The sequence below is a fragment of the Leucoraja erinacea genome, chromosome 7 (assembly GCF_028641065.1).
Source record: "Leucoraja erinacea ecotype New England chromosome 7, Leri_hhj_1, whole genome shotgun sequence".
Taxonomy (NCBI): Eukaryota; Metazoa; Chordata; class Chondrichthyes; order Rajiformes; family Rajidae; genus Leucoraja; species Leucoraja erinaceus.
The window spans coordinates 67043039-67115127 of NC_073383.1; the positions used below are offsets into that span (position 1 = coordinate 67043039).

At 41.9% G+C, this 72089-nt stretch overlaps 2 long non-coding RNA genes across 4 annotated transcripts; one reads left to right on the forward strand and one right to left on the reverse strand.

The window, feature by feature from the left end:
• Window positions 1-12911: 12911 nt before the first annotated feature.
• On the reverse strand, window positions 12912-16934 carry LOC129699076 (uncharacterized). Of its 2 annotated transcripts, none has more exons than XR_008723774.1 (2): window positions 16754-16934; window positions 12912-13347 (listed from the first exon to the last, which is right to left on the reverse strand). It is a non-coding gene; the product is annotated as an uncharacterized LOC129699076 (long non-coding RNA). The 2 variants fall into 2 exon arrangements; XR_008723773.1 differs by lacking the exon at window positions 16754-16934 and adding an exon at window positions 14811-15160.
• A 253-nt stretch (window positions 16935-17187) lies between these two features.
• On the forward strand, window positions 17188-33765 carry LOC129699077 (uncharacterized). 2 transcript variants are annotated; one of them, XR_008723775.1, is made up of 6 exons: window positions 17188-17356; window positions 17808-17914; window positions 19312-19501; window positions 20113-20190; window positions 21812-21878; window positions 31353-33765. It is a non-coding gene; the product is annotated as an uncharacterized LOC129699077 (long non-coding RNA). The 2 variants fall into 2 exon arrangements; XR_008723776.1 differs by lacking the exon at window positions 19312-19501.
• The last annotated feature ends 38324 nt before the right edge of the window (window positions 33766-72089 follow it).

A 72089-nucleotide genomic window follows, 5' to 3' on the forward strand; every position in this document is an offset into this window, starting at 1 on the left:
CACGCAGAGAGTGGTGAATCTCTGGAACTCTCTGCCACAGAGGGTAGTTGAGGCCAGTTAATTGGCTATATTTAAGAGGGAGTTAGATGTGGCCCTTGTGGCTAAGGGGATCAGGGGGTATGGAGAGAAGGCAGGTACGGGATACTGAGTTGGATGATCAGCCATGATCATATTGAATGGCGGTGCAGGCTCGAAGGGCCGAATGGCCTACTCCTGCACCTAATTTCTATGTTTCTATGTTTCTATGTAATAGGAAAGGTTTTGATAGAAGGATATGCGTCAAATGCCAGAAAATTACACCAACTTTGATGGGCATATTTATTCATATGAACATGTTAGGCCAAAGGGCCTGATTCCATGATGTATGACGTTTCTATATTCCGGTTGCAGAGAAGTCAGTAACTGGAGGACATAGTTTTACGGCAAATAGTGGAAAGATTGATGGGAGATGGGATCTGTAACTATGCCTGAGAGGGTGGCTGAGGCAGGAACATTTAATAGAAATAAAAATACGCTTCCAGATGCACTTGAGCCAATAATTTACAAAGAACTGGAAAATGAGTTTGAAAAAGCTGTTTCAACTGGCAGGGAACATAAAGGTTCAAGTAGTTCTATGGGACAATCAATCTCTTTTGACCAGGTCAACAACATACAATGTGCGATTGTTTTCTACCAGTAATGGCTGTCCATTTGAGAATGCTAGAAATTCTTCACACCTGTGCATTCCAGACATATTCCAAGATTGACGACATTACTGTTGGTATTGTTGAGTTACCGATGAAATTTGGCTGCATGGCAGGCCTACATTCTTGTCCTATACAGAATTTGATGAAAAAAATGATCCTCCAATGATGACTACATGAAGTGAAGTTTCAACAAATGTCAACATGCGGAGTGGTGGATAATGGAGCCAGATTACCTCAGAATGACTTCTTTGTTGCACTAAACAACCGGAATTTTAGGATTAGAAAGCACAATTTCAAAAAACATTGGAATGTTGTGAAGGGAAAGCCAGAAAAGTACAGTTAGAAGTCACAATTGTTCCTGCTTCGGTTTTGCTCTGGTCATAGATTTGGCTGCTGACAGTTATGCTTGTGACAAGCTGCCAGTCTTTACCTTCTGTTTACTATGTATAAAAATGAGTACTCCTTTGACACTCCTACCAAATCTAAATTCCTGCCCCATAGCCCCATAGTGATAATGGACTGAATTTGATTTGGAAATTTAGCCTATTAACCCCCCCACCCTCATTCCATTGTCTCTATACCTTTCAGCATCTTTTCTTTTCCTCCCTTTCTTTCTTCCCTTTTATCATCAAATATGTGCTTGACATTTTTTTAAATCAAATTAAAACGGCAAGCAGCTGTTAAAAAAATATTACCACATTTAAACTAGACTCAAACCTAACTAAGAATGTGTAGTACAATACGATGTGCTGGTGGCTCAGTCAGCACTGAGGTAAGGATAGGTAGAGGGAATGGATAGGTAACGTTTTGAGCCTGGACTCTTCCTCGGACTCATGTAGTTGGAATGTAGTAACTTTGGTAAGAATAGCAGTTCCAGTACTGCCTGCATAAACTAAATACAACAACGGACATTCTGAATGGTTTAAATTCCCCCTGGGCGTGATACTTTGACCCTGCTTTTCTGATTGTAGAACAAATTGCAAAAGAAAAAAAATTGCTACATTGCTAAAGAGTAAAAAATAACCAGAATTCATTATTTGCGTTGGAAATAACTGAGATCAACAATTATCTTTGCAGTTGCCCTGTTAGAACATCTCATTGACCCCATGAACATTGACACCAGCGTGCTAACAGTCAACAATGAGTCAGCATTGATGCAACCTATTGCATACATTAAATATTATGTATTTGCCGTGGGTCAGGATTTGTAATGATGTGATTCGGCATGGATGTTTGTTGTTGCTCTCCTGTTCTACACTTGTCCCTGAATACTGAAAGCATCAGCAGTGTAATATGTGCCCTTTATGTTAGTTTAAGTGTCAATAATTTACTTAATGCAAGGAGTGGTATCGGCAGTGCATAACATTTTAATTCCATTAGAAGAAACCAAAGTGCTGGTGTAACTCAACGGATGAGGCAACATCTCAAGAGGACATGGATAGGTGACATCTTAGGTTTGAAGAAGGGTCCCAACCCAGAAAGTCGTCTATCCATGCCCTCCCACATTGGCACTTCGGCACTTTGCATTTTGTTTTGTTTTCCGATTTCTTCCTTACCTCTCTGAGTGGAAGAAATAATTTCAGAGGCAATTAATCTTGGAAATGGTGGAATGGTTATTGTGGAAGATTGATTCGTAAATTAAAATTTGTGAGGATTTTACAGAGAATTGCCCCCACCCCAAAATATGTAAAATCGAGATTTAAAAAAATAAATTATTACTTAGAATTCAATTAAAAAAATCGAATGATGAGTTTGTAATAACTGGAAGGCAACTGCACTAGTTTAAATATTATGTATTTCGTATTATTATCTTGGAGACCCCTTGAGTATATTTGAAACCTTGATGTAAATTGAACTTCAGTCATAATTACTTTTTCCATTATTATCTTTACTTTCCTCTAATTGAGATCTTAGTTGTTAGCCTGGGCAGTAAATTCTGTGCTTGATCACTTACAGAATTTGAATTGGTCTTTTACTTTCTCCTCCTGAGAGATTGCAATAACAAGTGACCATACCAAGAAGAATTGGAAATAGCCAATGATTTCTCTGGTACAAAAAAATGCTGGAGAAACTCAGCGGGTGCAGCAGCATCTATGGAGCGAAGGAAATGGGTAACGTTTCGGGCCGAAACCTTTGATTTCTCTGGCTGTTTTGTTTATAATCTTGATACAGAAAATAATAAACACTTCCAAAAGCTTCACTTCCTAGAAATATACACAGTTTTCACCAAGTAATTTTTAGTTCAGTTTAGTCAACGCGGAACAGGCCCTTCGGCCCACCTAGTCCGTGCCGACCAGCAATCCCCCCACACCAACACTACCCTACACACACTAGGGACAATTGACATTTATACCTAGCCAATTAACCTACAAACCTGTGCGACTTTGGAGTGTGGGAGGAAACAGAAGTTCTCAGAGAAAACCCATGCAGGTCACGGAAAGTACGTACAACCTCTGTACAGCCAAGCTGCAGTAGTCAGGATCGAACTCGGGTCTCTGGTGCTGTAAGGCAGCAACTCTACTGCAACGCCTCCGTGCTGCTCTGTTAAGTCCTTTATTGATAATTTTGCTTAATTAAAAGAATTTGCTTAATTAAAAGAAAGTTCTTCCCGAAGTCTATTAGTGTCATCAATGCAGTCCATGAAGATTGGAGCAGTTTTAGGATGGTCTACATCCTGTGTTGAACATAGCACCCTGTATCGAAATATTAAATCCTCAGACCTGGAATAAGTGAGTTTATTCCCATTCCGGGATTCTCCACCCAGTCCTGGGGGGGGGGGGGGGGGGGGGGGGGTGAGTGATTGTGTTCCCAGTCCCGGAGGTACGGAGGAGAGGTATGCTGGTTGGTGGGCCGATCCGGTTAAAGGTGATGGAGGAGTCCCTTCAGGAACCTGGGACTTATCGGGATCAGGAACTGCTCCAGTAGACCGAGCTTGCAGGCGGACTGGACTTTGGAAATGGTGGCATAACATGGCGGCACCAGCATGTGTAAATATGCAAAAAGAATTTAACTGCGCAGTTGTACAACTGACAAATAAAGCACCATTGAACCATTCATTGTGTGACTCTGTTCCCTGTCCCGCAGTCCCAGAGTGAGAGACTTTGCTCCCAGTCCCAGACTTGAGTGAGTCCATTCCCAATCCTGGAGCACGGGAGTCTGTTCACCCAATATACAGACTATCAGTACTGGACTTCGATTTTTCTATATATTTTTCCCAGCGCAAAATGCAACCCACAAGGATGAGGAGTAGACACGAGGAACTACAGATGCCGGTTTACAGAAAAAGACACAAAATGTGAGAGCAACTCAGCGGGTCAGGCAGTATCCAAGAAAGGGTGGCATGGTGGAACAAAAGGCAGCATGGTGGCACAGCAGTAGAGTTCCAGCTCCAGAGACCTAAGTTCGATCCTGACCACGAGTGCTGTCTGTACAGCGTTTATACGTTCTGCCCATGACCGTGTGGGTTTTACCCGGGTGCTCTGGTTTTTTCCTCACACTCCAAAGACATAGAGGTTTGTAGATTGAGTAGCTTTGATAAAGATTGTAAATTATCCCTAGTGTGTAGGATAGTGCTAGTGTTTGGGGATTGCTGGTCAGCGTGTATTCGGTGGGGGAGGGCTTGTTTCCACACTATATCTCTAAACTAAATCTAAAAAAACATATAATGGGGACATTTAAGATCGGGACCCTCCTTTCACATTTTGTATCAGGCTGGAACTCTTCTTCAGACTGAAGGTCCATATCTGAAAAATCACCTATCCATGTTCACCATTCTACAAGATTCAAGACTTGGACATTCTAAGATGAATGGTTCTTTGCCTGGTTAGATGCATAAACCTGAGATTTTTCAGTCAGAAGCATGAACTGCTAGCTTGTTGTTGATTCCAGCTTGATTGAAAATTATTTGGAATGCATGTCTACTGGAATTTTTGGAATCCTTCCTGGTGAGAAAGAACAACCCTCACCCAGAACCATAAGCCCTGACCATGATTCATCACCTATAAGTGAAGTACAACATAGGCAATCAAAAATGTACTGACACTGAAGGGAAAATTTAACAGGAAAGTGTGGCGTGAAATATTTTGCAAGGGAAGATACTGAGGATAGCCAAATAGTACAAGTTAAAGATAGAATATAATAGTTTCTTTATTGTCATTGTAACATGAGCCATGTACAACGAAATTTAAAAATGTCAGCCAGTCAGTGCACCATTCAAACATTTCTAAAAGCTAACGATACATACAAGGTAAAATATTAAAAGATAAACAACTAAATAAATATCACGAAAATAGCACGCATAAACACCCAACCCTCCATCCTTCTGTCGATTTCACAGTGTACCACAGTCCCTTAGTTTGTCTCGCCCCTGCGTTCCTTGGCGGCTACATTTAGTGCTTTTTTTAAAAACTGTTTTTTGTCTGGATTGTTGGCTGTGTTATGAAACAGTTCAAACTGTGCAGAATGCTGAGGCTGATAAAAGGTATTGCATTATTTTTCACTGTGATTGGTGGCTTGTTATGATTGGCATCATGTATTGTCTTTCCACTGACCACCAGTTAGCATGTAATAAATGTTTTTCACTGGTACACATGACAATAAACTAAAGTCAAATTAAAACTGTAAAATATACGTTGGGTCTCAGTTGGTGTATTGTACTCAGCTCGAAACAAAATATTTTGGGATAGAAAGGGCGGAGAAGAGATTTCCTAGATAGTCCTTCAGAATGAGAGACTTTAATTCTAAGGAGTGATTGGGGATGACAGGGCCATTCTCCTTAGAATGGAATATGTTTTTAGATGACTTTGACAAAAATGTTAACATCGTGAATGGTTTTAACAGAGTAAAGGAAAAGGAAGTGGTTTTACCAACAGAAAGGAGGGTAGACAAAGAGTGTAGATTGAAACCAACTAGCAAAAGAGCCAAAGGTGAGACCAGGAATCATTTATTGTTACTTTGAACTGGAAAGTTTAACTTGAAAGTTGTTTGATGCAGATTCAAGATAACTTACAATTGCTAAAGAAAATTGGATGAAATCTTCAAGTGTAAAACTGGTATAGGTATGGGGTAAGAAAAGGGGAGTTGATCACCATCAAAACTGCCAGAAGCATTGTGGGCCAAACGGCCTCCTGCAACATTTCATGCACGTGTGATTCAATGACAATGATTACAGTCAGAGAAACATGAAGTAGTCAGAAAAGGATCACAGCTGTTAGAAATTGTAAACTTGAAATGCGTTCACAGAATTACAAATAAAATGTGTTTGTTTAGAATCAGATTCGAGTGTTAAGGGATTTTCCTTATTTTTCTTGGTGTCCTAGTGCATGTAGCAAATGTTTTATCTTTCAGTGTTTTATTTTGCTCTTTAACATTTATTTTGTTCTTTAGCACCCTGCAACATGACCATATAACCATATAACAATTACAGCACGGAAACAGGCCATCTCAGCCCTACAAGTCCGTGCCGACACAATGTCGCCTTTAGCATCGTGAGTAGTCGCCAAAAGAGTCGTACCTTTTTCTGGTCGGCTCTGGATTTTCAACATGTTGAAAATTTTCGGCAACCTGCTGCGACTATGACAGGTACCGGCAGTCGCCGAAAAACAGGCCCTTTTGAAACACCTCTGGCAACCTCCCACCACTCCTACAGGACACATCATTAAAGGACCAATTCAGTTGGTAGCAATACTACCCTGTGGCTGGAAGAGTGTTATAGAGCCATCAAGTCACAGAGTCATACATTGTCAACATGTCCCAGCTACACTAGTCCTATCTGCCTGCGTTTGGTCCGTATCCCTCCAAACTTGTCCTATCCATGTACCTGTCTAACTGTTCCTTAAACGTTGGGACAGTCCCAGCCTCAACTACCTCCACTGGCAGCTTGTTCCTTTCAACCACCACCCTTTGTGTGAAAAAGTTACCCCTCAGAATCCTTCACCATGAACCTATGTCCTCTGGACCTCGATTCCCCCACTCTGGACAAGTGATTCCGATTTATTCCTCTCATGTGTTGTGTCATTGTGGTGGGTCCCTTTAAGAATTAGCTGTAAAGGTTGCATCTGTTCAGCTATATGCTGATAACTGTGAGAATGAATAACACATCACTAGGGAACACCAGGCTAAAACTGACACTGTCAGTTTCAACGTGGGAAACTTTGACAACTCTGTTCTGTGAAGTTCCTGCTCTTTATAGGACTTTCACATCAAATATAAGCCACCGCATTGAGCAATTTCAAGTCCAGTGTGTCGAGAATTTCAACCTTGGATGGCAGCACCAAGTAATGGCAGCAACTTGTCCCACCTATGAAATTTGGTTCCTTAATTGTTGCTATTGTGATGTATGTTTGGCGCTGCTGACAGGAATGAATTCTGAGACAGCAGTCAGTGCATTTTTCACTTGGCAGTTCTTTTCTGTCGCAAAAGTTCTAACTGAAATGATTTCCGATGAGAAACCTCCTCTTCACAGAACAGTCACTTCATCTGTCAGAACTAAAAATATATGCTTAGCTTGATCAGATTTTGATAAAAACGCACCAGTTTTGGAATGGAGGTTTAAGTAGATAACTTCCTCTGAAGTGTTTGACATTAACATTTATAAGAAAGTACTGCTGCCTGTGGCTTGTGTTGTTCCATAAAATTCTATTTCTATATCTCTGATGTTATGCATACTCAAGGCAGTCCCAGTTTAGTGCCACTAAATAAAACACCACTGGGATTTTAACCTGTCATATCTCATATGCATCAAGATACAATCTGATTCAACTAAATATCATTCTGCTTGGCTGAAACCACTGACACAGGGGTTCAGGCAATAAACTTAGCTTTGCCCCTTCACGGTCTCGTACTTTACAAGAGTTTTTTATTGTCATATGTCTCAGATAGAACAATGAGCGTTAGATGGCACTGGGTCTGTTCTCGCCAGAGTTGACGGTGAGTGGGGACATAGAAACATAGAAAATAGGTGCAGGAGGAGGCCATTCGGCCCTTCGAGCCAGCACCACCATTCATTGTGATCATGGCTGTGTCATCCCTATCAATAACCCGTGCCTGCCTTCTCCCCATATCCCTTGACTCCACTAGCCCCTAGAGCTCTATCTAACTCTTTCTTAAATCCATCCAGTGACTTGGCCTCCACTGCCCTCTGTGGCAGGGAATTCCATAAATTCACAACTCTCTGGGTGAAAAAGTTTTTTCTCACCTCAGTCTTAAATGACCTCCCCTTTATTCTAAGTCTGTGGCCCCTTATTCTGGAACATTGGGCCTGGACCTCATTGAAACATGCAGAATAGTGAAAGGCTTGGACAGAGAGTGGATGTGGAGAGGATGTTTCAACGAGTGGGAAAGACTAGGATTGGAGGTTGTAGTCTCAGAATTAAAGGATGTTCTTTTAGGAAGGAGATGAGGAGGAATTTCTTTAGTCAGAGGGTGGTGAATCCATGGAATTCTTTGCCACAGAAGGCTGTGCAGGCCAAGTTAGTCGATATTTTTAAGGGAGAGATAGATAGATTATTTATTAGTATGGGTGGAAGAGGTTATGGGGAGAAGGCAGGAGAATTGGGTAAGGTGGGAGAGATAAATCCGCCATGAGTGAATGGAGGAGTAGACTTGATGGGCCAAATAGTTTTATGATCTTACGAAATTCTTACTTGCAGCATCACAATAGAATATGTAAACATAGTACACTGTAAACAATATAATCAGGTCCTGTTAAATGTTTGTCAATACTAAAACTCACTGCATTTCCTCTAGTCCTGTATGAACAGCCTGCACAGTTCAGTTTAAATTCCAAGCAGAGGGTAACTACATCCACATGTAGTGGCCGATTAGGAAAAGGGGAAATGCAACGAGACCTGGGTGTCATGGTACACCAGTCATTGAAAGTAGGCATGCAGGTGCAACAGGCAGTGAAGAAAGCGAATGGTATGTTAGCATTCATAGCAAAAGGATTTGAGTATAGGAGCAGGGAGGTTCTACTGCAGTTGTACAGGGACTTGGTGAGACCACACCTGGAGTATTGTGTACAGTTTTGGTCTCCTAATCTGAAGAAGGACATTCTTGCCATAGAGGGAGTACAGAGAAGGTTCACCAGACTGATTCCTGGGATGTCAGGTCTTTCATATGAAGAAAGACTGGATAGACTTAGCTTGTACTCGCTAGAATTTAGAAGATTGAGGGGGGAATCTTTTAGAAACGTACAAAATTCTTAAGTGGTTGGACAGGCTAGATGCAGGAAGATTGTTCCCGATGTTGGGAAAGTCCAGAACAAGGGGTCACAGTTTAAGGATAAGGGGGAAATCTTTTAGGACCGAGATGAGAAAAACATTTTTCACACAGAGAGTGGTGAATCTCTGGAATGCTCTGCCACAGAAGGTAGTTGAGGCCAGTTCATTGGCTATATTTAAGAGGGAGTTAGATGTGGCCCTTGTGGCTAAAGGGATCAGGGGGTATGGAGAGAAGGCAGGTACAGGATACTGAGTTGGATGATCAGCCATGATCATATTGAATGGCGGTGCAGGCTCGAAGGGCTGAATGACCTGCACCAATGTTTCTATGTTTCTATCCCCAACCCAGTGAGATTCACTGACATTTGCTTCCAAGCCAAATTTAGACCTGGCTCTGCACAAACACAAAACTAAAATATTTGTATTAAGCTGACTGATTTGACAAATGAATTCATGCATTACAATCTTACTTACTGTTCCTACTTACACCAATGCAGCAGCGAGTTCACTTTGGATCCATGCCAGCTCCCAGCAGAATATTTCCTTTTGCAAATGTTTTCCTACTCCAGGGATAATTTATAGTCACAGATCGACCTTCCTGTACCTGGGAGGAAACCAAAGCAACCGACAAAAGGCAATGGGAAGAATATGCATACTCCACCCAGGCAGCACCTGAGGTCGGAATCTAATCCAGGTCCCCGGAGCTGTGTGGCAGCACATGGGAGGAATTGTTGTCCCACTCCAGCTGAAGACACAGAGTGCTGGAGTAGCTTAGTGGGTCAAGCAGCACCTCAGCATGACATGGCACAGATGGGTGATGTTTCAGGTCGGGACCCTTCTACAGTCACTCGAGCCATTAGTTTGAAATCAGTGTGAAGGAACAGCAGATGTTGGTTTACCCTGACGATAGATACAAAATGCTGGAGTAATGCAGTGGGTCAGGTAGCATCTCTGAAGAAAAGGAATAGGTGACGTTACGGGCCAAGACCCTTCTTCAGACAGAGTCAGGGGAGAGGTAAACTAATCTAAAATCGGTATTGTATTGCAATGTCATGAATGCAGTTATAGAGTTACGTAGCGTGGAAACAGCACAGACCAACTTACCCTAACCAACCAACATGTCTCATCTATATCAGTCCAACCTGCCTACATTTGGCCTATGTTCCTCTAAACCTATCCTATCCATGTACCTGTCTAAATGTTTCTAAAATCTTGCAATAGTACCTGCCTCAACTATCTCCTCCGGCAGCTCATTCCATACATCCACCAACCATTGTGTAAAAAAGTTACACCTCGGGTTCCTATTAAATCTTTCCCCCCTAACTTTAAATTTATGTCCTCTGGTTCTCGATTCCCCTACTCTGGCCATGTTTACCCTACAGTGCCTTCCAGAGTTGCTGCCTTACAGCACCAGACACCTGCCCATGGGTGCGGTCCATATGGAATTTGTACATTCTCTCTGTGTGAGCACGTGGGTTTTCTCCGGGGGCTCCGGTTTCCGCCCACATTCCAAAGACGTATGTGTTTGTAGGCTAATTGGCTTCGGTAAAAACTATAAATTGTCCCTAGCGTGTAGTGTCCCTAGTGCTAGCTATATTTAAGAGGGAGTTAGATGTGGCCCTTGTGGCTAAAAAGATCAGGGGGTATGGAGAGAAGGCAGGTACGGGATACTGAGTTGGATGATCAGCCTTGATCATATTGAATGGCGGTGCCGGCTCGAAGGGCCGAATGGCCTACTCCTGCACCTATTTTCTATGTTTCTACGTTTCTATGTATGGGGATCGCTGGCCGGCACGGACTCGATGGACCGATAGGCCTGTTCCTGCGCTGCATCTCTAAACTCAACTAAACGATTCCTCTCATGATTTTGTGCGTACAATCAGAATACATTTTTAAATAAGGTGTTCACCACCTTCCCACATTTCTTCTCAAGTGGGGGTGAAAGAGGCCCGAGCACTATCTTGAGTACCATAATTAAAGTAGGGCAGTAAGGACAGGGAACTAGAGGCCGGTGAGCTCGACATCAGTGGTGGAAATGTGTAGGAAGGAACTACAGATGTTGGTTTAAAATGAAGATGGACACAAAAAGCTGGATTAACTTAGCAGTGGTGGGAACATTGTTTGTGGGGATTCAAAGTAACAGCATCTACACCAGCGTTAGGATAAGCACTGACTGATTAGGGAGTTGCGATAATTATTGGCATCATTTATATCTCATTGCTATTTTTGGGACTTAATTGTCTGCAAATTGGCTGCTGTCATTCCCCTACAATACAACAGTGAAAATATTTTTTACACATTAAATCCTTGGCTGTAGAATTTTAGAATGCTGAATAGCATGACACACGGGATGTAAATGCTAATTCTTTCTCTTATTGATCAATAATATTAAATAACAGTTTTTAATTTTCAACAGTATATGTTGGAAAGGGTACAGATAAGATGTACGAGGATGTTGCAACGACCACAGGGTCTGTGCTATAGGGAGAGGTTGAATAGGCTGGGACTCCTATTCCTTGGAGCGCAGGAGGATCAGGAGTGATCTTATTGATGTGCATAAAATCATGAGAGGAATAGATCGGGTAGATAGATGCACAGAGTCTCTTGTCCAGAGTAGGTGAATCGAGGACCAGAGGACATAGGCTTAAGGGAAAATATTTCATAGGAATCTGAGGGGTAGCTTTTTCACACAAAAGGTGGTGGATGTATGGAATAAGCTGCCAGAGGAGGTAGTTGAGGCACGGACTATCCCAACATTTAAGAAACAGTTAGATAGGTACATGGATAGGACAGGTTTGGAGGGATATGGACCAAACGCAGACAAATGAGACTGGTGTAGCTGGGACATGTTGGCCAGTATGGGCAAGTTGGGCCGAAGGGCCTGTTTCCATGTTGTATCACACTATGACTCTATGTGCAATCTCCTTTTCTGAACAGCTGGCTTTAGATAGTCGAAGGTTCAGTCTTTCTGGGCGAGGTCAGCTTTGATGGGCTTTGAAGCTGTGCCAGTGATCTTTGCACCACTTGACTATCAAGCGGAAACACAGCAACAGGAACTCTTAGCTTTGTGATACCTGAAACGGACGAGGAACATCGGACATCTCAAACAAGCACTTGCCTGGTTGGTGATGAGAAGGGACGTTCCCATCATGCAGAAACTCAATCCCACACCTTGACCTTGTTGTAGTGCAGATGAGTCAATTGTTTGCCACCTCAGTGGCTGTCCGTTTGCTGAGACAATTTGGAAAGGTATACAATAATCTTTGCCCAGGTTAATCTCAAACAGTAACGCATTGTTCTGTAATCTATGGGATTTTCCCGGGGAATGCACACCGAGTCAAACATCAAACCTGGCGGAAGATGCACTTTGGTCTGCCGGAAACTTATTGATCTGCAGCAAAAGGAGATATCCGCAGGTAAATGCTTACAAATGCACATTCTAATGTCCAGGATACTTGCTGAGATTCACACTGAAGCTCAATGCAGCCACTGCACAGGCTCTGGGGTAGCTGGAGATAACTGAGAGGCTGAGCCCTAAGTAACAGTCTCTCAAATATTTGATTGATATAAACACAAAAAGCTGAAGTAACTCAGCAGGTCAGACAGCATCTCTAGAGGAAAGGAATAGATGGGGTTTCGGGTCGATACCCTTCTTCAGGATATCGGGGCCTCAACCCGATACGTCACCTACAATATTCCTTTTCTCCAGAGATGCTGTCTGACCCACATAGTTACTCCAGCTTTGTGTGTCTATCTTCGGTTTAAACCAGCATCTGCAGTTCCTTCCTACACATTTGATTGATATATATTGTTTAATACAAATCATTAGTGGAATTGACACGTTGTAAAGGAATTGATGGGTACAGTGTCAGAAGGGAAATGACATGTCCTGATTGTATTAAATGAATAAAGCATGTTTTTGGACAACTAAAAATAATTAGTTTACCGTCTTCCGCTCTGACTCACTGTTGGTCTGTAGATTAATGAATATCTGAGACAAAATTGTACTGGCTAGGATTGCCAACTTTAATGACAGCAAAAACAAAGTCATATTCTTTGTCAGCAGATCTGATCAATCCTTCGTTCCATTTACTGTCAAGTCCGATCACTTGAAGTTGCTGAGAAAATGGCTGTGGAGGATCCCGGGCATACATCAGGAACTTGGGGGGAGCTCCCAGACAAGGTGAGTATCAACAACGATGGGCACAAAAAGCTGGAGTAACTCAGCGGGTGAACAGAAACTGGGCATGTTGGAGGAGCTTTCTGTCTCGATTACAGAAAAGAATCTAGTCGGGAGGCGCGAGGTGGCTCTGTGTGTTGCCGTGTGTGATGCAGGTGTGGGCCGTACCCTGCCCCTCTGTCCACCAGCAACTTGAACCATCTTGCATCTCATCTGCAGATCCAACATGGATCATTTTCACATGAACGTGATATTCAACCCTCTGGAAAACAAGGGAAACAAATGGTACTCAACTCGGCCCTCATCTTAATATCAGGTTTGGTGTCTGTCCTCATCAAGCTATCTAGATCCCAGATTTCCCAAGGCTCAATGAGGAAAGGTCACAAATTGGCAATTCCTTGCCACTGAAAACTACAAAGCTGTTGTATTTATCACTAATACAGTGATTGAGAATGAAAAATGGAAACCAAGTTGATATAATGTAAATAATGTAAGCAAATGTAAAATAGTTAAGGGTTAATCATAAGATGAGGATTTCCAGTCACACATAGGGCAGTTAGATAGAGACAAATAGTATCAAATTGCAGATCCTGGAAACATTTGGACAAAACCACCACTGGAACAAATGCATTAAATACCTTAGCCTTAGCAATGAGGCATGAGGGCAAAGCCTTCTGGCTGGTTGGTTGGGATTCAGCTATTTGAGCAAAGACAGAGGAATTTAATGGGTCAGGTAAAATCTGCGGAGTGAAATGGACAGATGAAATTCCAGGCCATGACGCCTCTTCAAGATGGGAGTAAAAACATAGAAACATAGAAAATAGGTGCAGGAGTAGACCATTCGGCCCTTTGAGCCTGCACCGCCATTCAATATGATCATGGCTGATCATCGAACTCAGTATCCTGTACCTGCCTTCTCTCCATACCCCTTGATCCCTTTAGCCACAAGGGCCACATCTAAATCCCTCTTAAATATACCCAATGAACTGGCCTCAACTACCTTCTGTGGCAGACAATTCCAGAGATTCACCACTCTCTGTGTGCAGTAGAGGGGGGATGGTAGAAAGAGGTGAGGAGGAGAATGAGTGGGGTAAGGACTCAGAGGGGATAAGGTGGTTTAAGAGCGGAAAGAGGAGTGGAAAGGAACTGGAAGACAGGGACTGGAGACCAAGCATAAACTTGGTGACCACTTTGCCAAACACTTGCACTATCCACAGGGGCTAGCTGGAGCTCCCTGTTATCAGCCACTTCAATTCCTCTTCCCATTCCCATATCAACCCCCTTCAACCTCCTCCATTGCCAAAGAGAAGCCACATGCAAAGTGGAAGAAAGGCATTTCATATTCTGCTTGGGTTGCCAACAAACCAACGTCAGGAACATTTCATTCTCCACGTTCAGGTAACCCCCCCCCCCCGCAACACCCTCTTCTCTAGTGATCTACCCGGGTTCTCTTACTCACACCTTTCTTTCCATTCCCCCTAGCCCTGTACTCTAATTTTTGTTTCCTCCTCACTCACCTTTTCCTTTTTTCAATACCCATTACTAACCCTACCAGCTCCCCGTCCCCACCCCCTGGTTCCACATTTCACCTCGCCTTCCATTCATGTCAGATTCCACTATATTTAGTCCTTTTCTCCACTGATTGCCTCCAACATTTCTGGCCATCTCCACCCTCATGTCACCAACCCAACCCAGCTGTCACTTAACCCCCCGTTCCCACCTTACCTGGATCCACATATCACTTGCCAGCTCTTGCCCCACCCCTTCCACTAAATTATTTCTCCCAGCTACTTCTGCTCCAATCTTGAAGGAAGAAAGGTCCAGACTCAAAGGTCACCTGTCTATTTCCCTCCACAGATGCTGCCTGACCCACTGCGTTCCTCCAGCAGTTTGTTTTTGGCTCAAGATTCAAGCACCTGCAGTGTCTTGTGTCTCGCTTTAGCTATTTGAACTGCATTTAGGCACCAGCGTGTAAGTCCAGGATTTGCCTGGACTTGCTCTACAATTATAGCAAGACTTCTTCATTTTGAACTCCACCTCCTTTGCACAAAAGATCAACATTCCATCCGCCCTCCTAAATACTTGCCATACTTGAATGTTAACTTTCTGTGTTCCCTGTCCAAGGATAATTTTCCTTTTACACTGTAGCATTCTGTACACTGTCTCCAACCAAACAATATTTAGCTTTTCTCTTCGTCTCAGTTCACTTGCAGAGACTTGCAGCAGTGAAGTGAGTGAGCGATACTCCAGGTATTACAAATTTCTGAGGGTGGCCTTTGACTTTCCATTCCTCTGCATAAGGAGAACAATAAAACTACCCAGAACTAGAAACAAAGAACTGCAGAAGGTACACAAAAATGCTGGAGAAACTCAGCGGGTGCAGCAGCATCTATGGAGCGAAGGAAATAGGCAATGTTTCGGAAACCCTTCTTCAGACTGATCTTCAGAACTGCAGATGCTGGTTTATACCAAAGCTAGACTCAAAGTGTTGGAGTGACGCAACGGGTCAGGCAGCTTCTCTGAAGAAAAAAGGACACCTCTTCAACTACTGAGTTGAGTTTGAGTTTTGTTGATTTTGAGTTTAGTTCCAATAGAATAGAATAGAATTACCTTTATTGTCATTCAGACCTTGCGGTCTGAACGAAATTTCGTGCCTGCAGTCATACATACAATAATAAACAACAACAAACACAAATTAACATCCACCACAGTGAGAATTCCAAACATCTCCTCACTGTGGTGGAGGCAAAAATCTTAGGGCTGCAGTCTCTTCCCTCCTCTTCTCCCTCTGCGTTGAGGCGATTCCCCACCGGGCGATGGTACAACCAGTCCCGCGGCTCACCGAACCCCGCCAACGGGCCGGCTCAAACACCGCGGCCCGGGGTGGTCGAAGCTGCCGCCCTCCAGTCCAGCGGACCCAGCCGCTGACCCGCGGCTGAACCCCGGACTCAGGTCACCTCAATGTCACGTGTACCGAAGTAAAGTGACAAGCTTTTGTCACATGCTAACCAGTCAGCAGAAAGACAATACATGATTGCAATCAGGCCATCCACAGTATACAGATAACAATCAAACAATCAACAGTGTACTGACAGCATCCACAGTGTACATACATATAATTGCGCAAGTAACCTGGAAAAACTTTGCAAAGCTCAGATGACGTAAAATCTTTAAGGATCGCCTATTCTGTTGTAAACAAGTCAGCATGTTGTGAAATGTGTGAATAAAAATATTGAAAAAAAATCTGACATTTGCAATGCACCTCCATTCAAGGCTTCCAAATCAGTTTAACATGGATAGGTCGAAACCCTTCGTCAGACTAATTGCAGTAGGGGGGGGAGGAGGGGAGGGGCAGGAAGCAGGGAGAGAGGTGGGGGCAGGACCAAGCCAGGTAAGTGATAAGTGGTTACAGGTGAAGGGGAAAGGGGGGGGGGGGGGGGGGGGGGTGGGTGGGGGGGTGTGGTTATTGGCAGATAGTCGGGCAAAGAGCAGAAACAAAAAGGAAAAAAAGTGAGATAAGGAGATAAGGATAGAAGGAATATGAACTGGATAGTCAGAAGAAGGAATATCCTCAGTCTGAAGAAGGGTTTCGGCCCGAAACGTCACCTATTTCTTTCGCTCCATAGATGCTGCTGCACCTGCTGAGTTTCTCCAGCATTTTTGTGTACCTTAGAGGGTTGGATACATTGGTGACTAATTTTCTAGCTGAAGTCTGAAGAAGGGTCTCAATCCGAAACGTCAGCCATTACTTCTATTCCAGAGATGCTGCCTGTCCCACTGAGATACTCCAACATTTTTTGTCCATCTTTGGTGTAAAAAAAGCATCTGCAGTTCGTTCCTACACATTCCAGCTTTGCAAATATGGTCCCAGCCCTGAGAGACTGGGCAAACCGGTGTGGGTTTTTCATTTCCTGCACCTGGCTGCAGCAATTGCCTCATATTGAGCCAGGAGCCACGGATGTTTTTTTAAAACAGGTTCATCTCCTCGGTTCACCTTCTTTTAATATGCAAATCTAGGAACTATTAAGATGTCAACTGCCAATTGAGTGTGGAAAGGATCAAAAGAATGATGTGTTGAGCAGTTCCGAGACCGATAGAACAAAAGAAGCACATGAAAGGTGTGTCTCGGATTACTTTTGTGGACTCCAGGCACACTACAGCCTCTGTGACTACAATTTCCTTCCTGGTAAATTTGCTTCCCTAGCTCATTCTTTATCCCTGCATAGAGAAGGAAGCATCAAGCTTCAGCTTGCCTGCCAGCTCCATTTGAGGTTAGACACAAGGAACTGCAGATGCTGGTTTACACAAAAAAAATGCAAAGTGCTGGAGTAACTCAGCAGATCAAGCAGCATCTCTGGAGAACATGGATAGGTCAAAACCCCTCTTCAGACTAATTGTAGTAGGGGGGGGGGGAAAGGAAAGGGGAAATCAGGGAGAGAGATGGGGGCAGGACAAAGCCAGGTAAGTGATGAGTGGTTACAGGTGAAGGGGAAAGGAGGGGGGGGGGGGGGGTTTTGGCAGATAGTCGGGCAAAGAGCAGAAACAAAAAGAAAAAAAGTGAGATAAGGAGATAATATGAACTGGAAAGTCAGAAGAAGGAATATACAGGTGGTGGGGGGGGGGGGGGGTGGAGATGGGTGCACATGCTGGTGAGGTGCAGGACACTCTCATGTTGAGATATTGGATCTCCCAGTTGCTGACAATTTTAACTCTATTTTCCAGTCCCATTCTGACTTTTCATCCTGGGCCTCTCAATTGCCAGAGTGAAGCCACACACAAACTGGAGGATCAGAACCTCATCATCTGCTTGGGTAGCTTACGATCCAAAGGTACAAACAATGAATTCTCCAATGTTGGGTAATTAATCGACATATGTCCTCTCATCCCGCTCCCCCTCTTTTCCCCCCTCATTTCACCAGGGACCACCTGGATGCACACTCACTTCTTCCCTTCCTCCAGTTTCCCTCCAACTATATTCCTTGCTCTGGCTTCACATCTCATGCCTATTCAATCCTTATTTCCTTATTTCACACTTTTTGGCTTTTCATTTCCGGCCTTAGTCCAACCAAAAGAAAAAAAATCCTTCAGTTGTGACAAAATCATTCAGTTGCCTGGCTTTGACCTGCCTCTATCTCTCTTACAGCTTCCTTCCCCCTTCTACAATCTGTCTGAATCCAAAGTATTGCGAACCCATGTTCTCCAGATCCTAATCCAGCACTTTGTGTCCATTTGAGCGTACCGGATAAACAGTGACCAGCAATGATCTACCCAACTGGTCAATCATTCAAAAGTCGTATTAAACTAAGTGTACAAAAGATCAACACGTGGTCCAACACAAGCGAGTCCCGGCTTTTGAATATTCATAGTGAAACATCGAAAACCAGTGATGGCCACCATACCTTAATGCACCTTACTGTTTGAATCCACATAGTACAGAGTGACAAATCTTCTTCTCATTGAGCTTCACCAGTATTTACACCAGCTCTCAAACCCTATCCGAAGTTCTATCTAGTATGGAATTTGCAACCCCATTGATTGGTACAGAAGAAAAATGACATGATTTTATTCCAACTTATTCGCATTTTGATCAATGTTTTAATCACTTAAAATAATTTTTGCTAATTTTATTTTTCCTTTAAATGTTTTTCATTTCTTATGATTTTCAATTATATTTGGATGTCAGACGCATTCAGAGACATTTATAAGTCTGGGCAGATTTAACAGCCTGCATAGCAAGGGGCAGGGCTTTAATGGTTGCCAGAACTACCAGGGAGTTTCTGAGGGCACAGCCATTCCAGTTCGCTGGTGGAAATCTGCCATCACTCAAGATCTTATTTCTGAACTGCAGAGAATTGTGAATCTGTGGAATTCTCTGCTACAGAAGGCAGTGAAGGCCAATTCACTGGATGTTTTCAAGAGAGAGTTAGATATAGCTCTTAGGGCTAATGGAATTAAGGGATATGGGGAGAAAGCAGGAATGGGGTACTGATATTGGATGATCAGCCATGATCATATTGAATGGCGGTACTGGCTCGAAGTGCCGAATGCAGCTATTTTCTATGTTTCTATGAATTAGTCTGAAGAAGAGTCTCAACCCAAAATGTCACCCATTCCTTCTCTCCAGATGTGCTGCCTGTCCCGCTAAGTTACTCCAGCATTTTGTGTCTATCTTCAGTTTAAACCACCACTGCACTTCCTTCCGACACATCTTATTTCTTATCTTCAGGTTGCATTAGACTAGCATGTAGACCGTCTGAACTAGATTGGGTAAGTACGGGCATGGGTGTCCATGGGTAATGACTGCCTGCAAAATCTGGGCACTCAATTGCGATGTTTCTCCATGATGAAACTGGGCCTCTAATCATCTACAACTTGCCAAATATTTTTTCAAGTCTGTCATCCTAACGCCATAAATCGTAAGTCAATACTTAGTCAACGTGCCTTTTTTACAATTACTTCCCATTCTCAGGGAAATCTACTAAATCAAGGGTGAAAAGCTTGTCTTTGTAAATTAACTGATGCAGGTTTGATCACGCAATGATAAGAGAAAGCAAAGTTTTCTATTCAGAATATTGGTGCTTTGAACGTAAAGGTTTTATAATCTGATTGAAATGACTTTGGTTATTTGCCCTATTATCTTGGATAAGGTTCAATTTTAACAGGTATTAATTACTTTTACAATTATTTCAAATATGTCTTGTTAATACACTGTGCATCTGAAAATATATGTAAGAATGAAAGGGAGGTAAACTGACATGATCAAAGATGCTGCATTATCCACACATTTGAAAGAAACATATGAATTATGACTGGATAGTTTATTGACCTTCCATGTAAATAATCTGCCCTGCACATCTCTTTTAAATGTTGCCCCTCTCACATTAACACAATGCCCTTAAATCAAGTGATTAATGGGTAAGGATGGGCATTTACTTTAACAGTACAGATATTAGAAATTATAAAGTATCAGAATATTGTGAATTTTACATTTTATTTATGAACAAATACTTGTGTATTTATTTGGTAGCATGTCTGATGGTACAAGAACACTGGTGGTAAATGCAAAGCCTGGTGCATGCTTTAGACAAGGACTATTCATATGACGGTAAGCAGCGCCATATCCATAGGTATGTAAAAGATAGAAATAGAATATATTTCAATGGTATGAATTGCCATTTAATGTAAAGGTGACTGATGACTGTGTAAGTCAGTGGTCATTTTGAAATATCAAAGGGAATTGAAGCATTTGGTATGGTTTGGGTCCTGTTATTCGATGCAAATTTTCTGGATATCTTCACATGGCCTTTTCACCTGTGGACATTCTCATGGCCCCGAGGTCATTGTGGCCCACGGTTGTTTTCTTCTGTCTCGAGTTATTCCTGTGATCCAAAGGAAAGCTGGGCTTAGTCCAAGACTTATTGTGCTGGCATTGAATTACAGGCCAGCACAGGTTGGGGGAGTCAGGGTGGGGAGGGGGGGAAGGTCACCTGATGCACAGAAGGTGAAATGGAGACCACCAAAGATACGTGTGACTTTTCCACACCATACTCTTTCACAGTCAGCACGGACTTCAGTAGTTGTGTACATCAGCACAACGCATCAGGAACGTTTGATGAACCTTCCAGATGGTACTGAGGTGACCTGTGAGATTCAGACGTGATGAAATGCATTCATCAAAGCAAATCTCTTTTCTCAAGCTGTATTGTTTTTACCACACTATTAACCTTGAAAGACCTGAGGGAGTTGCAAGCACTCCTACTTTTGCAGTGTCATGGTTATTTTATAAATGAGGCCGTTAAATTATTCGGATAGAAAATTATGTGTTATCCTCAGTCATTCATTTTACTCAGTACACTTACATTCAGCAGCTGTGTACTTATTTTTGGTGAACTGCGAGACAGTGTTGGTTGTTATCTTTAAACAGCTTCTGCCAAGCCAGCAATCCATATTCATTTGAAGGTCCACATCTATACTTTCTCTTTACTGATGCCAAGACATTTGCATTTCAAGCGTTTCTGTGTTTTTTTTTCCTGAACATTTATTCTGCCGTGCTGAATTTTTTGCTATTCTGCTTTATTTGTTACATTTTTTCCCCCATAACCATAACAAGATCCGAAAGTCACAGTTAGGAGTGTGAATGTTTGGTTTCCAGGCATGTCTGACTTCGTAACACAGTGGCCAGCCACTAACAATCCTTCAATGACTGCTATGCCATTTTACGAAAAACATTCAAACCATGTTGCTCTCAAGCTGCCGGCTGATTAATAATTTAGTTTGCAAGCCTCTTTTTTGGCAGGGTTTAAAAAAAAATGTCACCCTTAAATATTTCTGCATATTTGCACAATGAGTTTCATAAACATGGTCAAACAGTGTTTACAGAATGTTTTTTTACTGAACTGGGAAACTAGTTGATCAAAAGGTTAAAAGGTTTTGCAAAGTCAGAATGGTGATCAAACCTTCCCGATCAGTTCGAAGCTTAAACTCTTCATCGCTGATCAAGCAATTTGTGATCGTCTTCATGCCAGTTGTTCATTACTGTATTGGGTAATTCTATTTAATCATTTCCTAATTTACAATATGGTAGCAATGGAATATGTGCCCCACAGTCATTTATAATTATGAAAGGCGTTAATACGCCATTGATATTATCAACAAATAGTTTTGACAGCATTGTTCCCAACTGCATTTTGCCACTATTTGCAAATGATGATTTATGTTCCCTGCAGACCTTCTGACTGCTGATTATGGATGGAATAACATCGGTCAACTCCACTTGCCGTCATCAGATTTCAGGTTACACAAAAACATTGCCTGTCAAGAGTGGTGTAGAAATTGATCTGCACGGTAATTAGTTGGTGGGGTATTCAGTTGCCACAGTCACCCGATAGTCCAGTAATTAACAGTACGGTGATCTGTTGTTGAGCTAATCAGCTAGTTTGGTAATCAATTAGTGTGCTAATCAGTTGGTGCAGTGATCAAAGGGTACAGTGGTGGACCAGTACATTGGCTGTAGAAAGAAAGAACTGCAAATGCTGGTTAATACACAAAAGGACACAAAACACTGGAGTAACTCAGCAGGTAGCATTTCTGGAGAATGTGGATAGGTGACATTTTGGGTCGGAAGAAGCATTCCAACCAGAACATCACCTACAGTGCATTCAGAAAGTATTTAGACCCCTTCATCTTTTCCACATTTTGTTACATTACAGCGTTATTCTAAAATGTGTTAATTTTTTTTTAAATCATCATTCTACACACAATACCTCATAATATAAAAGCGAAAACAGGCTTCTAGAAATTTTGCAAATTATAAAGAAATATCTGAAATATCATATTTACATAAGTATTCAGACCCTTTGCAATGACACTCAAAATTGAGCTTCGGTGCATCCTGTTTCCATTGATTATCCTTGAGATGTTTCTACAACTCGATTAGTCCACAAGTGGTAAATTAAATTGATTGTACATGATTTGGAAAGGCACACACCTGTCTATATAAGGTCCCGCAGTTGACAGTGCATGTCAGAGCAAAAACCAAGCCATGAAGACAAAGGAATTGTCCGTAGACCTCTGAGACAGGATTGTGTCGAGTCACAGATCTGGGGAAGGGTATAAAATAATTTCTACTGCATTTCAGGTCCCAAAGAGCACGGTGGGCTCCGTCATTCTTAAATGGAAGAATATTGAAACCACCATAGAGCTTGATAGAGCTGGCTGCCCAGCCAAACTGAGAAATCAGGGGAGAAGGGCCATGCTCAGGGAAGTGACCAAGAACCCGATGGTCACTCTGATAGAGCTCCAGGGTTCCTCTGTGGAGATGGGAGAAACTTCCAGAAGGACGGCTATATCTGCAGCACTCTACCAAATAGGCCTTTATGGTAGAGTGGCCAGACGGAAGCCAATCCGCAGTAAAAGGCACATGACCGCCCGCTTGGAGTTTGCCAAAATGCACTTAAACAAGATTGAACTCTTTGGCCTGAATGCCAGTGTCACGTCTGGAGGAAACTGGGCACCGCTCATCACCTGGTCAATACCATACCTACAGTGATGGCAGCAGCAGGAACTGGGAGGTTAGTCAGGAGCAAAGTACAGAGAGATCCTTGATGAAAACCTGCTCCAGAGTGTTCAGGACCTCAGACTGGGGCGGAGGTTCACCTTCCAATAGGACAACAACCTTAAGCACACAGCCAAGACAATGCAGGAGTGGCTTTGTGACAAGTCTGTGAATGTCCTTGAGTGGCTCAGCCAGAGCCTGGGCTTGAACCCGATCGAATATCTGAAAATAGCTGTGCATCGACGCTCCCCATCCAACCTGACAGAGCTTGAGAGGATCTGCAGAGAAGAATGGGAGAAATTACCCTAATACAGGTGTGCCAAGCTTGTAGCGTCATACCCAAGAAGACTTGAGGCTGTAATCGCTGCCAAAGGCGCCTCAACAGAGGTATACAAAAATGCTGGAGAAACTCAGCGGGTGCAGCAGCATCTATGGAGCGAAGGAAATAGGTGACGTTTCGGGCCGAAACCCATCTTCAGAGTACTGAGTGAAGGGTCTGAATACTTATGTAAATGTGATATTTCAGTTATTTATTTTTAATTACTTTGCAAACATTTTTAAACATCTGTTTCACTTTTTTATTATGGGGTATTATGTGTTGATTGATAATTTAAATGAATTTAATCCATTGGAGACCAAGGCTGTAACGTAGCAAAATATGGAAAAATGTGAAGGTGTCTGAATACTTTCAGAATGCACTGTATCCATGTTTTCTGGAGATGCTACCTGAGTAACTACACTGAGTTACTGCAGCATTTTGTGTCTTTCCATGGTAAATCAGTTCCTTTCTAAATTTATTTCAGTGTTAGACAAGGCAGAAAATATATAACAATGTGATTCTTCAACTATGGGAAAGATCATGGGAAGGGTCCCAACTCAAAACATCACCTATCCATGTTCTCCAGAGATAGTTCCTGACCTGCTGAGATACTCCAATCCTTTGTGTCCTCCAGTAATTGGTTGGTCTGGTTAGCAGTTGAAGCAGTATCAGTTGATGCAGAAATAATTTGGCACGGCAACAAAGCAAAGTACTGGAGAAACTCAGTGGGTCAGATAGCATTTGTGGAAGCAAATGGACAACGACGTTTCGGGTTGGGACCCTTCTTCAGACTCATCAATCAGGCGGTGCAGTGTTCAACTGGTGCAGTATTTCACTGGCTCGGTAATGAGCTAGTGAGATAGTTAATTGATGTGCTAATCGGTGAGCTCATTTACAGAACAGCTGGGAAACTTCAGCTTCTGTCATCTCTGGTTTAAGGCAAAGGTCACCCTAACGTCATTTATTGAGCTGCAATACACAATCACTTGCCTATGCACACATTCAAAGGCTGAGGATCAGCTCATTGTCAACTCATTAGTCATTGTGTGATAGGGTGATCCTGCCACTTAATGTTCTTATAACAAAAATCCTCAACCATCTCCCCCTTCGGTAAATCACAACATCTTAACAATTTAAACAAAAACACTTTCCATATTTTGTGGGTGCCTCTCATAAAATCTGGTCATTTGAGGTAAATGGCGTTTGAATAGCAAGATCTCAAACTTAATACAAAATTCATGGGCACCGTTCATCTCTGAGATAGAATACCCATTGCAGTCACATCAAACCCTCTGCAGATGTATTGCAAACATTGCCTCCACAAGAGAAACAAATCAACATCAGTGTCTTCTCCTAGGCTACTGTCCCAGCATTGAAGTCCTAATTACACCCAGTCTATCGACTGTTGTCCCCATATCCACAATACCATATGATACAATACTTTATTTATGCAAGGTGGGAAATTGATCTGCAAACAGTCATAATACATAATACACAAAATACATGAAAGATGAAATTAAAGTGACGAGTGGAATGGATTGTGGATGTGCAAATATTGGGGAGGTGGGGGAGGGAGGGGGTTTAGGAGAGTCTGTTTACCCCACTACAGAAGGGGGAGAAGTTGTACAGTTTGATAGCCAAAGGGAAGAAGGATTATGTAACTAAAAAAGAAATGGGTTTGCTTAGAAACTGCTGGTAAAATATAGTTTGCCATTGGAAAATTAATAATTTTGCTCCCTTCTATACAGAATAGATTCCAACAACAATCTGTTTCAGGTACAAAATGGAAATTCCACTCATAGTTCAGTTGGAAGTGCAATCTGTTAACACTCTAGGCCCAAGAAGCAATCCTGGATACAAGCCATCAGGGTTGCAATATGATACCCAAAGTTGGAACATTGCACCAAATTCTGTAACCAAAAACACATTATGTTGATGATTAGATGTTTGATTAAGACACAAACCATATAAACACTATCGCTGGTACTTCTAAATTATAACTTACAGAGATTTTCAAACAGTGGTAATTTGATAAATATGGGATTTGTGAACTGGATGTATCCTGAGAAAATCAATAGACGTTTACAGTTATAATATTTATGACATTTTAAATGTGTTGAGTGCAGTGCAGGGACAATAGGTCTTTTGAGATTAGGTTTTAGCAGCTCCTGGTTTTATTCAATTGCAATAAGAATTAAAAGAAGTCTGAAACTGTCTTAATCCATTTTCAGATTTAGTTTGCATTGTTCACCATGAGAAGATTGGAATACAGGTGCACAACCTTTTATCCGAAAGCCTTGGGACCAGACACTTGTCGGATTTCGGACATTTTCGGATTTCAGAATGGAAGATTTTTAGCGTAGATTAGGTAGGTAGCGCGGGCGGCTTGAAAAGTCTGGAGCAGCTGCCTCCTCCCCGGAGACCGGGAGAATCATTGCATAAATGTTAGTCAGTTAGTTTGGAGGGATTTTATGTGGTGGTGGTGGTGTAGGGGTGAAGAGGGAAACTTTAATTCTTAGTCCCCTACCTACCTGGTCGGCGACTCCCAACCTCGCGGAGCTGGGGGCTCCGTCCGGCCGCGGGCAGCACCAGTTGTAGCTCCGACCGACCCCGGCATAAAACTCTACCCCTGGCTGCGAGGCGCTCCAAATCCAGCGCGGCCCGCAAAATTCATGGGACGTCCCAGCTCCGAGAATGTACCATTGCAGGGAGTCGGCGGCGTCGCAGCGCTGGGATACCAGCGGGGAGCGGGCAATGCCTTACCGGGTCGCCGTGCGGCAAGCTCCGGAGCGCTGTGGCCGCCTTCTTCCAACATTCGCGGAGCGTCGCTGGATTTGGAGCCGCGGAGCTGGGGGCTCCGTCCGGCCGCGGGCGGCGCCGGTTGGAGCTCCGACCCCGGCAACTCTACCCCTGGCTGCGCGGCTCCAAATCCAGCGACGCTCCGCGATGTTGTGTGTCGGCGGCCACAGCGCTCCGGAGCTTGCCGCACGGCGACCCGGTAAGGCATTGCCCGCACCCCGCTGGTATACCAGCGCTGCGACGCCGCCGACTCCCGACATTCGCGGAGCTGGGGTGTCCGGCCGCGGGCCGCGCTGGATTTGGAGCGCCTCGCCGCCAGGGGTAGAGTTGCCGGGGTCGGAGCTACAACCGGCGCTGCCCGCGGCTCCACCGGCCACAGCGCTGCGGAGCTTACTGCACAGCGACCCGGTAAGGCATTGACCGCTCCCTGCCTCTCCGACCAGGTAGGGACTAAGAATTAAAGTTTACCCCTTCACCCCCCTTCACATAAAAGCCCTCCAAACTAACTGACTAACATTTAAGCAATGATTTACAGATGTTTAAGCGTCTCCCGATCTCCAGGGAGGAGGCAGCCGCTACAGTAGTACAGACCTGGGTTGACCGTGGGTCGTTTTGGGTCAAGTTTGGCGCCAAACGCGAGCTTTGGTGCGCAGACGACATCTGGAAAAAATGGCCGGTTTTCGGAGCTTTTCGGTTTCTGGAACTCCGGATAAAAGGTTGTGCACCTGTAATTGAATTGAAAGAATACCATGAATGTTGTACTATTTGCATTGAGACTCTTTTACTGAATCCTAACCTTCAATGGTTCATATTCTAATGTTGCCCAATAAATTAATTTATCATTTGTAGGCCATGAAGTTGTAGTATTATTGGCTGGAAATGAAAATATCCTAGTCAAATCATTTTAACAACTTAATAGAGGGACTAGACTATGTTCTTCATTCTGCACATACGCTTTCTACTGTGCAAGTTGGCAAAAATTGTACAGAGCATTCAATCAAATGCAGCTGATTTTGAGCTTCATATCTCGATCGCAACTAAGAGTAGAGGTTGAAAAGACAAACAGAAAAAACCTACCCCTTTTCACCAGGAGTGGACAATGAGCAGATATCAGAGAAGAAAATAAAGTGCTGGGGTAATTCAGTCAGTCAGGCAGCATCTTTGGAGAACATGAATAGGTGATGTTTCAGGTCAAAATCCTTCTTCAGACCTCAGAGAAAGTGTGAAAAGATTGGTTGTAAAATGTATTTTGTATAACCGCTAAGAGCCCTATGGAAGATTTCTCAACATTTTGCTCCTTCAATTTTTAAATTATGACCAGAATAACGACTAAAAGACTCACAAATAGAGTCTATTGTTAATTGTTAAATACTTCACCACTTAAACGGTGCTTAAATTTAGTTTCAAAATGGAAAGTTATACATCACTCTATCATAGAAACATAGAAACATAGAAAATAGGTTCAGGAGGAGGCCATTCGGCCCTTCGAGCCAGCACCGCCATTCATTGTGATCATGGCTGATTGTCCCCTATCAATAACCCATGCCTGCCTTCTCCCCATATCCCTTGACTCCACTAGCCCCTAGAGCTCTATCTAACTCTCTCTTAAATCCATCCAGATTTGGCCCCCACTGCCCTCTGTGGCAGGGAATTCCATAAATTCACAACTCTCTGGGTGAAAAAGTTTTTTCTCACCTCAGTCTTAAATTACCTCCCCTTTATTTTAAAACTGTGGCCCCTGGTTCTGGACTCGCCCAACATTGGTAACATTTTTCCTGCATCTAGCTTGTCCAGTCCTTTTATAATTTTATATGTTTCTATAAGATTCCCCCTCATCCTTCTAAACTCCAGTGAATACAAGCCTAGTCTTTTCGATCTTTCCTCATGTGACAGTCCCGCCATCCCAGAGATCAATCTCGTGAACCTACGCTGCACTGCCTCAATCACAAGGATGTCCTTCCTCAAATTAGGAAACTGTACACAATACTCCAGATGTGGTCTCACCAGAGCCCTATACAACTGCAGAAGAACCTCTTTACTCCTATACTGAAATCCTCTTGTTATGAAGGCCAACATTCCATTAGCTTTCTTCACTGCCTGCTGTACCTGCACGCCAACGTTCAGTGACCAGTGTACAAGGGAAATGTTCCAAACTTAATTTCCTCCTTACTTTGTATTGAGAGATGCTAAATCATGCCTCAGAATATGGTTCTCCTGCATTCATTTTATTATTCTATATGGCACTGGGATGAGCAAGGCTCCCTCAATGAGTTTCATTTATTTTATTTTCAAGATGAAATAATGCTGGGAATGCCATCATTTATTGCCCATCCCCAATTACTTTTGAGGAGCCGCCTTCTTAAACCGCTGACGCAAGGCAATCCCACAATGTTATTGTGTAGGTAATTCCATGATTTAGGCCTTTGACAGTGAAAATCAAGTTGTTGCATTACTTGAGCAAAAGACAAATTGCTGGAGGCTCTTTTTGAATAAGGGTCTCAACCCGAAACATCATCTGTTCAAATCCCTCCATAGCTGCTGTCTGATCCATTAATTTCCCCCAGCAGTTTCTTTTTTGTTCAGGATTGCAGCATGTCTTTCATATCTCGTGGTATATGACTTAGAGGGGAACAATTATCTGGAGTCTTGATGTTAGGAGTCCTGGATCTGGGACATGCTGTTGGAGTAGCTAAGTTGAATAATTACCATGCATCTTCTGGCGGCTACAGACCGCATGTTCAAAACACCATGAATGGAGGGAAATAACACTAGTGCCAAAATGCTGGTATATTTGGAAATATTCTAGTGGGGAAAAAACACTCCCTAAAAAAACAAAGTTTAACTTTAGAGCAAATTATATACCAGCATTCACAGCAAAGGGATTAAGCAATTAGGAAGTAACTATGTCTGGCATTTGTACTAATTAGCAACACATTCACAAGGAGCATTGGTTTAATGGTTGTTTTGTTTGGTTTACTCTTGAGGCTGTGCTTCATCCTCCACCCATCCCAAAATCCACTCCCTCTTACCTATTCTTCTTCAGCATTCATTATAGCATAACTTCTAATTGTATGCTTGTGGAAGCACCTGCCAGACTTGTTTAACAAATCCACAAAACTGGATTATTTTATTCATCTACCACATTCCATGATAATATGACGTTTCTGTTCATCTAAATAATGTTTTCCAGTTGACACATTAACCATGCATCCTGAATATATTGGAAGCTGCAACTTGATTACAACTGAATTAAAGCCTCTGCTTCAGGGTAAAGTGCATAGCAACCACACCTTTACTGTGCAGAGCAATTTAAAAAGTATGGGGCAAGTCAGTTCAAGTGATGTGTTGCATTTCAACAATGCAGGACAGTACACTGGAGTCTCAAAAGCCATACATCATACATAGGTTAAAATAACAAGGTGATACCTAACAATAACCCAGGAGAACAATTTGCCCAAAGCCTCTCATTTCCAGGTTAAGGCAAAATGTTTTGATAACTGTTTTTGACATCAAAATGTCAATTACATTTTCATATGAGATAAAGTTAACCTGTTCACTGCCAAGTTTTTTTTTCACACTTTTGACCGTGACCCGAGTCCACTCGGGATTCGCACTGAACAGGTTCATCTTTTTGGGCTTTATTTGTTTCTCTTCAACCACGATGCAGGTTTACATATGCAGGTTAAGAGGCGCTCCAAGGTGGGCAGTTTGAAAGGTGGAAACAAAGGCCACTTGTTCCTGGTAGTTCCTGCAGGAACATTCACAACATCCTTTGCAGGAATCAGCCCATTACTGATTTTCTGTGCTTGGACATTGCAAACCTCTAGGTCAGAAGCACGCACATCTGAGTCCTTACTCCACTGTTGGGAGTCAACACAACTTTGCGTGGTGCTGCACCAGCTTCCACTCAAAGTCAATAAACAAAGTTGCTGGACAGACACAAAAATGCTGGAGTAACTCAGCGGGGCAGGCAGCATCTCTGGAGAGAAGGAATGGGTGATGTTTCGGGCTGAGACCCTTCTTCAGACTGAATACGACCTAAAACGTCACCCATTCCTTCTCTCCAGAGATGCTGCCTGTCCCGCTGAGTTACTCCAGCATTTTGTGCCTATCTTCGATTTAAACCAGCATGTGCAGTTCTTTCCTCCACAAAGTTGCTGGCCATCCATTTCAGGAAGAAGGATGAGTACCCACCTCATCTACATCAATGCTGAAGTGGTGATGGTTGAGAGCCTCCAATGCCAAGGCGTAAATATCACCAACAATTTGGCCTGGTCCAACTGCATTATGAAGAAGGGTTGCAATCCGAAATGCAACCTATCTATTTTCTCCAGAGAAGCTACGTATCCCTCTGAGTTACTCCAGCTTTTTGTGTCTATCTTTGGTATAAACCAGTATCTACATTTCCTCTTTACTATGTTCATGCTATGGCCAAGAAAGCACATTAGAAGCTCTACTTTCTCAGAAGGCGAAGAAAATCCAGCATGTCTCCTCATGCGCCATAGAAAGCATCCTATCAGCATGCATCACAACTTAGTTTAGCAAACATCCCTGCCCAAAACCACAAGAAATTGCAGAGAGTTACGGACGCAGCCCAATCAACCACATGAACCAGTCTTCCTCCAGCCCCCAAACCAACCTTCTTCCATTCCTGTCCCCTGCCCGTCGACTCCATGTTCACTTAATGAAATAGGGAAAGTAGCCTCTGGCAAGGTGCCATCATAATCAAGGACCACTTACACCCTGACCATCTCCCTCTCCTGTCCTCCCATAAGCTAGGGTGTAGTCTTGATCTTCCAACCAACCACATTGTCGACCTTGTGCTTTTTCTCTGTAAATGTAATGCGATAATGCTGCAACTATATTTTCTGCACTCTGGTATTTTTTTCTTTGCACTACCTGTTGCATTCTGTTGGTTAGAATGTACTCATGTACAGTATGATTTGAATGTATAGCACACATGTGTATTTTGGTACACATGACAATAATAAGCCAATACTAACACAATGAGATAGTTTATAATGATCAGCAATAACCAGAACTGGATAATGTTTGACTCTTTGTTAAATCGTGTTTTTCTTTGTTTACCATCAAGTTGAAGCATGCAGAGTACATCCTCATCGTGCCTCAAAAAGGCAACCAGCATCATCAGGGACCCACACCACCCTGGCCACACAATAATTTCACTCCTGCCTTCAGGATGAACATATAGCCTGAAAACTGTAACGTCCAGGTTCAGGAACAGCTTCTTCCCTACAGACTTTAAACACTACAACACTAAGCTCTGAATTCCATAGACTTGGAGGCATTGGTTTTGTCTTTTTGCACTATTATTGTTTGTTTGTTTGTTTTTATGTGAATGTTTAATCGATTTAAACCAGCATCTGCCGTTCTTTCCTTATTCTGTTGTGCTGCTGAAAGTAAGAATTTAATTGTTCTGTCTGGGACACAGCGATAAAACACTCTTGATTCTTGACTCTACATCTGAGGAACAATACGTCTGTCAAAGCAACATTTCAGTGTTAAAATAAGAATGCTCTAAATTCATATCAGGTCAGGCAATAGCTGCAAAGACAACGACTGAGTTGATATTTCAATCCGATAAAAGTTCATCAACCTGGAACGTTATCACCATCCAGCATTGGGATTTTAGTGCAGATTTCCAGCATCCGCAGTATTTTTGCTTCTGAACATATCCTCAGTGCTACATTTAATGTCAGTGTCTGCTCACATCTCTGAGTGATGCACAAAACTTAAACCACGCAAATTAGCAATGAATGTAAGGATCACCACAATAGACATTAACTTTCAGACGTGAAACTGAGCCTCTTCGATAAGGACTGCAAGACGATGTCATTTCTCCTATGATCAGAGAGGAGGAATCTTTATTTTTAGGGGACTAACAAGCTTGCTGGAGTCAAAACACAATACTCGGCTCTAGTGGTTTTAAATATGATGTCTATTTTTAGTTGTTTATTATTATATTCAGCAAGGACTTGGTACCTTGCCTTACTTGGAATGGCAGCTCTGAGCTTGTGAAGCAGGTAAAATATCCAAGACTGGCTTGGATATGTGTCTGCTCAAAATACTGTGATCTTCCCACGTTAGTTCACAACATATTTTGTCATCTGGCTGGGAGATAATAGCTACTATCCTCCGGTTGGAAGCCATTGATGTTTACAGTACTTGCACATGAAGGAATTTATTTTTAAACTATCAGCCCAAACTGTAAAATTTCAAGTCAGCTATGTCACACCTCTGCTTTGAGAAATCGTATGACTGAATATTGTATTGAATGCATCCTACATGTTACGTTTATTGCAAAATTGTATCGAGCATAATTTGCTCTGACTTCTAATAGGTGTTCTCTAAAGGGCGACACAGTGGCACAGTGGTAGAGCTGCTGCCTCACAGCGCTGGAGACCTGAGTTCAATCCTGACTGCGGGTGCTGTCTGTACGGAGTTTGTACGTTTTTTTTGTGACCACGTGGGTTTTCTCAGGTGACCCAGTTTCCTCCCACATTCTAAAGACATACAGGTTAATTGTAGGTTAATTGGCTTCTGTAAAATGCCCCTAGTGTGTAGGGTGCGAAAGTGGGATAATATTGAACTAGTGCGAACAGGTAATCAATGATTGATGTGGACTTAATGGGCCTCTAAAACTAAAAATAAAAAAACTAAAAATAAAATAAAAATAAAAATGAATATTCACTTCAACCTTGATATACATCTGGAACATTTACACTTCTCACTGCTTTATGAACATGATGGAAATTTCACACTGTCTAGTAATGTCTGTGAGCCGGTTTGCTGGTCTATACAAATAACTTGAACAAAAATATCTCTGATTTTCCTGGTTGTGTCACCTTGCATCAAATTTAGCAATGATGTTGTCGGAGCCAGTCAGATTCAGTTTACTCAATGCAGCAGTGACCACTGTGCAATTGGGTCCTTGTCTTTCAACATTCCTCCTTCTTAATACCTAGTGATCTTGTTTGATTTAGCAAAGCATGGAAACTCTCAAGAGAAGATTGGAATGTTCTTATATTTTGATGTCTGTTTAATCAATTCAGTTTTTTTTTTAAATATTGGGTTGAATGTATTAACCTAAAGGAGAAATAACTAATATGTTAAGATTCGTCTTTCAAAGAGGATTCATGCTATTATAGAAGCAGTGTGCAGTGGGGAGCAAAGAGCAAAAGATTGGCCTGTATTCACCCTGTCAATTGCAGCAATACTGATAAAGTAATGGTGCAGAACTGCGAAGTGGTCTCAAGATTCAAGATTCAAGAAATTTATTGCCATGTCAACAAGTTGATAGGAATGTGTCTTGGTTCGCTCTCAGACAGATACAATACAATACAGTACAATACAATACACCACAATAAATAATAGACAATACCGTACAAAGGACAATATGTACAGGAAGGACAGTACCCAGCAGCGTCATATTAAGCGTAAGTGCAAGTGCAAAAGAAAGTGCAAAGTGATTAGTGCAAATTCAAATATCTGATGGCTTGGAGGTAGGTGCTGTCTCTGAAGCGAGATGGTTTACTTTTAATGCTTCTATATCTCCTTCCTGATGGGAGGAGATTAAAGAGGTAATGTGCTGGGTGAAAGTGATCTGCTATGATTTTTTTGGCCTTTCTGGTGAGTCTTGTTGAGTAAAGTGATGTCACTGAGGGAAGTCTGCTGCAACCGATGATCTTAGAAGCTCGGCGCACTATTCTCTCCAGCCAAATCTTATCCTGCGAGGTTGTGTGACCATACCAGACAAGCATAGAGGATGTGAGTATGCTTTCTATGGTAGACCTATAGAAGTGGGTCATGGCTGGTCGACCGACCCTGAATTTTTTAAGCTGCCGCAGGAAGTAGAGTCGCTGGTGGCACTTACTGATTATGAGACTGGTGTTGAAATGAAATGAAATGAAATGAAATGAAATGAAATGAAATGAAATGAAATGATGAAATGAAATGATTCAATTTATTGTCATTGTCAGTGTACAGTACAGAGACAACGAAATGCATTTTTAGCATCTCCCTTGAAAGGGAGACACAGGGCGTCGCGGTGTGCCCGCGCCTGCCGCCGTACATTCCATTACAGGCAAAGGTGGGTGAAGTGTCTTGCCCAAGGACACAATGACAGTATGCACTCCAAGCGGGATTTGAACCGGCTACCTTCCGGTCGCCAGCCGAACTCTTAGCCCATTGTGCTATCTGTCGCCCTATAATAATAATCTTATTTATATAGCACATTTTCAGTCAACTTGCATTGACCCCAAAGTGCTTCACATAATTACATTACATTACACACAGGCAAAGGTGGGTGAAGTGTCTTGCCCCAAGGACACAACGACAGTATGCACTCCAAGCGGGATTCGAACCGGCTACCTTCCGGTCGCCAGCCGAACACTTAGCCCATTGTGCCATCTGTCGCCCTGTCGTGTTGAGCTCCCATGATAGGGATTGATGTATGGTGGTCCCGAGGAACTTAAAGGAGGTGACCCTCTCAACCATCTCTCCATTGATGAAGAGAGGGAGGAGGGGGTTGGCCCTCTTTCTGAAATCAACAACCAGCTCCTTAGTTTTTGAGATGTTAAGTATGAGGTTGTTGTTCTCACACCACCTTACTAGCTCCTCTACTTCACTACGGTAAACGGTTTCGATGTTATTAGTAATAAGACCTGCCACAGATGTGTCATCTGCAAACTTAAATAACAAGACAGAGTCAGAGTGTGAACAGCAAAAATGTGTGTATACAGAGTACAGAAGAGGTGATAAAACGCAACCCTGGGGGGCGCCGATGTTCAGGAACCTAGCCAGTGAGACATGGTTACCAATTTTTACCACCTGTTTTCTGTCACATAGAAAGCTATAGATCCATTTACATAGAGATGAGTTGACCCCCAGTTCCTGTAAAGTGTGTATCAACTTTACAGGAACGATGGTATTGAAAGCGGAGCTAAAATCCACAAAAAGAATGCGAGCATATGTGGATCTGGATTCCAGGTGTTGGAGGATGGAGTGCACACAGAGGGACACTGCATCATCTACACTTCTGTTGGCTCTGTAGGCGAATTGATAGGGGTCAAGTGTAATGCTGGAAAGATGTTTGCATACCAGTCTCTCAAGAACCTACATGATGACTGAAGTTAAGGCAACAGGCCTATAGTCGTTAAGACAAGTGATGTTATTTTTCTTGGGGACTGGTACGATCACAGCTGACTTGAAACAAGCAGGCACAATTGAGAGTTGAAGTGACCAGTTGAAAATGGAGGTGAGGACGGGTGTCAGTTCATTAGAGCAGTGTCTTAATATAGCAGGCGCCACACCGTCAGGCCCTGCTGCCTTCCTGGTGTTAAGCTGGCGGAGCAGGGTTCTGACGTCATGTTCTGAGACAGTAGGAGCTGTGTCACCCAGCTCTGTGGTTAAAGAGGGGGACTGATGGTTGCCCTTGTCAAAACGACTGTAAAAGTCATTGAGCCTCCCAGGGAGAGAGGGGTCGCTGTCTAGAACATGGTGCTTGGTTTTATAGTCTGTGATAGCCTGCAGACCTTGCCACACCCCTTTGATGTCATTAGCTTGTAATTTGTTTTCTAGTTTTACTCTGTAGGAAGCTTTAGCTTTGATCACAGCTCGCTGAAATTCTTATTTCATATTTCATATCTCTTGAATATTATGCCCAAAGGACTCTCTCATCATGAAAGACACAGAGCAAATGATAGAGAATGAAATCCTACAACTTACAAACAAATGTTTATAAGTTGTAGGATAATAAGTGATGAGGAGAGGAGAAGTAACTGGATTGGGAGAGGGAGAATAGAACAAAACCCAAATGTATTAATACGAATAAAACGTTAAAAAAAAAGTGGTTCAAAGGTGCTTTATTTGTGACATATGCAACTGCACAGTGGATTCTTTTTTGCGCATATTACACATCCAGCCACCGCCATGTTTTGGCGTCATTATTCAAAGTTCAAAGTCCGGTCAGGCTGCGCGCTCGATGTACTGGAGCAGTTCCCGTGAAACAAACTCTCCTCTCCTCGCCCAGCCATCTTTGTTTCTTGGGGCCGCCTCCTGCAGCTGACCTTGAAGCCACTGGAGGCATTAACCTGATTCATCCTCCTACCGGTCCTTGCTCCAGGCGTCCGACATCTCCCGCTCCCTCCCGGTCCCGCCTTCGGGCGAGTTCTCGGTCTGACGAGCCTTGGGACAGGTTCCCGGTCCCACCGACCAACGAGACTTTGGGAGATCCCTGCCGACCACCAAGCCTTCGGTCTTCTACATGACATCATAACCCAGCTGCCTTTGAGAATAATGACTGCCCTTGAGAAATTAATGAGTGAATGGCAGAGTAAGTTTGTGAAATGCACACACATTCTTGGACCATGAAGTAAAAAAACTAGTGGCCTCAACTAATGTGATGTGGAACCGTAGAACTGCTTTCATTGCATGTAGGAAATGTTAAGAAATGGTCAAGGTTCACCTGATTTACCTTCCACCTTCCTGATAGGCATAGATTGTTCATTTATCAGGGAGATTAATCTCTATCAATGAATCGACAATAGACTTAGGAACATCGCAATGAAACTCCAGTGGTGGTCACCAGTTTTTCTCCCAGCGTGTCATGTTCCAGTTGCTGTTATCACGATTCCGAAATATCGGATTTGATTTAATGTGTGAAAAAATTGCTTTAAAATTAATTTTCATCCTAAACTTTTTTGTCTTTCAACACAATCTGGAAGTGTTCTAGAGTGCAGACTGCTAGAAGAGTGCGAGCAATTATTTCAAGAGGGCTAGAACACAAAACAAGGATGTAATGCTCAGGTGCTATAAGGCGCTATAAGGCACTGGTCAGGCCACTCGGGCGCTATAAGGCGCTGGTCAGGCCGCATTTGGAATATTGTGAGCAATTTTGGGCACCATATCTGTGGAAGATTGTGCTGCACTGGAGAGGGTCCAGAGGAGGTTTACAAGATTGATTCCAGGAATGAGTGGGTTAACATGTGATGAGCGTTTGACAACACTGGGGCTGCATGCACTAGAGTTTAGGATGAGGGGAAACCTCAATGAAAATTACCAAATAGTGAAAGGCTCGGATAGAGTGGATGCAAAGAGGGTGTTTCTACTAGTGGGAGAGTCTAGGACTAGATGTCATTGCCTCAGAATTAAAGGATGTTCCTTTATGAAGGAGATGAGGAGGAATTTATTTAGTCAGAGGGTGGTGAATATGTGGAATTTTTTGCTACAGAAGGGTGTGGAGACAAAGTCAATAGATATTTTTAAGGCAGAGATTCTTGATTAGTATGAGGAGAAGACATGAGAATTGGGTTTTCGGTCGGTGTGAACTCGGTGGGCCGAAAGCCCTGTTTCCGTGCTGTATCTCTAAACCAAAATATAATACAAAACTAAGTCCTCTATACTGCAAGTACAATATCATCTGACCCATAGCCTGCTTTGTGACTATCATGATTGTTTTTCTTCCATTCAATGTCAGAACTATTTTTGCCTTCTCTTAAATTCTCTTTGGTTTTCAAGGTATATTGGCTTTTACTCCATCCTTTCCTGCAGTTTACGAACCACTCAGTCAACCAGGATTTAACTGTCAAACTTCTGACAATGAATGAGAGATGGTGAAATTTCTCTGGGAATTTTTGTTGGATTACACATTGCTGGGACAAAGTTAAAGGAATATTATTGTTTTAGCATTTTAAGCTTTATTTTAGCCATTGTAAAATAAAATCCGTGAGGTGGTTTCGCAAGTTCCTGTCAACACATGAATGCATGTTTATTGTGTGGCTGGTTTACCCAGTAGCATTCAATCCGTTCAGGTTTTATGGTGGTGAGTGCTTGGAACACGTTGCCGTAAGTGGTGGTTGAGGCACCCAGTGGGCATTTAAGAGACTTTTTGATAGGTACATGGATATGCAGGGAATGGAGTGATATGGATTGCATGTAGGCAGGCAAAAGTTTCCCTTGGCATCATGTTCAGCACAGAGATTGTGGACCGAATGGCCAGTTTCTTGTGCAGTACTGTTCAACGTCCTATGCGCTATATATTGTGCTACATGAGATGAGATGGACTGAGATGAGGAAAAAGAATTTCACCCTGAGAGTTGTGAAAATCTCGAATTTTCTGCCACAAAAAGCAGTGGAGACCAATTCACTGGATGTTTTCAAGAACAAGTTAGATATAGCTCTTAGGGCTAAAGAATCATGGGATATGGGGAGAAAACAGGAATGGGGTACTAATTTTGGATGATCAGCCATGATCATATTAAATGGGTATGCTGCCTCGAAGGGCCAAATGGCCTACTCCTGCACCTATTTTTTATGTTTCTATGAGTAGAACATATTTTTCTTGTAGCCTGAATATCTATCTCCTTGACAGGCAAATAATTCATCCAAATGGATTAGGTAAATAAAATTTTGTAGGTGAATTCAAAATAAATCAAAGCGTATTTAAGAAAAGCCACATAGTGGCTCTATTGATATTTTACATAGAATCATCTTTGGTAGTGATGCTCTAAGATTTTGGTTTGGAGGGCCACTTTCAGAGCGAGCAGTACATCATGGGTTGAACTTCTTGCCAGTACTTCTATTGCAAGACACACTGTTCATCGACAGCAAATTCTCACAACTGGCAATAATGTGTGCTGGAGTGACTCAGTGGGTCAGGCAGCATCGCTAGGGAAAAAGGATGGGTGGTGTTTCGGATCGGGACCCTTCTTCAGACTTCCTCAAAATGGCAGGAGAACAGGCTTACTGGGCTCAGCTGCATTGATATTTATGCTTACACATAAGGCGGCCTTATGCATTGTGTGTTGTTACCATCCAAGTCACTTGCTTGCACACACACATATGCATACGTATGTGCATACCTAGATGCTCAGGCACTTTCTACCTCCCAGCTTCCCAACCCTCTCTTACCACACTCCCAGCCATGCTCAGATTGCTAACTCCCAAGTTCAGAAGCATACAGGAATGCCATTCCTGGTCCCTGGTGCTGGCCATGGAACTAATCTCTACTGTGCAGCTAAAGACGTCTTCTGTATATTCTTCCACACATAAGCCACAGTTTTTACACAAAGTAGATTAATGGAGCCCCTCCAGTGAGCCAATCCTGGATTTGTCACTAATTTCTGTCATGCTGATCTATGGTATCGTTCTGCTTCTGAAATATATTTCCCACTGCAGAAAAATTACTGAAAGGATATGAGCAATTGTTATAAACTGACTATTTATCATTCAGAAGTCTGGTATTTAACGAGGATGAAGAAAATATTTCCAAGACAGATTGGTCCCTTGATGATTGCTGAACCACCGCAGAGTTTAGGCTTTGTGTGTTTGTTTACCAAACAAACAGAGAGTATTGTAAAACCCTTAATAATTGGAAAATTCCTGATGGTATTTACACTTGTTTTTGTTTAACTTACAGGCAATCAACGCAGATTTGCATCTCCCAAAAGGAATTTGGATGCAAACAATTGTCTTAACGACTGACTGATTTCTCTGTAATAACAGGAACTTTGGCTTATAGTCAATTAACAAACTATTGCAGGCTAATAACAATCTCAAGCAACTTGCCTGTTCTTGTTTTTTTCTCTTCACTTCCAAGTGTGCACATTCCAGGCTTAGGGCATGAGTAGTTTGGGTGAATTGGATTTTACATTGTGCTTTCACCTCTTGCATCTGGATTTGAATGCTTAGTTTAGTTTATTGGTTTAGAGACACAGCGAGGAAACAGGCCCTTCGGTGCACCGAGTCCGCACCAATCAGTGATCCCTGTACATTAACACTACCCTACACACACTAGGAACAATTGTTTTACACTTATATCAGGCCAATTAACCCACAAACCTGAGCGTCTTTGGAGTGTGGGGGGAAACCAAAAATCACGGAGAAAACCCACCTGGACACGGGTAGAATGAACAAACTCCGTACAGACCACACCCGTAGTCGGGATCGAAACCGGTTCTCTGGCGCTGCAAACACTGTAATGCTGCACCACCGTGCTGCCCCTCTTGTTCCTTTCCACTGTGCTAGGAAAGATCATGGCGGAAATTAAATTGCAAATTGCTGGATAGAATGCTTAAGCCTGGGAGTAGAAAAAAACAAATTATATGTAGCCAAAAAAACTCCAAATAAGGGAGCGTCAACTCAGCCCATAGAATATGAAATATTACACAACTGCAGCTCTATATAATCTTGAAGAGGTTGCAGAGTTTATTTCAAATATATAAAATTACAAGAGGTATGGATTAGGTAGACTGTCGGAAGATTGAAAAGTAAATGACTAGAGGACATAAGCTTTAATGTGGGAGGTGCAACGTGCAAAGGAGATGTACAAGCCAATATTTTTACACAAAGGGTGGTGAGTGCCTGGAATGTAGTGCCAGGGATAGTGGTGAGGCCAGATATGATAGTGGCATTTAAGAGACTTTTGGAAAGGTGCATGAATGTACAGGGAATGGAGAAATGTGGATTATGTGCAGGCAGATAAGAGTTGGTCTCAACATCATGTTTGACACAGTCATTAAGGTCCCAAGGGCCTGTTCCTGTGCAGTACTCTTCTATGCATAGGAAGGAACTGCAGTTGCTGATTTAAACCGAAGATAGATACAAAACTCAGCGGGTCAGACAGCATCTCTGAACTAAAGGAATAGGTGATGTTTCGGGTTGAGACCCGTCTTCAGACCTGAAACCTATTCCTTTTCTCCAGAGATGCTGTCAGGCCCATTGAGTTACTCCAGCTTTTTGTGTCTTTCTTCTGTATTCTTCCATGTTCAGCATCACCTATTCTAATACAATGTCCTATTCTTTGTCAATGTATGGTCTTAAAATGGAGCTCTAAGTTCATGTTACACTAGGAAAATTGTCATTAATCAGGAAAGCAACCTATTTTAACGACTGATCTTAATTATTCTCTTGCAAATTAATTTCAACTCAATGTAGTGCAGTTGGTCTCTCCTGGCACATAGAGAAAAGTTGTTTTGGACACAAAGGAAAATCGTATCTCAGTGCATCTAAATAGACAGAAACAGTTAATGCTTTGGGTCAGTAACTTTTCATCAGAATTGTAAAATATTAAGCTTAATCTGCTTTAAAATGAAGAGGAAATGGAAAGGAAAGGGTATGGGGAGGTTAGAAAGAGGAAAGTGAAAGGGAAGGTCTGTGAATAGTAAAGAGGTTGGATAGATTAAATCAAACACCAAGTGCTGGAGGAACTCAACAAGTGAAACAGCGGTTGTGGAAGAATGGACAGGCAACGTTTTAGGTCGGGACCCTTCTTCAAACTCTGCTGTTTAGTTAATTAGAGATACAGTGTGGAAACAGGCCCTTCAGCCCACTGAGTCCATGCCAATACTAGTCACCCATACACTAGTTCCATGCTATCTGAATGTTGCATCCTATACACTAGGGACAATTTACAGAAGCCAATTGACCTATAAACCTGCATTTCTTTGTAATGTGAGAGGGAACTGGAGCACCCAGAGATAACTCACGTGGTTACAGGGAGAACATACAAAGTCCATACAGTCAACACTGGTGGTCAGGATGTCTAGTGCTGTGAGATAGAAACTCTACCACTTCACCACTGTTGCCACCCATTCCCCCAGTGCTTTATGTTATGCTCAAGATTATAGCATCTGCAGTTTCTTCAGTCTCCAGATTAGCTTCCAATACTCTTACTGGTGTAAGGCGAAAGCTGGTGAAATGAGATGTAAAATAACAAAATATGGTTTCAGAAGGAAATATAAGCAAAATTAAATCGTTACTGAAAAGTGGCATTGTCAGGGATCCAGTGACAAAGGGGTTAAATTAATGGATTAGTATCCAAATAGATTATTATCAATTGTTTACAATCCAGCTGCATGCTTAATTAGCAAATGTGCCAACAAGGCTTTTAAATTCAACTAGTGAAAAGAGTATGGAAAAAGAAGCCTGTATTAAAACCACTGAATTACCATTAAAATCATTCAGTTCAACGTCATTCAGGGAAGGAAATTTGCCACCTGTACGTTATTTGTTCTACGTTCAGCTCACCCAGTGTTGTGGATGTATTTTGAAATGACCAGAGGGGCAACTAATTCAGAGTGCAGCAAGGGATGGACAATAAATAATAACCCGGCCAACAACATTGCTGTCCTGAGAATGAATACATGCAAAATACTCTACATGTGTAAAATACTGTAAATGTTAGAATCGATTGTTGGAAGGCTGCTGGATTTAAAGAATGCTACTTAGGTGTTTTTCTAGTTTGACCTTTCAGGGTCAACACTAAAATATTCCCTGTTGACTTGTAAGGGGAAAAATATGTTATTGGTTGCTTGTGTTAACAGCATGCTAGACATTTGGCCGCTGATTATTCTCAACCCCCCACATTCAAACCCATGTATATGAATGTGACTACTACTGCCAACCAATGCTCTCATACGCATTTGGCCCTAGCAACTGAAAACCCGAGCATTCTCCCTCACACAGCTCCCATTTCCCTGTACAATTTCCCTAATTGTATTGAGACTGAACCAGGAGAAAATCCTACAAAATAACATTATTTTCACAGGAGATTTAGAATTGCCTCTCAGTTCCCCTTGCTGTGGTTAATTCATTCTATTTACCTCACACCAGTGAATGTTCAAGTCATGGTGCAATAGAGACCACAGCACACAAACACAGGCCCTTTGGCCCAGTGAGTTGGTGTGCAAAATTGAAATGATGAACTTGAATAGGGGGTTACAATTCACAATGTGTGGCACAGTGGAGCACAACAGTGAGTGCTGCTGCCCAACAACTGAAGGACTCGAGGGGTGGCACGGTGGCACAGCGGTAGAGTTGTTGCCTTACAGCTCCAGAGACGCCCCTCAAAATAAGGGAAGGGATTCCACGCCAGTGGGCCACATGAGTGGCAAGGGTGGGGGATAAATTTGTGAAATTTGAGCAATGTATGTAGACTGTATTGAATATTTTGTATAGCCTCCGAAAATGGATGAATTATTTGCACTGTTAATGTATTATACATATTTATTACCTGAATAAAGTCAATTTTGAAATAAAAAAAAGAGACCTGGGTTCGATCCTGACTGCGGGTGCTGTCTGAGCACAGTTTGTATGTTCTCCCCATGACCTCGTGGGTTTTCTCCGGGAGTTCTGGTTTCCTCCCACATACCAGAGATGCACAGGTTTGTAGGTTGATTGGCTTCGATAAGAATTGTAAATTGTCCCTCACGTGTCGGATGGTGCTGGTGTACGGGGATCGCTGGTCGACGCAGACACGTTGTATCTCTAAGCTAAAACTAAAGACTTGGGTTTGATCCTGACTTCAGATGCTGTCTGTGAGGAGTTTTCATGTTTTCTGCATTGGTATCTACCAAGTGATTCAGTTTCCTCTCACATCCCAAAGATATGCTGGTAGGTTAACGGGTTACTATAATTTGTAAGAGTCAAAGGGGAAATTGATGGAATTGAGAGAGGTTATGTTATGTGGGTACGGGGAAATAGGGAGGGAGGGGGGAAGAGGAATGATGAAATTGCTCTGCTGGGAGTCAGCATGAGCTGAATAGCCTCTTTCTGTTTTGTATTAAGCATAACACTCTCAATTGATCTTTATCTTTGAATCACAGAGACCATTCTGGCATTCTGATATGATAAACGTCCATTTTTCTATGATGCTTTGATGCATTCTAACCTTTGTGTGGTTCGGAGGTTGGAATCTTTGAGTCCTCTCAGCCACTTTTCATTCCTGAGTTAACAGTTTAAAGGAAGATATTAATGACAATTGATTTTAATTTCCTTTTCTGATTTCTTAGTTCTTACCCATCTAGCGAGGACTTTATATTTACTTATTAACTAATAATCACTACCAAGGATACAGTGCAGACGTGGTATGGAGTGGGAGGGCTAATGGTGATAGGTGCAGGGAGCTGTTGTCAGTCGTGTCAGTTGGTTATGGGGAGAAGGCAGGAGAAAAGGGTTAGGAGGGAGAGATAGATCAGCCATGATTGAATGATGAAGTAGACTTGATGGGCCGAATGGCCTATTTCTGCTCCTATCTCTTGTGAACATGAACTTATGAAGAAAACAGACATCAGGACTAGCCTAAATATTTAAAGGTTAAAGTATTTACCAGAGGAAACTTCTGGTAATGGGAGAATGGAATTTAGTCAACGATCTCATCTTAATGGAAGTTATGCTGAGTGACCTCAGAAACACATTATTGTAAGATGTGTAATTTCTCCAATACAATGTACTAGAATACAGGAAAACATTCCATGAACTTCAAAATTAATTATCTAACTATAATTTGATGTACATTTTATTGAAAGGAACTGAGGATTTCAGTCTATGGAGTTAGGAACCTCTTTCACATTGGGTAGAGGTGGATCTAAAACTAAGTATTCAGCAATAACTTTGCAATTCACAGTTGAAAACTTATTCTATACCAGTCTTAACATTTTGCATGGTTGAACATTGAGAATATATATATATGAATTTCCCCACTTGTTTAAAACCTGTAGAAAAAGGAGGCTTTCATTCTTTCATCTGCGGTTACACTTGATCACTGCTCCAAGAGGTGAAAGGGCAGTGTTGTAACTCACCATGCTTCCTAACCCCCAAAAGCAGTTATTTTGAAAAGTTTTCTTTTGTACTGTCATGCCAGATTACTAACGTGGTCACGTAAAAATATCAAAGTGCGCTCCCATTCCCATGGAAAACAAACAGCAATGGACCGTGACAGAATGCAGTTAATTGTCCAGCAATAAATCTCACTTGCTGAAGTGATTTATATACTAAAATCAGCTATTCAAATTCACCAGATGTGAGACAATGCCTTTTGATTATGTTGACTCCTATTCTCACAGCAACATTGGTACAGATATCCCAATTTGATTTACCTTTGTTCAGCGTTTAGGGATACAGCATGGAAACAGGCCTTTCGACCCATCGGCTCCACACTGATCATCGTTCACCCATTCAGACTAATTCTGTTATCCCACTTTTCTCATCCACTCCCGACACACCAGGGGCAATTTACAGAGGCCAATTAACCTACAACCATGCATGTTTTTGGGATGTGGGAGGAAATTGGAGCACCCATACGGTCACAGGGAGAACATGCAAATTCCACATAGACAGCACCCAAGGTCAGGATTGAACCTGGGTCTCTGCCGCTGTGAGGCAGCAGCTCTACCAGCTGCACCACGTTGCTACCCACGTGGAATGAAAATGCACACATCGGAATCATTATGACATTGAGGCAAACAAAATATAATGTATTATTAGCCTACTAATGACTTTAATATTGGAATAACAAAGTATTTCAAGTGTCAGAACCTAAGAAGAACATAATATAATTAGGTTCAACATTTAAAATGTTAATATTGTATGTAGTAATATATATATATATATATCTATATATATATATATGTATATATATATATAGATATATATATATGTGTATATATATAGATATATATATAGATATAGATTATGTATTTGCCTGTAGTATTGTATGTAGTAATATATATATATATATATTGTAATTTTATCTGGAAGATATGTCTTGCATCATTTGCAATTATCTTTAAAAAGCCTGCAAACAGGAAAACAACTGTAGAAAGATTCTATCGTAAGGCTTTTATATATATATTTATATATATAGATTATGTATTTGCCTGGAAAAGCCTTACGATATAATCTTTCTACAGTTGTTTTCCTGTTTGCAGGCTTTTTAAAGATAATTGCAAATGATGCAAGACATATCTTCCAATTTCCAGATAAAATTACAACAGTCTGTCTAATTGTTTGTAGGGATTTTAAAGGTCGTATGGCCCAATTTGAAGCAAAGCAGGACTTCATGATCTAAACTGTTCCTCTAATAAAATAGAAAACGATTGGTGTCTTTCTTGATCAACATGTGAAAAGGTCCAGCCTGAGGCACTTTGGGATGTTCCCAGAAATTTAGAATAATTATGGCATAGAAGAAGTTATTCGGATATAAGTCCGCATGTGCTTTTAGTCAAGTTATTCAATACGCTCCATTCTCCCTTCTTTCCAAATAGTGCCGTGAAGCAGTTACCTTCAAATATTCCTCATATTTCCTTTTGTAAGCCACAACTGAATCAACATCTGTCACATTTTCAAGCAGTGCATTCCTGCACATAACTATGCACTGTTCCTCATTCATCTTGCTGTCTGTGGATTCTTTGTCAATCATCTCTCTGTTTAACCTACTTAAGCCAGACATGATTTTGGCCGCTATCAAATTTCTTCTCAAATTTCTTTGCTCCACTTGTTAAAGAAATGCATAGATTGAAATCAATCCTTTATGTGGACTCTGTGTTGTAATTACATTTATGTTTTGTATCCAATGCTGCACATTTTAACATGTTTTGTACAAAACATAAATAACATTGCAAAGATTTGTGGTGTGGGGTTTCTACAATTGTGTGTCGGATGTGGCTTAGTACAATTTTGCAGTAAATTTTCATTCAATTCAGTGAGCCTGCATATGAAATGTAAGCTGAAAAAATTGTATCTCTGGAAAAAAGAACTGATTGGATTAAAATATCTCTGTCTGATAAAAATGTTTTTTGCATTCAATATATCTGTCCTTTGTCATTTTATACAGCTGTGTAACTTTGTTTCTACTCATTTCTTGTTATCTGTCATGTCTTTCTATCTCTATCTATTCCTAGAAATGTATCCCTATGTTTTTCTATCAGTTTGTTAGTCACCTTGTATAACACAAAATCCCTTTTGATTTAATTGGCCATTTTAATATGGATAATCATGGTTTATGTATTTCTGTTCCTGCATTTTGCCAATCATCTTGCAGTTGTATTCACTTATTTTCAGTGTTATTTTCCCAAAAAAATGAATCACTTCACCACCATGTCTGCTTCAGTCTGCTCATCTTCATGGCCCTTGGAATTTTTCATACATTCCTACATTCCTTGTCCTAGCGTGGCTATATCAGCAGATGTCAACATCATTCATCTTTTGTCAATGTCCCAATTGTGTATACAAATGATAGACAAAGCAGTCCAAGCATATGTGACTAGGGCATTCCAATACCCACATCATGCCAATCTATTTGTCATCCATCCTGATCATTCTCATTCCAATCACCATCTGTGGGATACATTATGGATGCACATTTACTTTGCCCTGGCAGCGATCTGCAAATAACAAAGAAAATGTGATGTAATTTTCCCTCCTCTGTTGAGGCTGGGACTATCCCAGTGTTTAAGAACCAGTTGGACAAGTACATAGATAGGACAGGTTTGGAGGGATATGGACCAAACGTAAACAGGTAGGACTATTGTAGCTGGGACATGTTGGCCAGTGTGGGCGTGTTGGGCCGAAGGGCCAGTTTCCAAGCCGTATCACTCTATGACGACAGTTATGCAGTTGGCAGAGCCACTGCCTCACAGCGCCACAGACCCGGGTTCAATCCTGACATTGGATGCAATCTGTGCGGAGTTTGCATGTTCTCCCCGTGACCCCATGGGTTTCCTCTGGGAGCTCCGGTTTCCTCCCACAAGGAGAAGACGCATAACATAGCAAAGATGAGCGGGAAGCCAGAGGATCGGGTAACGTTTAAAGAACAACAGAAGGTAACTAAAAAGGCAATACGAGGAGAAAACAAGTACGAAGGTAAGCTAGCTAGGTATATAAAGGAGGATAGTAAAAGCTTCTTTAGGTATGTGAAGAGGAAAATATTAGTTGAGACAAATGTGGGTCCCTTGAAGACAGAAACAGGTGAATTTATTATGGGGAACAAGGAAATGACAGACGAGTTGAACAGGTACTTTGGTTCTGTCTTCACTAAGGAAGACACAAACAATCCCCCAGATGTACAAGGGGACATAGGATCTAGGGTGATGGAGGAACTGAAGGAAATTCACATTAGTCAGGAAATCGTGCTGTGTAGACTGATGGGACTGAAGGCTGATAAATCCCCAGGGCCTGATGGTTTGCATCTCAGGGTAGTCAAGGAGGTGGCTCTAGAATTTGTGGACGCATTGGTGATCACTTTCCAATAGTCAATAGATTCCGGATCAGTTCCTGTGGATTGGAGGGTAGCTAATGTTATCTGCTTTTTAAGAAAGAGAAAACAGTGAATTATAGACCAGTTAGCCTGACATCGGTGGCGGGGAAGATGCTGGAGTCAATTATTAAAGATGTAATAGCGGTGCATTTGGATAGCAGCAACATGATCAGTCCAAGTCAGCATGGATTTACGAAGGGGAAATCTTGCTTGACTAATCTTCCGGAATTTTTTGAGGATGTAACAAGTGAGAAGGATAAGGGAAAACCATTTATTTGGACTTTCAGAAAGCCTTTGATAAGGCCCCACACAGGAGATTAGTGGTCAAAATTAGAGGTATTGACATGGATAGAAACTTGCTGGGCAGACAGGAAACAAAGAATAGGAATTAATGGTTCCCTTTCAGAATGGCAGGTAGTGACGAGTGGGGTGCCGCAAGGCTCGGTGCTGGGATTGCAGCTATTCACAATATATATTAATGATTTAGACGAAGGAATTAAAAGTAACATTAGCACATTTGCAGATGACACAAAGCTGGGTGGTAGTATGAACTGTGAAGAGGATGCTATGAGGATGCAGGGTGACTTGGATAGGTTGGATGAGTGGGCAGATGCATGGCAGATGTAGTATAATGTGGATAAATGTGAAGTTATCCACTTTGGTGGCAAGAACAAGAAGGCAGATTATTGAACGGTGTCAGATTAGGAAAAGGGGAAGTGCAACAAGACCTTGGTGCCATTGTACATCAGTCACTGAAAGTACGCATGCAGGCACAGCAGGCAGTGAAGAAAGCTAATGACATGTTGGCCTTGAATATATGAATATAGGAGCAAAGAGATCCTTCTGCAGTTGTACAGGGCCCTGGTGAGATCACACCTGGAGTATTGTGTGCAGTTTTGGTCTCATAATTTGAGGAAGGACATTCTTGCTATCGAGGGAGTGCAGCGTAGGTTCACAAGGTTAATTCCCAGGATGGCGGGACTGTCATATGATGAAAGAATGGAAAGACTGGGCTTGTGTGCTCTGGAATTTAGAAGGATGAGAGGGAATCTTATAGAAACATATAAAGTTATTAAGGGATTGGACACGCTAGATGCAGGAAACATGTATCCGATGTTGTGGGAGTCTAGAACCAGGGGCCACAGTTTAAGAATAAGGGTAGGCAATTTTCGAACTGAGACGAGGAAAAACCTTTTTCACCCAGAATTTGTGGAATTCTCTGCCTCATAAGGCAATGGAGGCCGACTCACTGGATGCATTCAAAAGAGAGTTAGATAGAGCTCTTAGGGCTAGCGGAATCAAGGGATGTGGGGTGAAGGCAGGAACGGGGTACCGATTGTGAATGATCAGCCATGATCTCATTGAATGGTGGTGCTGACCCGAAGGGCCGAATGGCCTACTCCTGCACCTATTTTCTATGTATCTATGTAACCTAAAGATGTGCGGATTGTAGATTCATTTGCCCCCTGTAAATTGTCCTTAGTGTGAACAGAGTGGATGTGAAAGTGAGATAACATGGAACTAGTGTGAGCGGGTGATTGATTGTGAGTGTGGACACGGTGGGACGAAGGGCCTGTTTCCATGGTGTTTCCCTAAACTACACTGAGATAACCTGGACATAGAGACATTTGAATCTGAGCACCTCCTAGCTTGGATGATTCACTATTTTGTTCTGAGTTACATCATTGGAAACTATTGCACACAAATGTGGAGCACTGAACCTTTAACTTTTAAATCTGCAAGCCAACTCTTTTTTTTTGTGATTGGTCATTAACTTAAATTAAAATGGATCTTGCCAACAATAACCAAACCAAGTTTAGATTTACATGTGCAGTGAATACAATTTATCACACGTGGCATTTGGGACCTAGCTGGGCACCCCTTGGTTCCAGTTTTGCACAGAGAGCAGCTCAATAAGTAACATAATTCACTAGAGCATTTCTGGTTGCATTTGGCCCTGTTGTGAGTGAGCTGTTTGAGTATTTAATTTGATTGCTCTCTTCAATGAAATGAGTTGACACTCATGACTTGATTACTCATACTTCTAGCAAGTACATCAGAAGATAGCTGGGTATCTCTTTTACTCTCGTATTTTTGACAACATTGAATCAACGACTCCACCATGTGAATATTCGGAAAGGAAAACAGAATGAACCTTAGTAACTTTTTTCCCAGCAAGTCCAATGTTTCAAATTTGTACTGTGGAGTGATGCCAACATCGAACACAATCATATTGTGTAATATAACACAAGGGGACGGGGATTAGATCTACTGCTATTCACGGTTGCCAGAAAATGTAACCCTGTAGATTTAAAATCACACCAGACTCCTATTATGCTAAATCTAAAATTCAAGTTTTATTATCGTGACCAATTTTCCAAAGATTACACAGGAGACACACTCAAAATGCAGAATATATTTCACTGCAAGTATATAATTTTTTTTAAATTTCTAAGTATTTATTTCTTAGATGTTTTAAGAAACTTTACCTCACAAGTCAAGAGTGTGACAAATAGATATGCCTTGTTATTACAGCAAAGAGCGTCCCCTGGGCTTGAGTTTACTATTCTAACGGATAATCTTCTGGGTAAGTTTAACACTATAAATGGCTGGAGCAAATGTGATTGCATCAGACAGATTTTCTGAACAGCAATGTACCATTGTCCAATATTATCATGCGCAAAAATACAGAATTTGTGTCTATCTTTGGTTTAAATCAGCATCTGCAGTTCCTTCCTAAACAGTATAGTCAATGGATTTGGGGTGAAGTGGGCCAACAGTCTTGTTTTTATGCTGTTCATCTCTATACCTCTATTATTTTTCAATGGTCTCACTGCAGATTTGGAAAGGTTAATTTCTTTAGTGAGTGACTACAGAAATCAGAAACATTTGAACACATTTCGCTCTTGATGGGTTCCTTTTGTCCATATTGTAGGATATCCAGTGGCACAGCTAATGGGACCACTGCTTCAAATCCACAACATCCTGGGTTCATTGCTGACCTTAGATGCTGTCTATGTGGAGTTTGCACCATTTCTTTTTCTGTGATCATGTGGGCTTGTGATCATGTGATTTGGTTTCCTTCCATGCCCCAAGGTCGTACAGGTTGCTAGCTTTATTGGCCACTGTAAATGCCCCTAGTGTGTTGATGACTGGTAGAAACTGAAGGGAGGGAATAAAAGAGGGATTACTGCAGGATTAGTGTAAGTAGGTGGCTGATGGAGTAGGTAGACTGTTGGAAAATTAAAACAAGCCGCTGCAACCAATTAGACTGAAGAATTCTCACTCAGGACTCTATGGCCCTGATATATGGTCAAGGATAGATTTGGTCGGTGAGAAGCTTTTGACCAGGACCTCCAATTTCTCACTTGATGTGAAGTAGAAACATTCGTTTCCGACTGGACTCCACTTCTGTTCGTCTAATTGATGGTCTTGACATTGGCTGTGTGTGAGTCTATCAGTGAAAACTACGTGGAGGATTAAATTATCTCCACTCTAATGTAGCATTCTCATGTATCCATGAAACATCTGGACCAATCTGTGCTGAACATTATTCTATACGGCTGGCTTCAGTTATTGGGTTAACCCTCTCTGGGGAAAGAAGACCCATTTCACTTCAAATCAATCTAAACCTTTATTTTTCCAGACTGATGAGTTTCACACAAAGTCATGACTGATGAGTTCAACACTTAATACCTATCCCCAAATGGGAAGGTACGAGTCAAACACATCATTATGAGTCTGGAGTCACAAACCAGTAAGGATGACGGATCTCCTTGCCCAAAGGTCATTGCTTTTTTTCATGCTCATGATAGGTACTGATACCAGCTTTTAATTCTAGAATGTATTAACTTATTGGAATTTAAACACCTCAGCTTGTGATGTACCCTCGATCATTAGCCTAGATATAGATTTAGGTATACGTTAACCAGTGATTGAAAGTTGGATTTACACTCTGCTCGGCATTCTGCCTGGGTAATCATCTCCCATTCATCTGATGCGAAAAGGGATATATAGATGTGTCAGCACATTGTGCATCACTTATTCCATTGACACGATGCTCTCTTTAATGGAATTTCCTGTCATCTGTATGAAATTAGGCAAACAATAGACATTGGAGAAACAGTAGACAATTCCTGAAGAAGTCCATCCTGAGCCACAGTCCACCATAGTCCATTCAAGATCTCCAGGAATTGAATATGATCTTCAAGAGGAAGATCATTAAAAGGTTAACAATGTATTGGCAAGTGAAGTGTGTAATTTGCTTTCCATCAGTGAGCAATAGATTTCTGAAGTATCACATACATTCCCACCCAATGAAACTGCATTGAAGAGGGTGGGAGATGGGGGGTTGCAGCGGCGTGCTTCCAATACTTCCACGGGCTACAGTGATAATAGTACTGTAGCAACATAAAATGTGATGAACTTAAATCTGCCGTTTGATTTTGTTGTCATAATGGCCCCATAGCAGAAGTGTCCACGTCGCGGGGCTGGAAACTGGAAGTATCCTGAGCAAATTCTACTACCACCATCATCTATTGCAACAAGTGATGGCTCCCACTGATTGTCGCCGGAAGCTTGCGTCCTGTTCAGGGCGGACGATGACAGTGAGGTCAACATTTGTAGCAAGATGGACACGAGAGAAGAAGAAGACCTAATACATAAAACAAAATCCCTATGGAACTGATGGACGAGAATGCCGAGAACTATATTGTGCACACTATAACTTCCCCTTTGCTCTATTTATTATACATGAATTTGACTTGATTGTGTTTGTGTATAGTGTATATGATCTGTTTGGATAATATGCAAAACAAAGCTTTCCATTGTATCTCGGCACACATGACATTAATAAACCTAAACCTAAACTGTTTTGGTTCTGCCAGTTCCCCACCTTTTCCACTGCTGTAAACAAGACCTTGCTTAGGGATGGTTCCGTGTCATTGTATGCATTCTTGTGCCCCATCCAATGGTCATTAATCACCACACAGGCTATTCAAATGTGCTGAGTTGTGTTTTCTTCCCATGGCCACACTTCTAAGTTGTTGATTTTGAAGAGGTTTCAAAAATGTGAGGAGAAATAGCAAGAGCTTTAAATAAGAATAGCCGTGGTTTTCGGAGTGAATGCGGGTGATGCAGATTGGGCTGCGTGAGAGGAAGGAAGAATCAGAAAGCATTGTTTGTGTTATATCCTCATCCACCAGTTCATGGGGTAAAGGACAAATTTGGCATAACTGAGGTCAGCCCTGGCCAGAAAATGAACTGGGAATTTCCCAATGCTTGCGGTTTGGCTTTTCACCCAGGATGCGTCTTTTGCAACAGTGATGACTGGATAAAGAAATATGCTTTGCAATCAGTCCTGCCAGCTGCCAACATGTCCAATAACAAGAGGTGTGTGTTGGAAGGAACTCCTCAGTCTCTGCAGAAGGGTCTCGACCCGAAACGTCACCCGTTCCTTCTATCCAGAGATGCTGCCTGTCCCGCTGAGTTACTCCCGCATTTTGTGTCCAACAGCAATGGAAAGCTTGAAAGCAAGAGCTCTTTGACCAGTGAGGTTAAAGAATGAGAAATTAACTCTGTCCCAGAGGACGTACCCACACGCAACATCCTTACACCTACATTTCTGAGAACCAATGAATACGACGGACAAAATTTGCAATGGAGATGATTGTGTATTTCTTTTGCCAAAATTCTGGAAAAATAGCCAGCAGTTCAAACTATTGACAGAGGTAGCTTATACAATAAATAAAGTGAATAATGTCACAGACCATATAGGCAGGTTGAATTTGCGATCAGTGGATCAAAGTATATGAGTGCACGGCAATATGGTATAAGATAGATGATCTTATGCCATATTAGGTATCAGGCTGATATACCATGGTACATACCACCTGATTATACTATATCAGGTATCAAGCTATAGACGATCAGGCTGACATAGGTGCTATCATCCCTACCTCACCTGGATCCTAATATCACCCACCTCTTGCCCCACCCCTTCCCCTCCACTCTTTCTGCCAGCTATCTCCCATCTACCCCATCAGTCTGAGGAAGGGTATTGACTCAAAACATTTTGTCTATTTCCCTCCTCAGATGCTGCCTGACCTGTTGAGTTCCTCCAGCTGTTTGCTCTTATCTGCAGGAGATCATCCAAAGCCATATAAAATGGCAAAGGAGGTTAAAATATTCCAATGTGTGCCTCTTGCTCCTAGTTTCTCTGTTTTTACATTTACACACTCTAAATAATGCTGCACCAAGAACAAAAGGATTTGGTTATAATTGTTTTAATTGGTAGTGACCAATATTACAAATGTTTTTTCTGTTACGGTGGTCATTAAGATATGAAGGCAGGGCCCCTTCATAGATTGATGCCAGGACTGTTCTCTGTGCACGTGAATCAGTGGAAATTTATTTCAGTAGGTTCACAAGATTTATGATGTAGCTATTTGATATAGATTGATTCTGCACCAAAAATTAGTAGAAACAAAAGTGGGGAGGCGAGTAAAACACAAGTCCCAGAGTATTTACAGATCTGCAAGGCACATCAGGAACACATTACTCGTACTATTCTTCATACTTTGTCACAACATAATAGGAGGCCATTCAGTCCATTGACTTCTTGCCGGCTCTCATGACATTTTTATCACTACCACTCCCATTATTTCCCTGTAACTTATTCTCCCTCAAAATGGTTTATTTTATAAATGCCTTAATCCAAGGAAAACATACAGGATATTGGGAAGAATATTTTATGTTATCTGTCATTAGTTACTCCAAATTTTTCAGATGGAGCAATCAGAGTAGCCCCAACTTTCGTTCTGTTAGTTCAAAGATCTACTATCACTCCCCCATCTCAATCCCCCTGATTCTCCCTCTATCCTTGTAATATAGGTACAATTTGCAGCAGTCAATAAACTCATCAGCAAATGTTGTGGGAAGATCTAGGGGGTTAGAGGAAGAACATGCAAACTCCACACAGAGAGTGGAATCACACCCCAGGATCACTAGAGCTTGGTGTAGCAGCCCAAACATGACAAGAGTACTCTCTACATAACTGACTTAAGGAAGCATCAACACTCAGGTCTAGACACCATCCAGAGCAAATCAAATAGTGGTATCCATTTCCCTAATATGCCATTCACTATGACATGACTGCAATTGTACCATCCCTGGAAATACCATTGTAAAGGTGGGTCACCCACACTTTCTGAAGGGAAATTAAGGGCAATAACTCTTGACCTTCCCAGTAACGCCTGTAATTTGTAATGAATTTAAGAATACATTCCTACACAAACATGGTGCTAAAGATCAAATACAATCTTTTCTGTAAAATTCCTCCTACTGTCAAGATGTTAATATAGAAACATAGAAAATAGGTGCAGGAGTAGGCCATTTGGCCCTTCGAGCCGGGACTGCCATTCAATATGATCATGGCTGATCATCCAAAATCAGTTACTCGTTACGGCTTTATCCCCATATCCCTTGATTCCCTTACCCCGAAGAGCTAAATCTAACTCCCTCTTGAATATGAATACACGCCGGGTCAATTTTCAATTTACATGCAACTTAATGATTCCTTTTATTTTGCAAATTCCTTTATCCAAGCATTACCATAAACATAAGAAATGCCACAGGATATTGGGAAGAATATTTTCTTCCACCTGCCGATAGTTTCAGAGCAATGAACTCCAATAATTCCCAAGTGTGGCAATCAGAGCAAGCCCAACATTCCTTCAGCAGGTTACATTCATTTGGTTAAAATCACATCCTCTGTTTTTTTGTAAGAAAAAACATGAACAAAACCTCAGGCATTATATTCAGATATAACCCAAATTATTCCATTGCAATCACATCTGTTAGTTCAAAGATCCATTGCAATATATATTACCATGCGGCTATTTGAATGACATTAACCATTGGGTGGTAGCTGTAAGCAGCCTGTGGCACTAAGTACACGTGGACAGTAGACAGGATGGAGACAGAATGTATCAGTTTGTAATTATCTTCTGGTAGGCCTGAGCTCTTAGGCTATTCTTGTGGGATTCTGCTGTGTTTTTGAAACTACAAATTCTTATTCCCATAGTTCGACATCCACCTTTGTTGGTAGCACATCAAACTTTAAACATATTGCATTAACTTTGACACTTTTACCATAAATCAAGAAGTTACGACAGTTTTTGTTCATTCATTTTCCTAGAATCAGGGACAGTTGAATCAAAAGTTCATTAATAAACGATAGAAACATAGAAACATAGGAAATAGGTGCAGGAGTAGGCCATTCGCCCTTCGAGCCTGCACCGCCATTCAATATGATCATGGCTGATCATCCAACTCAGTATCTTGTGCCTGCCTTCTCTCCATACCCCCTGATCCCTTTAGCCACAAGGGCAACATCTAACTCCCTCTTAAATATAGCCAATGAACTGGCCTCAACTACCTTCTGTGGCAGAGCATTCCAGAGATTCACCACTCTCTGTGTGAAAAATGTTTTCCTCATCTCGGTCCTAAAAGATTTCCCCCTTATCCTTAAACTGTGACCCCTTGTTCTGGACTTCCCCAACATCGGGAACAATCTTCCTGCATCTAGCCTGTCCAACCCCTTAAGAATTTTGTAAGTTTCTATAAGATTCCCCCTCAATCTTCTAAATTCTAGCGAGTACAAACCGAGTCTATCCAGTCTTTCTTCATATGAAAGTCCTGACATCCCAGGAATCAGTCTGGTAAACCTTCTCTGTACTCCTTTTATGGCAAGATAGAGGCATTATAGCTTACATTTGGTTTGATAATCACAGGCAGAATTGAAATAATGAATTTCATTGTCAACCTGCAAAAATTCCTCTGTATTATTGTGAAGAATTAAAATCCAATGCATGGCAAACCTGGGATTGATTAATACATTCAATTCCACATTTTTCCACCCAGTTTATTTATTTTTTATTATTCATTCACTGGATGCAGGTGTTAATAGGAATACTGCAATTCGTTTTCATTAAACACATGGCTGAGCCCAAAGTCATGTAGGCCAGATCATGACAGCATGGCAGATTTCCCATCTGGAATGAAAACTACACAGTGCTGCATAAATCTGAACACCTTATGTGATGCTTAACCTCTGGCACAGCATGGTTGTAATATTAGTCTCAGAGCAACAGTTCTCTTTGATTCCTCAGTGCTGCCAGGGCCACTTTTTCAGCCCCACACCAAAGGCTGCAACCTCTGGCAACCAAGATGGGCAGCACGGTGGCGTGGCAGTAGAGTTGTTGCCTTACAGCGCTAGAGACCCAGTTTTGTGTTCTTTTTCTAGGTCTGCACACAAGTTGAGAGTCTTCAATTTACAACAGAAGTCTTTAATGCTTTACCCAATGCTGGCAGCAAGACTACTCAAAATGGCTGCAGACAGGAAAGAAACATGTACAATACATCTCCCTTTGTCCTGTGTAGCGCCACCTGCTGCACGGGAGGAGCAATGGGTCCTCCCCCCCCCACACAGTCCACCAAACATCACACTCCCCCGCTCCAGTTTGAACGTCTCTATTCCTGAATGAGTTGCCTTGGGGGAATTCCATGATTGCAACCTGTCGATCGATGAAGGACCACAGGCAGATCGGTGGGGAGTTTGTCCGGCGGAACTTTGTCAAAGCCAGGCACTCCAGTATCCGCACGATTCGACGCTGGGGTGTCCGACTGCTTGGTTCTGGTCAGGTTCTGTGCAGTCTTCGCTGGAGGAACACGGCTTCTTAATTGGTCATCATGCCGTCGGCATTGTCCTTCTTGTCCTTAGTGTGATGTTTGGTGGACCTTGTGGGGTGGGAGGACCCGTTGCTCCTCCCGTGCAGCAGGTGGCGCTGCATCAAACATTACACCCAGGTTCGATCCTGACTTTGGGGGCTGTCTGTGTGGAGTTTGTATGTTCTCCCTGTGACCTGAGTGAGTTTTCTCCAAGATCTTCGATTTCCTCCCACACTCCAAAGATGTGCAGGCTTGTCGGTTAATTGGCTTGATAAAATTGTAAAATGTCCCTTGTATGTATAGGATCGTACTAGTGTGCAGGGATCGCTGATCGGTGCGGACTTGGTGGGCCAAAGGGCCTGTTTCCGCGCTCTATCTCTGAATAAAACTAAACAAGAAGGGAAGTGAACAGAAAAACAGGAAAATCATTTAATAACTGCAGGAAGGTTGACCAAACATCTCTTCAACTGCAACTCAGTCTTTAATGCGAATGCCCTTGACTTCATCCCACAGCAAATTAGCAACCTCAACCTTGCCATCACCCAGGGCTGACAAGAAGTTGAAAAGGCCATGGACCATCTAAAAGCAACAAGGTTCAGTAACAGGTAGTTGAGTTCAAGTTCAAGTTCAAGAGAGTTTATTGTCATGTGTCCCAGATAGGACAATGAATTTCTTGCTTTGCTTCAGCACAACAGTATATTGTAGGCATAAATAAAATGTAATGATAAGGAACTTCAAATACACATTCACAGGCTCAATTCCCATGTTGGTAAAAGTGGATCTGCCTGGGAACCTCTCAGATGCAGTAATCATGGCCATCTTCAGGAAATGAAGAAGAATCTAATTAATATAACTGCAAAGAGGTGTCCATGTTTTCTGCCAGAGTGATAATCATGATCTCGATCCTCCTCAACCATTTTCTCCTCATGGCAAATTATCTGCTCATTGAATCTCAGTGTTGATTCCGCCCGTCCAGAGGTGCAATGGACCTGCTTGTCACTGAGAACTCCAAGAGAAATGCAGGCAACAGTATCAACAATTATACTTAATCATTTTCAACTTTACTAAAGTCTTTAACTATGACAATCAAGAGGGACTCTGGAGCATCCTTCTCAAATTTGACTGCATGCAGGATGTCTTCTGTCTGTTTGATGATGTCATGCAAGTCCTGAACATAAACAGTGTGCCCACAATGGATCTAAATTCAGTGAAGACTGATATAAGAATAGGTGCAACACTGAACCTCAGTACTGGTAAGGTTCACATTAAAGTGGCGCTAATCTGGAGGACGAATGGGAACCTATTCAACCTCTGGAATTTCTTCTGGACTTCTGGAACTCCACAACGCTCTGGAATTTCTTGCGTAATTGGGCAGAGCTGTTCCAAAAAAGCTGTGATGTAAACCAATTGTTTGCTTACTATGGTGCATCCGTAGAGGTTGGTAAGCATCGTTGGAGTCATGCCGAATTTCCTCAGTCTCCCGAGGAAGTAGAAACGTTGGTGTGTTTTTTTGCCCATAGCATTGTAGTCGCAAAGATACCAGCGTTATTCCGAAACCTGGTTGGAATTTCAGCCGCAGAATATTTCTAAGCAACCAACGGATATCCATATCCATATTTAGTCTTAAATCAGATAAGTCAGTGATATGCTATTTGTCAGACCCAATGAATTCATTCTTTTCCCTTTGGAACGAAGCCACTGGCAGGAATGACTCCTCTGTTTTTACTGCGGTAACATTTATAAGAATATATTGACTGTACTTATCCAGACAGATATTCTCCCCTGATGTCTTTGCCTCCTTATTTATGAACTGAAATGGGCAGTCAATCAAGGAAGATTACATTACGCTGAAATAGACAGTTTTGCAATATTTAACAGATACAAGTTGCGAATTTCTTCCCTCATTTACATTTTTGTTAGACCCCTATTTGCTTTCTCCACTGTGATGAAAGACTGCTGAATTATTGTAAGTGTTTCTTTCATTCGGCCATGGAGTGATTGGGTAATACCGGACATCTGAATGGTGCGTAACATTCCTGTTATATATTGCCTGGTCACACAATTGAAAGTTCCTGGTGTATAAATTTGGCTGTTATGCTTCCTATCTTGCAACGGTGAATATGTTTCAAATGTTCATCAATGGCATTGGTGCATTTTGGCTTGCTCAAAGGCAGGAAAGATGCTACAACGAAAATACACTTAACTTGATTTCAACCATTCTTCAAGGAATTCCTAGTCCTATCTTAATACGTCACTCTTTTTTCCATTGCATTTGGCTCACCTATATCAAAATTTTCATTCTATTTTCGAGATTTTTCTTCATCTCTGTAATAGTTTCTGATTCCATTGAATAGATCTACTGATACCTTCTGCAGTGGCCATTTGGCCTGTTTTACATGTCACTGATGATTGCATGTGCATTTAAATTTTAGACTGCTGTTATATTGTGGGTGGAATTTATGACGTGTTTTTGGGCGTGTTTGGAGCTTAGATGCTTGAGCAGAAGTTTAGTTTTTAGATTAGTTTGGAGAGACGATGGAGAAGGTCAACCCTTCGACGCTTGTTACGGAGACACAAGGAGTTTTGTAATGTTTAAAGTTGCAAGTTGGAATTCAAGGAAGATTGCAGTAACGAGTTGGAAGAAACCTGGATGTATCTTACTGCTTACCATCAACAATAAAGCATTTATTCAACAAAAGACTGTGTGTTGAAGCTTTATGAGTGAAGAAGCTCTGAAGGTCTCTGAGGAAGCTTGCATGCGTATCGAAGATATTCCCCTTATCCATCCATTCTTATCCAAATAGCGGCTAGAGAATTTGTTTCTCGAAAGATATGAAAGATCTGCCACTACACCTTCTCTGATCAATGTTTTACTTCCCCCAGTCAACGTCAGGACTATGGTCATTATTCCCTCCTCTGCAAAGTTTACCTGTACCGGCCACAATCTCTCTTTTGTTACCTACCTGCTCAAGTCTTGTCATAGAATTGTGCAGCACAGAAACAGGCCTTTTGGCCCACCACATCCATGCTGGCCTTTTTTGCCCATCTACACGATTCCTATTTGGCTGCATTAGGGTCATCTCCTTCTATGACTAGCCTATTCAAATATCTCTAAATGCTTCTTAAACATAGCGATTGTACTGGATTCCACAAATTCCTCTGGCAGCACTTTCCAGATATCAATGAATTTCCATATTAAAAAAACATTCAGCTCAGATCTCCTTTAAAACTCTTTCCTCTTATCTTAAACCTATCCCCTCTTGTTAGTGAGACCAATACATTGAGAACCATCCTCAGTCAAATAATTTGATGACAAATAAGTTGATTTGAATCTGATCAATTTTGACCTTACATTAGATTGTGATGTATCTTGAAATTTAGCAGCTTGCTAATACTACTCATGTAAAGTTGCAATGACGATGATCTATGATATAAAGCACTGTAGTTTAACATGGCAAGTTTCCTCCCTAATAGGATATCTTAAACTAGTTAGTTTTGAATAAGTTAGGTCTTTATTCTTTATTCTCTGGAGCGCAGAAGGTTAAGGGGGGACTTGATAGAGGTCTTTAAAATGATGAGAGGGATAGACAGAGTTGATGTGGACAAGCTTTTCCCTTTGAGAATAGGGAAGATTCAAACAAGAGGACATGACTTCAGAATTAAGGGACAGAAGTTTAGGGGTAATATGAGGGGGAACTTCTTTACTCAGAGAGTGGGAGCGGTGTGGAATGAGCTTCCAGTGGAAGTGGTGGAGGCAGGTTCATTGGTATAATTTAAAAATAAATTGGATAGGCATATGGATGAGAAGGGAATGGAGGGTTATGGTATGAGTGCAGGCAGGTGGGACTAAGGGGAAAAAAAATTTGTTCGGCACGGACTTGTAGGGCCGAGATGGCCTGTTTCCGTGCTGTAATTGTTATATGGTTATATGGTTATCTAGCAAATATCACTTAATTATCCGGTGTTGTCTAATTTTGTCCCTTCCAGAGAAAAACACGAAATGCTGGAGTAACTCAGCTAGTTAGACAGCATCTGTGGAGGGAAAAGGGCTGATAATGTTTCAAATTGGGAACGTTTGCAGTTTGTCTCTTTGTGTGTGTTTTCATGAGATATGGTATAACATGGTGTCAGTGGTGAGGCTGTTGAACCATTCCACAATTATTTTGAATGCAGTCTCACTGTGCTACTGAAGAAATTCCAGGATTTTGACAGTCACAATAAAGTATACTAATATGTTTCTATATAAGGATGTTGGTGACTGGAAGAGGGGTTATGGTAGTGATGGTGTTACAATGGCATGCTTTTCCTGGTAGTAGAGGTTGCAGGCCTGGGAGGTGCAGTAGGTGTAGTCTGGGCAAATAATTGAAATGGATTTTCTATATGGGACACACTGCAACTATTGTGTGTGGTGATAGAATGAATGGATGGCAGCGGATACGATGCCAGTTATGCAAAGTGATTTATACTGTTTTATTCTCCTTGCATACTGTTGGCACTGCTCTCATCCAGGTAAGTGGAAAGTATTCCATCACTCCCCACTCACCTTAATGATTGTGGACAGTCTTTGCGGAGTTCATTTTAAGCTGCCTTAGCTTTTTGTGTCTATCTTAGGTTTAAACCAGCATCTGCAGTTCCTCTCACACATAATCATAGCATTGTTCCCACAAGCAAAAACTTCACTTCTAACAACATAATTGACCAATGAATAAAGATTCCTGAGCTAGCTCACCATGCAATTTGGATCTTTTATCAGTATCAATGGCAATAATATCACCTGCTCCAATGTCAGATTAATACCTGGGCATGTTGCATTCCACACTTCAAAGGAAAAACCTTTGCAAGGAGAATGGTGATTTATGCGATACCCATGAATTCTTTGTGGAAAATGTGAAACCAGTTGGTCCAGAAGAAAACATAAAATCTGAAAAGGTATGAGAAATGTGTCCAAGAATTGACAAATGGGCCACGTAATCGGATGGACATTAAAATGGGAGAAGTTTGGTCATGCCTGCTTCTCTATTTTGATTTAATATAAGTAGGAAAGCTTCCCCCCACTGAAAAAAAAATCTGGACGTGCTGATTAATGTGTGTTTGCAGAATATTTTCCAATACTGCAGTTTGCATGCTATTTGCAAAACTGAATTCCTTTGCACTGAAGTATGAATGAGAAAAAAATAATAATTGGTTTCTTGGCACTGTAATATTGTGCCGTGTCTTAATGCAAAACATTTGTCAGAATCCAAATCTACTGGTAATGCACACACCCTAAAAGAGAACTGGATGCTACCAGTGAAGGTGACTTCACATGGGTCAATATTATTTTAATAGTAAAGCAGCAGTTAAACACAGGGTTACAGCATCAGAGAACATGTAAAGAGCATGTAATATGCAGTATTACAAAATATTTTGCAAACACATTAATCAACATATGTCCAGTTTTCAATGGAGGGAAGCGTTCCTTCATTTTGAAAAAAAATAACACAGCACTTATTATAGTCCCTTGGAGTAATTTCCACCAAATTTCTGTTCTTTTCATTATTATTGCATGCGATCATTTCTGTTCTATTTATTATTACATACCATTATTCTGAATGCTTTCATTTCCGACAGATAGATTTGTTCAATAGAAAAAAAAACGTTCTAAACAAATATGGGCAGAAGGTGCAAATGGGCAGAAGTTACATATTCAGAATCTCTTTCAGATGTGAATCTAGTGTGCAGAATGATGGTATTATAATTTCATCTTTAGTAGCATGCTTAACACATGCCAAGAAATTAAACTCATCTGCATGTTTTTCGTCCACATGCTGCACACAAAAAACAAACTTATTTTCATTTGAAGTCGACAATGCTGGAATCCATTAATAAGGGAGTAGTAACTGGATGTTTAGAAAATCATATTACAATCAGACAGTGTAATGCAATTTTATAAGTGGCATCGTATAATAAACATATTGGAGTTATTTGAAGACATGTAATACACAGGCTAGATATGGATGAACTAATACAATTAAAGATGGACACAAAACTCAGCGGGACAGGCAGCATCTCTGGAGAGAAGAAATGGGTGACGTTTCGGGTCGAGACCCTTCTTCAGACTGCTGTCAGGGGAGTGGGTGGTAGAGATAAAATGTAGTCGGAGTTTAATGTAGTATTGTAATGTAATGTATGTATTGTAATTAATGGAGAAATAAATGTAGAATTCGTTTATTTAGTTATCCAAAATGGTTTTCAGGAAGATACAACATGTATGCCTCCATGTCACCTTCCCTCACCTAACAATGAACCATTCTACTTTTACTTGATCATCGTCTGCTTTGTTCTATTGTTTTCACACCTTACCCTTCCATATCTCCAGTCTCCTTCTCCCCTGACTCCAGTCTGAAGAAAGGTGTCGACCCGAAACTTCACCCTTTCCTTCTATCCAGAGATGCTGTCTGTCCCGCTGGGTTACTCCAGCATTTTGTGTCTATCTTGGTGTAAACCAGCATCTGCAGTCCCTGCCTACACATGAAAGGGTAAGGTGCAGGTTAAGAGCTCATGGCATTGAGGTAATATTTTAGCATCGATAGAGCACTAGCTAACTGATGAGAACCAGAGAGGAAACATAGAACAGCACAATACAGAAACAGGCCCTTCAGCCCACAATGCTGAACATGATGCCAGGTTAAAATAATCTCCTCTGCCTGCATGTGATCCTTATCCCTCCATACCCTACATATCTCTGTGCCTCTTCCATGCCACTATCTTATCTGCCTCAACACTCCTGGCAGCACGTTCCAAGCACCCACCCCCTATTACACAAAAATAATTGCCCTGCACATCATCTTATATCTTAATTTTCTGGATCAGCCCACCGTGAGGAACATTTTCAAATGCTTTATTAACATCCATGTAGACAATATCCACTACTCTACACTCATCGATCAACTCCTCAAAACGTTCAGTCAAGTTGGTAAGACATGACCTGCCCCTTGGACAAAGCCATGCTGACTGTCCCTAATTAGCATATGGTCTCATCGAGTCATAGAATCACACAGGATGGGAACAGGCCTTTTGGCCCAACTTGCCCACACTGGCCAACATGTCCCATCCCACCTGCCTACGATTGGCCCATATCGCATGTACCTGTCTAAATGTCTCAAGCAGCAAGAAAATGAGAAAATGGTGGAAATACTCAGCAGATCAGACAGTGTCTGTGAGAGAAATAATGTTAGCATTTCACTTTGGAAACATAGAAACATAGAAAATAGGTGCAGGAGGAGGCCATTCGGCACTTTGATGGGTGTTCCACAGTTTCCAGCACTATCTGTTTTTATTTCAGCTTTCCAACATTTGCAGGGTTTGATTTTTGAATGAGAGTCATAAATTGATGACAAATCAGTTGACACAGGAACAGACCCTCAGTCTACCAGGATTCAAGAGAGAGGCAAGAGTGATTAGTTGTCATAGGTACTGAAAAACCGAACAATAAAATTCTTACTTGCAGCAAGTAAAAGTAAAATTCTTAGAGAAGGCAGGTACAGGATACTGAGTTGGATGATCAGCCATGATCATATTGAATGGCGGTGCAGGCTCGAAGGGCCGAATGGCCTACTCCTGCACCTATTTTCTATGTTTCTATGTTTCCTCCCAGCCATCAGTCATATGATCAAGGACTTTCATTGCACACTGGTGCATATGACAATAATCTGATCTAAGCCTGAATCTGAATATGAATCTCAACATTTCAGTGAACCACCTCTACACCTTGCCAAGTGCAATCGCATCCTTCCTATAGAGTGGTGATCAGCACTGTACTCCAGCTATGTCTAGCCAATGTTTAGAAACTTGTACTATGCTCCTCTCTGCTCCTACATCCTATTCCCTGGTGAAGGAAGGCAAGGTGTCAGTATGTCTTTTGCGTCACCTTATCTGACCATCTTTGCTGCCATCTTCAGGACTTGTACACTGGGTCCATCTTCAGACTCATGACTGACCCGGTCTGAATAAGAGTTCCGACCCGAAAGGTCACCTATTCCTTTTCGCTAGAGATGCTGCCTGACCCGCTGAATTTACTCCAGCATTTTGTTTCTACCTTTGGTACAAGCCAGCATCTGCAGTTGCTTCCTACACACTGGGTCCATCTGTTTCCCAGTACATCCTAGTGGCCTCCCTTTATTAATCCTCCTAAAGAGCATTGCCTTGTAATTATCAGGCTTCATCTGCCATTACTCTGCCCGTTTTACCGACTAATCAACTTCATTTTGTACCCTATGACTATTTTCCTCACCACCGACAACATCATTTTCATTTCACCTGCAAAGTTTTCAACCATATCACCAGTGTTCATTAAATCATGTTGTAGGCAGGAACTGCAGATACTGGTTTAAACCGAAGATAGACACAAAATGTTGGAATAACTCAGCGGGATTGGCAGCATCTCTGGATAGAAGGAATGAGTGACCTTTCAGGTCGAGTCCCTTCTTCAGATCTGAAGAAGGATCCCAACCCAAAACGTCACCCATTATTTCTATCCAGAGATGCTGCCTGTTCCGCTGAGTTATTCCAGCATTTTGTGTCTATCTTCATTAAATCATAATGTATGTAATAAATATTGAAGATTGCAGCATGGATCCCTGTGATACAGCAGAGGCTTCTCATGACAAGGACAACACTCCCTCCATCTCTGATTACCAAACCAGCTTTAAATCCAACCTACTGCCTTGCCATGGATCCCATGGGCTCCATTCTAGTGGACATATCTCCCATGGCTAAGGCCTTAAAGACGTCACTGTTGACTTCATCAACCTCACTACCCTCATTGTTACCTCTTCAAATAATCCCATCAAGTTGCTGCACATACTGTGAGTTTTGAGAGTTGGGGGGTGGGTCATGGTTAAATTACTGGCCTGGTAACACAGAGACTGTGATAAATTAGTTCAACTCCCACCGTGACCGTGACTACCGAGGATCTTAAATTTTAATAACAGCCATTTGCTGGCTGCTATTACTGATAATATGCTTCTTACCAATAATTGCTTGATTGTTTTAAAATCCAAAATTGTTTTCCAAAGGCCTCAATGAAGGAAATCTACTGGCCTTTCCTGCCCTCTGTAATCAGACCCAGAAAGCATGTTTGCTAAACTGTGCTCTTACAGATCTGAGCAAGTCAAAGAGTTCACGGACAATAACTTTAGCCTTTCCAATACTCACCCCCTGTGAATGAATGCAAATACAGTTGTCTAGTGCAGATCATGGAACAATTGGTATGCTTCTGTGCTAAAACTTGTACAGATTATGCATTTAAGTATAATCATGCCGATGGCAAAATCCATTTGCCCTATTTGTTGCTAACAGGGCAGACAAGGGAATGCATTTAGCAACATTTTACGGGATATGAAACACCATTGTATTCATTTTTAATTAATACTAGAACAAGTGGGACCCGGCCTCTCAACGCGCGGTTGCGGGGGGGGGGGGGGGGGGGGGGGGGGCTGCAGTGTCAACAACACACTCTAACCACCCCCCACACATACACGGGGGGGGGTGGAGGGGGTTGAGAGGGGGAGGGAGGGGAGAAAGGGAGGGGGGGGGGGAGGGCACTAGGGGAGGGGGGAGGGGGGAGAGAGAGGAGGGGGGGAGAGAGGGGGAAGAGAGGAAAGAGTAGGGGGAGAGGGGGGAAGGGAGGTGAATGTGGAGGGTGAAGGGGAGATGGAGAGAGGGGTGAGGTGGAGGGAGAGAAGGGGAAGTGGGCGATTGGGGGAGAGGGTGGGAAAGGGGGGAAAGGGAGGGGGAGGGGGAGGTGCGGGGCGCTGCGCTGCGCTGCAGACTGCCAGCTGAGTGCGAGTATTGACACAATCAGGGTCTGCCTAAGTTGACAGTTTGCAGGCAGGCGATCATCGAGTTGATGTATCGCCAACTTTATCAACGGAGCGCTCGAGCTCCTGCGCGCCGTCAGCAATGGCAGCCTCGCCTACAGTCTGTCTGCTTTTCATCTTTTTTGTTTTTATGACTGTGTTTTAAAATGTATGTATTCATGTTCTCTGGTTTGTTTTATGTGGGGGTGGGGTCAGGAGAAAATGTTTTTTTCAGTCTCTTACCTTGCCGGAGATGCGATTGCTTTCTGGATTGTATCGCTGGTCACTCTGCGGCCTAACACCCTTGAGCTGGCGGCCTTGCTCAAGACTGACTTTGAGCTCCACCGCGGGGCCGTGGACTTCCCATCGGAGCCCGCGACCCCTTGCCAGGCGTCGACGCTCCAAACGCAGCCTGTGGATTTCACCATTGAGGAGCTCGCAGTTTCGGGTAGAGACTGTCCCGAAGCTCCAAAGTCGCAAGAGATTCGACTAGCCCCGACCCGGGGTCCAATTGCCCCGGAGCTGAGATCCCCCCAATGCGAGAGCTTGATTGTCCTGATGCTGAGGGCCCAACCGCCGGCTATGGGAGCTAAGATCATCCCGTCAACGAAAGGCTCGAGGCCCCCGACCACGTGAGAACAAAGAAGGGACGAGATTGAACTGATTTTTCACCTTCCATCACAGTGAGGAATGTGGACGAGTCACTGTGGTGGATGTTCAAGTTAAAATGTATTTGTGTTTTTTTTTGCTTTTTATTGGTATGACTGTGTGGCTAATCAAATTCCTCATATGTTGCAAAACATACTTGGCTAATAATGTATGATTATGATTATGATGATGGTTGCCATTATTGATTCCAGATTTGTACTCATGAGATTTATAAGAATAGCTCCAGGGTTGAAGGGTTATAGATACAAGGATAGATGAGAGAGCCTGGATTGTTTTGTTTAGAGAAAAGAAGGCTGAGAACACATCTGATAGACACAAAATAATGGAAGGTCTGGACAGAGTGGATAACGGCAAGCTGATCCTATTAATGGAGCTGTCAAGGACTAATAGTCAGAAGCACCAAATAAAGGAAAAAATAATTAAGAATGGTTTAAGAAAAATACTTTTTTTAAATGCTGTATATGATTGAAATCTGGGATGCACTGCCTGAAGATGTGGTGGCGGTTAGATCCTTTGTGACATTCATCAGGGAACTGAATAAATATATGGTGAAGAAAATGTTGCTCTAGTGCAGAGCCAACACATATATGATGGGCCAAATGGCCTCAACATGACCTGTAACCAGTTTATGATTTAAGATCCTGTTCCAGATGGAGTGAATCAGGGGAGTGAATAGGATAGTATTGAGCCAGGATGTTTTTTACCGAGATGGTGTATTTCTTCTTAAATGCCATTGGCACAACTCTCATTCACAGAAGTGGTAAATTTCCCACCACAATCTTGCCTTGATGGAAAGGCTTTGCAAGTTAAGGTGAGTCACTTTCTATAGAAACCTTGCATCTAACCTGCTCTTATAGTCACAGTAAGTTATATGACGAGTAAGGAGAAAAGGTTGTATGATTTAGTATTTATATAGCATGAACTTAGCATCTCCAAACCACTTTGCAGTCACTTAATAACTTTCATCTAAACGGTGCAATGAATACTGTCCAACACAATATGGAGCAGATTCATAACATTACTTCAAAGAAATGATAAACAGAACAAACGAGACTGAAGAATAAAAGGAGCCCATGGGGCATTCTCTCATTTCTCCCAAGATCGAAGCATGGGATTTCTGCTGCCTTTAGACTAGACTGCAGAGGAAATTTGAAACACATGGGATGTGTTTTCAGAGAGTTGGTGAGGTCCTGTTCTCATGGGAGGTTAAACACATGTAGCAACATTTGGTTTGCTCTATGTAGCTTGGCAAGAAAAGAAACCAGAGATATGTTAAATTTCTAGTTGATTAGTAACTTGATAATTTCATGAAATAAGGCCACCAAATAAGAAGGGATTTACACCCATACATGACCAAAATCCTTTTTGCAGCACAATTGTGTGGCATAGTTTTAACTACTTCTCTCAACAATAGTCCTTCCAAACTATGAAGTGGCCAAATTTCCATCTGATGATTCTATTTAGAAGACACAATATTATGAGAAGCCACAAATATTCACTGGAATTTAGAAGGATGAGAGGGTATCTTATAGAAACATATACATTTCTTAAGGGATTGAATAGGCTAGATGCAGGGAAAAAAATTCCGATGTTGAGGGGTCCAGAACCAGGGGTCACCGTTTAAGAATAAGGGGTAGGCCATTTAGGACTGAGATGAGGAAAAATGTTTTCTCCCAGAGAGTTGTGAATCTGTGGAATTCTCTGCCACAGGCAGTGGATGTCAATTTACTGCACGTATTCAAGAGAGATTTGGATATAGCTCTTAGGGATAATGGAATCAAGGGATATATTGAGAAAGCAGGAACGGGGTACTGATTTTGGATGATCAGCCATGATCATATTGAATGGCGGTACTGGTTCGAAGGGCTGAATGGCCTACAGCTGCACCTATTTTCTATGTTTCTATGTGCGTGCATGTTACACTCGACACAGTTGGTCTTATTAGAGAAAATTAAAATCAATTGGTATCATGGATGCAGAAGGTTCAGGTTAGGGCATTTTCTCTCTCTAAAGATTATTTCTAACTTCATGATGCCTGCATATAGTTTTCATATTGAAATAATTAGATAACAGAGTACCTGGAGATGATCAAATGCCTTTGCATTGCAGTGTTGTAAGATATAAGAAATAAATTGAGTTTGAAATTGTGACATATTTCCATTATAACTTAATGGATTAAAAGCAATTAAAGAATTGAATTATTGTGCAACTTAATTGGCACATTGGCACAAGGATAGACCATTTTGTATATCCTTAATTGTTGAACCACAAAGGAGACCTTTCAGTCCATCAGGTCAGCATTGGATCCTTTTAGTGCAATCTATTAATTCCCATAAAACTGCTCTTTTTCAGTAGCCCTGTAAATTAATTTAATAATTGCCCATTCAAGTTACACATGAACTGAAATAAAAATGTGTTGGATTCATTTCTGGTCGGCGCACCCTTTAAGTGAAGTGAGATCCCTGAGACTGGACAGAGAAGATATACCAGGATGATTCCAGGGACAAATTATTTCAGCAACAAGGTTAGGATGGAGAGGCTAAGATGGTTCTCCTTAAAGCAAAGAAGGCTCAGGAGATTTAACAGAGGTGTGCACAGATATGATGTGGGCTCAGTGTGATAAATAGTGAAGCAGTAGCGATTAACAGATGGATTAGCGCCTTGGAAACAGAAATTCAAAGTGAGAAATAGCGCAAGGGGAAACGAGGAACGGACTTTTTTGACAAAATAGTATGATTATTTGCCAATTGGGAGCAAAATCATTCAAAGCTTTTAAAAGGGATTTTGAAATGCAAGCTACAGAAAAGGGTGGCATGGTGGTGTAGCAGTGGGGCTACTACCTTACAGCACCAGAGACCCGGGTTTGCACCCGACTAGGGGTGTTTGGCTGTACGGAGATTGTATGTTCTCCCCTTGACCCGCGTGGGTCTTCTCCGAGACCTTCAGTTTCCTCCCACACTCCACAGTTTTGTAGGTTAATTGGCTTGGTACAAAATGTAAACTTGTCCTTAGTGTGTGTAGGGTAGTTTTAATGTGCGGGGATCGCTGGTCGTTGCGTACTCGGTGGTCCGAAGGGCCTGTTTCCGCACTATATCTCTAAACTAAACTCAAAGCATGGAGTAATGAGGCTGACATCACTCCTTGTGCTGAACTGTCTTCTTTTGTTATAACATTTCCAATGATAGTATAAATATTCCATATGGGAGCAAGGGTAGCGTCACAACGACAGAAATGTGCAATTGAAACATTTCCAGTGAAGCACATGGCGCATCAGGAGACCATTGGGTATATCTTGGATATGCTGATTCTTTGATTGTGTTAGTCAATTAGTTTCACTGCCTTATTCTTTCCCCAGACAACAGAAGTGCATGAAAGCATACAAAGAATGCACAGTGTCAGCCTTCAACTTTTACAGGAGTCAAAAATTTGACAGGATCATTTTGTGTGTTAGTTGTCATTCACAGATAAATGGATTTTAAACTGCTTTTTATAGCAATTTAAATTACATGTATTGCAAATCACAGAAATATGTCATAACATA